This window comes from Solanum lycopersicum, chromosome 4 (assembly GCF_036512215.1).
Source record: "Solanum lycopersicum chromosome 4, SLM_r2.1".
In the NCBI taxonomy this organism is placed as follows: domain Eukaryota; kingdom Viridiplantae; phylum Streptophyta; class Magnoliopsida; order Solanales; family Solanaceae; genus Solanum; species Solanum lycopersicum.
Genome location: NC_090803.1, coordinates 18,479,840 through 18,551,928, shown reverse-complemented (window position 1 = coordinate 18,551,928; position 72,089 = coordinate 18,479,840). Strand labels below are relative to the sequence as shown.

Below are 72,089 nucleotides of genomic sequence, written 5' to 3'. Positions count from 1 at the left end.
ATGGATAAAAACGATTTACCCGATGGATAATATGAATACCCATATTACCCATATTCTAATAGAAATCGTTTTAAAATCTTCAAAAAAAATTAAAGTTATTTTTACTACTCCACTACCCCTCACCAGCCCCCCCCCCCCATCCCATAAAATGTAAAAAAAAAATTATCACCCCACCCTTACTAGCCCCCCACCCCCTTATCCCTTACAAGCCCCCCGTCCCCCCACACCCCATCCCAAAAGAATTAACAAAAAATTAAAGTTTTTAATTAGAATTTTTTTTCAAATTACCACCCAACCCTACCAGCCTTCCCCCCTCCCTATCCAAAAAAAATCAACAAAATTTCATTATTATTTTTAAAAAAATTACCACTCCAACCCCTATAATCCCCCCTACCAGCCCCACTCCTACACTCCACATTCCCCTTACTGTAATGACCTACTTAGTCGTTTTGAGCAGCAGATTTTATTTCTGGAAAAACTGGCTAAGTCGACGGATCCCACGATGAACCGTCATGGGCACGACGAACCGTCGTGGGGGTCTCGTTCCAAAACACTAAGAATTCTGAAATTTGGGTACTGAGATCGACTCTCTGTACTTCGCGACGAAGTGGCAGGACGGACCGTCACAGACGTGACAGGCCGTCACAGATCCTTTAGTAAATTTCAGTCTCTGAACTCTGTGACGACTCAGCAGGACGGACCGTCGCAGGCACGACGGCCCGTCACAGGCTGCGTAATTCCAGGCTGAGTCGAATTTCTTTAAATGTTTTAAGAGACGTTTTGGACTATTCCTGCTTATAATTATGAAGCGTGGTGGTTGAATATTAATAATCCAATTTCTTGAGGGTTAAAGGAAACCTTAAATTAATTAGTGGGTTATTTTGTCATCTTTTATACTTAATTATATGCTAATTAGGGTAAAAGAAAGAGGGTTTGAATAAGAAAAATAGAAAGAACAAGAGAGGGAGAAACGATCGAGAGAGAGAGGAACGAAGAGGAAAGCAAAGATCTTGAGGAAATTGCTTGCTTGATCACGAATCTTCGGTGGAGGTAGGTTATGGTTTTTATACTATTCGTAGTAAACTCTTAATAGGGAATAATATGTATTGGGTAGTGTTGTAAACCCTTCTATATGCTTAATTATGTGTTTGCATGTTGTGATTATATAATTGTGATAAAATAAGCATGATGAAGCTATTGAATCCTAAATCTTTAAAAAGAAACCCTAATCTACTTTGTTAATGATGATGCCTTAGTATGAAGGAAGGTTTGATGAATGAAAGTAGTGAGATTAGGGGATCGGGTGCCACGTTCCGATACCAGGATAGTATATGAGGATCGGAGTGTCACGTTCCGACACCAGGATAGTATATGGATCGGGTGCCACGTTCCGGTACCAGGATAGTATATGAGGATCGGAGTGTCACGTTCCGACACCAGGATAGAATATGGATCAGGTGTCACGTTCCGACACTAGGATAGTATATGAGGATCGGAGTGCCACATTCCGGCACCAGGATTAGCAAAGAGAATGATTCTTGAAATATGTTAATATACTCAATTTAATGAACCTAATTCCCAAATGAGTATGATGGGGAGGCGTGAGTCCTCATTGATGAGCTTGGTGTTGAGACCAAGGGTTATGGTAGTTGTAAATGCCGCATGTTGAGTATTGTAGTTGATTTTATGATATTATCTGATATATACTGTTTTCTATTTTGAGTTGGCCCATGATATCTACTCAGTACCTGTGTTTTGTACTGACCCCTACTTGTATGTTTTTCTCTTGTTATTTGTGGAGTGCAGCAAACGTGCCGTCGAATTCAACTCAACCGCAACTCAAGTCAGTCTTCATTACACCGGATTTCAGGGTGAGTTAATGCTTCTAGCTTGGACTGGATCTTCCTCTTCATGTCTTGATGCCTTGAACTTCCGGCATGGACTAGCTTTTATTTATTCTAAGCTTTCTAGATACTCTTAGCTTTAGAAATTAGAGGATAGATGTTCTTGTGATGATGACTTCCAGATTTTGGGAATAATAAGTTTGAGTTTTAAAAGTTAATTATTGATTTCGTTAATGAGTTTTAAGTCTTCCACATTTTATTTTGTTTATTATGGTTGAAATGGTGGGGTTTAGATTGGTTGGTTCGCTCACATAATAGGATAAGTGTGGGTGCCAGTCGCGGCCCGATTTGGGTCGTGACAAACTTGGTATCAGTGCATTAGGTTCGTTGGTCTCATCACACAAGAATGAGTCTAGTAGAGTCTTAAGGAACGGTAGGGGGACGCCTTTACTTTTCTTTGCGAGGCTATAAGACTTTAGGAAAATTCCATTCTTTCATTTTTTCGTGCTATTACTTGGATCCAATTGGTATCTAGGTGATACAAATTGGTATCTGACCATCTTCACTCTATTTCGCAGATGGTTAGAACTAGAGCAACGACTGCGCCAACACCAACAACGGCAAGACAAGAAGCGTTTGAGCCATCCACTGGGGCTGTAGCTCGAGGAAGAGTAGCGGCAAGAGGCCGTGATAGAGGTCGTAGGAGGACGTCCTCTAGAGGAAGAGGACGAGCACCTAGCCCATCTGATACTAGGGCGGTGACTCCTCCACCGACTGAAGAAGTTGTAAGAGAGGGTGAGGAAGGGGAAACTGAGCAAGTGCAGAATGAGGAACTACCACCCCAACCTACCCCAGAGATGATAAATCAGGTTCTTGCTTATCTTAGTGGGTTATCTGATCAAGGTCAAACACCTCCAGTGTTTTCTGCACCAGCACCTCAGGGTCCGGAAGTACAACAGGCAACTGCTGCGGCTCCCCGCATGGATGTTCCATTGGAAATAGGCATGTTTCCTCGTCTGACTACAGGGCCTATAATGACAAATGATCAACATGAACTTTTCAGTAAGTTCTTGAAATTAAAACCTCCAGTCTTCAAGGGTGCTGAATCTGGGGATGCCTATGATTTTTTGGTTGACTGTCATGAGCTACTACACAAGATGGGTATAGTAGAACGGTTTGGTGTTGAGTTTGTGACTTATCAGTTTCAAGGGAACGCCAAAATGTGGTGGCGGTCACATGTTGAGTGTCAACCTACAGAGGCACCACCTATGACTTAGGCATCATTCTCTAGCTTGTTTATGGAGAAGTATATCCCCGGGACTTTGAGGGATAGGAAAAGATATGAGTTCTTGAGCCTAGAGCAAGGCAGGATGTCGGTTTCTGCCTATGAGGCTAAGTTTCGTGCACTCTCCAGGTATGCCACCCAACTTTGTTTCAGTCCACAAGAGCGGATTCGCCGTTTTGTGAAGGGGTTGAGGTCAGAATTGCGGATTTTGGCCTTACAGGTAGCGGCTACGGCAAAATCCTTTCAAAAAGTGGTAGACTTCGTGATAGAGGTGGAAGGAGTGAAGCCAGATGACTTCACCATGGCATCGACACCAAAAAGGTTTCAAAAGGGAGGTGAGTTTAATGGTTCTTACTCTAGAGGACAGGGTTCAGGAGGTTACTCAGTCCGACCAATTCAGTCTTCACTATAGACTGTAGTTGGGGGTCCACCGCAGACCAGTCAACACTTCTTTGAGTTTGGAGGTTATCCCCCAGACTTCGTCATTTTCACAGAGACCTATCCTTGAATCCAGAGAGTGTTATGGATGTGGGGAGACTGGACACATTAAGAGGTATTGTCCAAAACAGAGTTACAGACCTCAAATAGTCAGAGGTAGAGGTGGTCATGGAAGAGGCCGTCATTCTGGAGGGCATAGTGGCCGAGGTAATGGTGGTCACCAAAACGGTCGGGGTGATGGACAAATGGGAACTACTGCAGCGCAGCCTGGTAGAGGCAACGGGTAGACAGGTGATAGGGCCCATTGTTACGCTTTCCCTGGGCGGTCAGAAGCAGAGACATCAGATGCTGTTATCATAGGTAATCTTTTGGTTTGTGATTGTATGGCTTCTATATTATTTGACCCTGGCTCCACATTTTCATATGTATCTTCCTTATTTGCTACTGGTCTTAATTTATATTGTGAATTGCTTGACATGCCTATTCGTGTTTCTACTCCGGTGGGTGAGTCTGTGATAGTTAAAAGGTGTATAGGTCTTGTCTTGTAACTTTTATGGGGAGCAATACTTATGTAGACTTGGTTATATTAGAAATGGTTGACTTCGATGTGATCTGGGTATGACTTGGCTTTCTCCAAATTTTGCAATCTTGGATTGTAATGCCAAAACTGTGACATTGGCCAAGCCTGGTACAGATCCGTTAGTGTGGGAGGGTGACTACACTTCCACTCCAGTTCGTATCATCTCCTTTCTTCGTGCTAAGAGAATGGTTAGTAAAGGGTGTTTATCTTTCTTAGCACACCTCAGAGATGATACTACCCAAGTACCTTCAATTGAGTCGGTTTCGGTAGTCCGTGAGTTTCTGGATGTGTTCCCTGCAGATTTTCTTGGTATGCCACCAGATAGGGATATTGACTTCTGCATCAATCTTGAACCGGGTAATCGCCCCATTTCTATACCCCCTTATAGAATGGCTCCCGCTGAGTTGAGGGAGTTAAAGGCCCAACTTCAAGAATTGTTGAGCAAAGGCTTCATTAGACCAAGTGCATCCCCTTGGGGTGCTCTTGTTTTGTTTGTGAAGAAGAAGGATGGAAGCTTCCGGATGTGCATAGACTATAGAAAACTGAATAAGGTAACGGTTAAGAACAAGTATCCTCTTCCTCGCATTGATGATTTGTTCGATCAGTTACAAGGTGCTTGTACCTTCTCAAAAATCGACTTGAGATCTGGTTATCATCAATTGAAAATACGGGCAGCAGATGTGCCCAAGACTGCTTTTCGGACCAGGTATGGGCATTATGAGTTCTTAGTGATGTCTTTTGGGCTTACGAATGCCCCTGCTGCTTTTATGAGCTTGATGAATGGGATTTTTAAGCCATATCTAGATCTCTTTGTGATCGTATTTATTGATGATATATTGGAATACTCAAAGAGCAAGAAGTAACATGAGGAGCACTTGAGAATTGTATTGGAAATGTTGAGGGAGAAAAAGCTTTACGCCAAATTCTCTAAGTGTGAGTTTTGGCTAGATTCAGTGTCCTTCTTGGGGCACGTAGTTTCTAAGGATGGAGTGATGGTGGATCCTTCTAAAATTGAAATAGTGAGAAATTGGGTAAGACCTACTAATGTGTCAGAAATAAGGAGCTTTGTTGGTTTAGCTAGCTATTACCGTCGATTTGTCAAGGGATTCTCTTCCATTGCTTCCCGATTGACGAACTTGACTAAGAAGAATGTTCCATTTGTATGGTCGGACGAGTGTGAAGAAAGGTTTTAGAAGCTCAAGACTTTGTTGACTACCGCACCAATCCTTACCTTGCCAGTGGAAGGTAAGAATTTCATTGTCTATTGTGATGCATCCTACTCGGGTTTGGGTGCAGTACTAATGCAAGAGAAGAATGTAATTGCTTATGCTTCGAGGCAATTAAAGGTGCACAAACGGAATTATCCGATCCATGATTTGGAGTTGGCTGCGGTAGTGTTTGCATTAAAGCAATGGAGACACTATTTATATGGAGTTAAGTGTGAAGTATACACGGATCATCGTAGCCTACAGTATGTCTTTACTCAGAGGGATTTGAATTTGAGACAGAGGAGATGGATGGAACTACTGAAGGATTATGATGTTACCATCTTGTATCACCCAGGAAAGGCTAATGTTGAGGCAGACGCCTTAAGTAGAAAAGCAGGGAGCATGGGTAGTTTAGCTCACATACAAGTTTCTAGACGCCCATTGGCTAGAGAGGTTCAGACTCTGGCTACCAACTTTATGAGGTTAGAAGTAAATGAGAAGGGAGGATTGCTGGCTTGTGTGGAGGCAAGATCTTCTTTTCTTGACAAGATTAAGGGAAAGCAGTTTAATGATGAGAAATTGATCCGGACCCGAGATAAAGTGTTGCGAGGAGAGGCTAAAAAAGCAACAATCGATGAGGAAGGTGTTTTGAGAATCAAGGGAAGGGTATGTGTGCCCCGTGTTGATGATTTGATTCACACTATTCTTACAGAGGCTCATAGTTCCGGATATTCTATACATCCTGGTGTAACCAAGATGTACCGTGACCTAAAGCAACACTTTTGGTGGAGTAGAATGAAGCGCGACATTGTTGATTTTGTTGTCAAATGTCCAAATTGTCAGGAAGTAAAGTATGAACACCAGAGGCCCGGAGGAACACTTCAGAGAATGCCCATTCCTGAATGGAAGTGGGAGAGAATTGCAATGGACTTCGTGGTTGGTCTTCCAAAGACATTGGGGAAGTTTGACTCTATTTGGGTAATTGTGGACAGATTAACTAAGTCTGTTCACTTCATTCCAGTCAAGGTGACCTACAATGCAGAGAAGTTAGCCAAAATCTATATCTCAGAAATCGTTCGATTGCATGGAGTTCCACTTTCCATCATATCAGATAGAGGTACGCAGTTTACTTCTAAGTTTTGGAGAACATTGCATGCTGAATTAGGTACTAGGTTGGACCTTAGTACTGTGTTCCATCCTCAGACCGATGGTCAGTCTGAGCGAACGATTCAAGTGTTGGAGGATATGCTTCGTGCATGTGTGATAGAATTTGGGGGTCATTGGGATAACTTCTTACCCTTAGCACAGTTCTCATACAACAATATCTATCACTCAAGTATTGATATGACTCCATTCGAGGCATTGTATGGGAGAAGATGTACGTCTCCCATTGGTTGGTTTGATGCATTTGAGGTTAGACCTTGGGGTACTGATCTTTTGAGAGATTCATTAGAGAAGGTGAAATCTATTCAAGAAAAGCTTTTAGCGGCTCAAAGAAGGCAAAAGGATTATGCAGATCGAAAGGTTAGAGACTTGGAGTTCATGGAGGGTGAGCAAGTCTTGCTGAAGGTTTCGCCCATGAAAGGGGTGATGCGGTTTGGAAAAAGAGGTAAGCTAAGCCCAAGGTATATTGGACCATTTGAAGTACTTAAGCGAGTAGGGGAGGTGGCTTATGAATTAGCCTTGCCCCCAGCACTGTCAGGAGTGCATCCGATATTTCATGTGTCTATGTTGAAGAGATACCATGGGGATGGAAACTACATCATTCATTGGGATTCGGTTCTTCTCGATGAGAATTTGACTTATGAGAAGGAGCCTGTTGCCATTCTAGATAGAGAAATTCGCAAGTTGAGATCAAGGGAGATTGCATCCATCAAAGTTCAATGGAAGAATCGACCAGTTGAAGAGTCCACATGGGAGAAGGAGGCTGATATGCGAGAAAGATACCCACACCTGTTTAGAGATTCAGGTACTCCTTTTCGCCCTTGTTTTTCTTCTTGTGATCGTTCGGGGACGAACGATGAGTAAATTGGTATCTATTGTAACGACCTGCTTAGTCGTTTTGAGCAGCAAATTTTATTTCTGGAAAAACTGGTTAAGTCGACGGATCCCACGATGAACCGTCATGGGCACGACGGACCGTCGTGGGGTCTCGTTCCAAAACACTTAGAATTCTGAAATTTGGGTACTAAAATCGACTCTCTGAACTTCACGACGAAGTGGCAGGACGGACCGTCACAGGCGTGACGGGCCGTCACAGATCCTTCATTAAATTTTGGTCTTTGAACTCTGTGACGACTCAGCAGGATGGACCGTCGCAGGCACGACGACCCGTCACAGGCTGCGTAATCCCAGGTTGAGACGGATTTCTTTAAATGTTTTAAGAAACGTTTTGGACTATTCCTGCTTATAATTATAAAGTTGGTGGTTGAATATTAATAATCCAATTTCTTGAGGGTTAAAGGAGATAACCTTAAATTAATTAGTGGGTATTTTGTCATCTTTTATACTTAATTATATGCTAATTAGGGTAAAAGAAAGAGGGTTTGAATAAGAAAAATAGAAAGAACAAGAGAGGGAGAAACGATCGAGAGAGAGAGGAACAAAGAGGAAAACAAAGATCTTGAGGAAATTGCTTGCTTGATCACGAATCTTCGGTGGAGGTAGGTTATGGTTTTTATACTATTCGTAGTAAACTCTTAATAGCGAATGATATGTATTGGGTAGTGTTTTAAACCCTTCTATATGCTTAATTATGTGTTTGCATGTTGTGATTATATAATTGTGATAAAATAAGCATGATGAAGCTATTGAATCCTAAATCTTGAAAAAGAAACCCTAATCTACTTTGTTAATGATGATGTCTTGGTATAAAGGAAGGTTTGATGAACGAAAGTAGTGAGATTAGGGGATCGGGTGCCACGTTCCGGTACCAGGATAGTATATGAGGATCGGAGTGTCACGTTCCGACACCAGGATAGTATATGGATCGGGTGCCACGTTCCGGTACCAGGATAGAATATGAGGATCGGAGTGTCACGTTCCGACACCAGGATAGAATATGGATCGGGTGTCACGTTCCGACACCAGGATATTATATGAGGATCGGAGTGCCACGTTCCGACACCAGGATTAGCAAAGAGAATGAATCTTGAAATATGTTAATATACTCAATTTAATGAACCTAATTCCCAAATGAGTATGATGGGGAGGCGTGAGTCCTCATTGATGAGCTTGGTGTTGAGACCAAGGGTTATGGTAGTTGTAAATGCTGCATGTTGAGTATTGTAGTTGATTTTATGATATTATCTGATATATACTGTTTTCTATTTTGAGTTGGCCCATGATATCTACTCAGTACCTGTGTTTTGTACTGACCCCTACTTGTATGTTTTTCTCTTGTTATTTGTGGAGTGCAGCAAACGTGTCGTCGACTTCAACTCAACCGCAACTCTAGCCAATCTTCATTACACTGGATTTCAGGGTGAGCTAATGCTTCTAGCTTGGACTGGATCTTCCTCTTCATGTCTTGATGCCTTGAACTTCCGGCATGGACTAGCTTTTATTTATTCTAAGACTTTTAGATACTCTTAGCTTTAGAAATTAGAGGATAGATGTTCTTGTGATGATGACTTCCAGATTTTGGGAATAATAAGTTTGAGTTTTAAAAGTTAATTATTGATTTCGTTAATGAGCTTTAAGTCTTCCGCATTTTATTTTGTTTATTATGATTGAAATGGTGGGGTTTAGATTGGTTGGTTCACTCACATAATAGGATAAGTGTGGGTGCCAGTCGCGGCCCGATTTGGGTCGTGACACTTACCAGCCCCCCCCCTCCCGTACCCCATCAAAAAAAATTAGTTTTTTTCTAAAAATAAAATTACCAACCCACCCCCTACCCTATCCCAAAAAAATGTAAAAACAAGATCATTCTTTTTTAAGATTTCATTTTTTAAAAAAGACCTACTTACTATTAGGGTGTGCATTCAATTTTATACTATTCTGTTTGGATTTCTGATTTTCGATTTTGAAGAAGTGTAACCCAATCAAAATTAAAATAAATTTGATTTTGTTTGTTTTTTCTATTTCTGGTTTGGTTTTATTCGACTTCGTTATATATATATATATATATATTTTTTATTTTTTATTTTTTGGTTTTTCGATTCTCAATTTTTTAAATTTGAGACCAAATCAAACAACGTAAATTATAAATTAAATACCAAATCAAGTATCAAAAAAATCAGTCCAAATTAAAATTCGATTTGTATTGGTTTGATTTTTCTGTTTAACCCAAATAATGCACACCAACTTACTACCCACTCTTTATCACTTTTTTGTTTATTTGTGTAAATTCACATCTTTTACCTATTTTATCCATTTAACTATCCACTTTTAAATAGACATAATATGGATTTATTCATTTTTATCTATTTTTAAAGGGCAACTTTCACATATAGCAAACATAAAATTCATATTTGTATGTTATAGCAAAGTTTGCATAATTGCGCTCTAAAGCAAACTTATATATGTATAATTCACTATACATATACAATTGAAGCAAATTGTATAAAACGAATTGTATAAAACGAGAAAGAGAGAAAAGATATACAATTTGAACTATATAAAATGAGAAAGCGAGAAAGGCAGAAATGAATTGTATAAAACAAGAAAGAGAGAAATTATATACAATTTGAATTTGTATAAAATGAGAAAGAGAATAAGGCAAAAAGAGACTTGTGCAGGGAATATACAATTGAATCAAATTGTATAAAACAAGAAATAGAGAAAGTATATATAATTTGAATTTGTATAAAACACGAAAGACAAAATAGACTTGGGTAGGGAAATATTTGTATTGTATAATTATAAGTATATAGGATGAAGATATATGTATTTGCATGTGTTTATACAATTTTCGCGTACTTTATACAATTTAGAAACACAATTTATACAATTCTATTGTATAAAGCGAGAGAGGAGAGCAACATGAATAATCAAGCGAGAGAGGGAGAGTGACGAGCGAGAGTATGAGGGAGAGAGGGATTGACAAACTGGCATGCACTGAGCTACCCCCGAGTCGCGAACACGGGACCTAGAACCACAAGTGATCCCAAGTTAAACATGTTGGCATGATAATGAGCATACTAAATAAAATAACTGATGCAGAAGCTGAATCATAATTTAAAATGAAAAGATGGGGAATATCCATATTCTATAACTGAGATATTTGAAATACTGAGAGTTTAAAATACAAGGAAGTTATTTAACTCAATACTAAGCTGAAACTAACTATTTCTAATAATAGCCTCTAAACTGACTCGAAATGTTAGGACGGGGCCTAGCTAAGTCAAGCAAAGACTGAAATTAAAGAACTAATTAATGAATAGAAACTCATGACTATTGTCCTCGGAGAATGAGGACTCACCAGTGAACTGGAGATCGGAAACCGATGTAAGCGTGATCTGGATGCTGAGAACCTGAACCTACATCATGAGAAGATGTAGCACACATATGCGTCAGTATTTGAAAGGTACCGAGCATGTAGGATATAATAAAGTTAAAATAAAACATAATTGAGCAAACACAAAAGTAAGTATGATAATATGAACATGATAAACTGAATTTTGAGCTAACTGGATGCAATGACTAAATTTATAACATGATGAGACTGAATACTAACTGATGTCCACAAAGGGGACTTTCAACCTACTTAACTAGTAGTTCTGGGACTATTGGGTATGCTGAATTCTAGTCCAATTCGGTATTATGCTACTCCCAAATGAATTAAGTAATTAACATATTATGACTGAAATTTTGTAAATATTGGATAGCTTAAAAACTGAACATGCAAACTGAGAATGCAACAATTAATCTGATAATGATGCATTAATAATTGAGGCATGTATGTCTGAAGTAACTGAAATATCTGACCTAGCATGTGTAATTCAAGAACTAAAGAAATACATAGCTTGGGTTCTGAAATTCATGCAATAATCTGAGTAATAACATGTAAATCTGATTTGAAACATATAACTAATTAGTTCATGAAGTTCTGTTGAGATTCTAGAAACCCTAGGTCTAATCATGATATGAGAATGAAGAATTTAATTGAAAACTAGGGATCTAATGGGTGAAAGGAACCCACTAGTGAAATCCCATATACATACTGGTGAGATCCACGGAGAAATATTTAGATTTCGGGGCTGAAACTGAGGAAACCTTGTTGCTTTCTTAAACTAGGATTCTTTACCTTTTTCTCCTTTCTTGCTTCTAATTTTCTAAGTTTTGATTTAATGATTTGACTTGGGCAAGTTTTTGTTGTGTTTGTAGGCTTAAACTTACTAAAATCTGATGATTTAGGATCAAAATGACGTATCTTAGGGTTCAAACAAAGTGGAAAAAGACCAAAAGACCCTTGAGTTAATTGTTGTCGGACCAACCGACGACCTGGACTGACAGGCCGTCGTTCAATCGACGTCCGTCATTTGGGTCTATAGGTTGGGTCTGTTTGACAGACCTTTACTAAAATGGGCATAACTTTTTACTCGGAGGTCTGATTTTAGCAAACTCGGTGGATATGGAAAGATAATTCAATTATCTATCATTTCATAGGTTATGAGACACCTAATTCATTTTGTGCTAAGAGTTATGATCAATTGAAGTTGACCCAACAACACTTTCCCCCTAACTGTCTGTTAATTTTCACCTACGGTCATACATATGGTCCATCTATGAACCGTACTGGTCAATTGTGGTTCTTGTCCGAGATTGGGTAAATGGGGTCTTGATAGACGGAAACGGACTACGGACCGTAGTCTGACTTATGAACCGTAGCTCTGTACTTGGATCGACACTTAGTCAATTTTTTCTGGGCTGCATCATGGGAGAGTATCAGTCTCAAAAGATGGATGTGTAGTACGAGCCGTAGATCAGACTATAGTCCGTCAATAGAGATCGTCGATTGCACCTGCACATATTTTTGAAAAGCTGATTTTTGATCTAGTTTGAATACAGTGTAACACAAACACCTTGATATGAAACACAAATAAATAAAAAAAGAGCTATTATATTTATTTTATATTATTAATTTGCCATTCTAATCAGTTATCCCATTTTAAAAGAGTTGAATACCCAACACATGTAAAATTAAATACCCATTTTGCAACCCCTACCCTATCTATGAGCATCGCATCACAACTTCTAACTTATACGATGGTTTCCAAATAAGAGTATTCGTTCCCATAAAATTTAATTCGCCAATTGATATGACAAGGTTGATTGTGAAGAGCTGACGAGAAGACTGAAAATCCCAAATCATAGTTGTATGCATGTTTAGATGGATCCAGAGCAGACGTTTATACGGGTTCAAGAACGATTTGCTCAGATGCTGACGCCCAGGATCAGAGCTACTCTCGAGTATTTGTATCTCTTCATGGCCGTAACCCTCTTCTGTATACTCGTTGTTATGCACGCCAATTACGTTCAACAGGTTTATCAAATTATTACAATTTTCCTTAAGTTTTTAATAATTGTTTCTTTCAGGGAAAAAATAGGATTACCTATGTTTATGCCTGACCTGCTCCCTCCTATACATATTCAGTTACTGACACTAAGTGAAACAATCTACGGTTAGGTCTTCTTGATTACCCACAAGCACTAAATATTAGAGCTTTCAAAGAAATGGAGAATAATTATGCACATTTCAGGACTACCCTTGTTTTTTTTAACAAGATTGGGTATTGATTGTTTAGAATCTTACTTCTATTTCTCTATGCCAGATTGTTTCATAATTAATAAAATCATTTACCTTTTAATTTTTTAGAATAAAAATGTTGTTCTTCAGCTATCAATTTTGCAACTCTCTTAATGCTTCTTTAGGTAGATTTCTCTTCTTTCTGGATATGGTGGGGTTGTTTGGGGGTGGGTGTTTCATTTCCTTACATGCAAATTTTTTAAGTAATGACTATAATTTGTTGTGTGTAGCCTGGCTGTTCAAGTGAATTGTCTAGAGTGAACATCTCAGATGCACAACTCATTCAAATCAAGGTGAGTGATCTCATCCGCTGATACTGAAAAACTTGTACCTTTTTTATTTTCTCAATAATAATTTTGTATGCATTTAGGTTTTGGGTTGTTGAAAGAAAATTTAAAGCAGAAAAAAAGTCTTCACTGTTTTGTGTGTTTAGATTTTGTGTTTGGGAAGTAACAACTTTAGTTGAAAAGTTTTTAGCCTGGAAGCAAGCAAAGTAAGCCACATGTTGGATCATATTGGAAGTATCTACATCTAGAAATGTGATGTAAATTAATAGATCACAATGGGCTAAACACAAATAATCCTCTTCATGTTATGGTGAGAACTTATTAAATGTATGACTTATGTTGTCCTTTCTATGTTGTGCTAACTCTTCAAAATCTCCATCCCACCTGCGTTGAAATGACATGAGTATCGGATCCATACCTGAGTTGGTCAACTAATCTTGAGTACTTTGACCACATTTTAGACCGTGAAGTATTGATTAGGTATGTGGTTTGATTTTTGGGTATATGTCATATATATATATATATATATGTATGTATGTATATGTGCCACATTTTAGACAGAGTTACCCGGGATACACAAAAGCTGACCCAGACCAGAATCATAAATAAAGGCGTTATCTAGTACATGTGTTGGTGGTGGGTAACAAGTATTGGTAGATTAGTTGAGGTGTGCTTGTTGGCCAAGATGCTACTGTTATCCGAAGAAATATATAAAAGAGGTTAGATCTTGTACAGTTAATGATTCACATGACATCTTAAGAAGCTATGTTTTTTGGTTGTTTGTTTATTTTGCATTTTTATCTAATTGGAACTAATTCACATTATTTCTTGGCAAAAGAAATTGTATGCTAATAAAGTTCAACAAACTGTAAGAAGAGCAAGGAGATCATTTTGCTTTCTTTTGGAATGTAAATATGCTGTGCGCATCCATTGTGCAACTGATATTATATAATATATTTTACCTTCTCAAACAAAGAAGTTTGACAAATTGTTCTAAAAAAATTGATAGAAATATGAACAGTGAAAAATGACCTGGTTCAAGGTCAATATCGATGATAAACTGAGTTGACTAATATTGAAGGATGAGTTCTCGCAGAACGTTTAGCATTTTCATGAATCTATTATTCTGCGATTTCGTATATCAACTGCACTATTGCAGCTGCTAGTTGTAAAGGTTTTTTCGTAAATTTGTGAATACTCACATGTGCCAGTTATTGAAAGATTCAGCTGACTCTGTTTTCTCCTACAGATAACTAGTGCTGGCTTGTGGTCACAAAATCAAACCAACTATGATGTTGTAAATGTTGCCAATGAAGAACCTATTGATGAGAACCTGAAACATGCGAATGAAGATAGTTCAGTTACTGTTGCTACAAAACCATGGTTGGACTGGTTAAGTGATGGAGCTAAGAGTGGTAACTCTCTATTATATTCAAACAATGAGCCCTCTGAGTCTTCACTGGGAAGTTCAAAGAACAGTGAGTCAGTGGGTGATGGTGTGGTCCCCAAAATCAGTAAGGAAGTTTTGCGTGCACGATTTTTCATCTCGCCGAAGGAATCACTAAAAGCAGCTATAATTCGAATTGGCCAAAAATGGCATGGGCGCTTGTCTTTCATTTGGAGAGTTTCCAAGCGAGTCCTTGGAGGATTATGGGTAAGTTTGGATAAGTGTAAACTTGCTCGGAGGAATTCTTTGCATCTTCTTTGATACTTTATTTTGGCATATTGGGGATTCCCTTATTTGAGGAACAACAAAGTGAATACTGTTATGAAGTATTTACACCTTTATTGCATCGAATTATGTCATCTTTTATTAGTCTTTTAGATGTAATGAAGATCCTAGGTCATATTGAGTGGTCTTAATCCTAGATTGTGATATTTCCCAATTAACAGACTAGAAATACACTTAGGAAGACTAGCTTTATTTGTGGATTTCCCATGTATTTATTGCTTCATATGCAACTCTTTGCCATTGAACCTTCTATTTCGACCACCAAACATATTTTGCCCGCCTTTAACGAGGAAGCACTGTTGAGTTTGTACTTGGTAGACTAAGTATAGTTATCTCTTATGAAGGGAGTTAATTAAGAAAATGAATCTGAACATCACATACCTGCCTACTTCTGCTACCTAGATGTTTAATGATGTTTCTCATTGTGTTATAACATTGTAGTTTTATGCATTTCTGTGCTTATCTTTTGGAAGGATTACAGTATGTAGAGAAGAAGGTGATTGCTATTGCATTTTTCCCAATTTATTAAAATTCTACATGGAAGGTTTATTGTATTTGTTAGTTATTCTTAAGGAACTGGGGAGATCAGGTGTTATGTTGTATCGTCATTCACAGTTTTTTTTACCTGCAACATAAGTTGAGTTTTTAATGAGATACGCATTTGAATAAAAGATTTTAATGTTTGGATGTAAATTACAAATCACATTGTAAAATTATGATTGCTTTGTTACATCTTTCAGTTTCGGTTGCTCTCTTCTGCACATTTTGGGTTCTGGAGTATCGCAGGTCATTGATTGAATTGCAGACTAGTGCCAATGTTTGCCCTATGTTTTTTTTTTAGCAAAACAATTAAGGGTAGGGGAAAGGGTAATGGATGGGGATTACAATGTGGGGAATCGAACCCTCACCAACAAGGTGGGAGTTCAGGTAGCCAGCCAACCAACTGAGCTACTAAGATTACCCTATGTTGTTTTTATGAAATTGTTTAGAACAGCTATTACCTAATTGTGTTTTGCGGAAGTTTTATTTGAGCTCTATGGTTACTGACTGATAAGAACGTCTAACTTGGGGTCTACTCTGCTGATCATATTTATGGTAGTGCTTGGGCTGTTGGGCTTGAGACATTGTGTTGCTAGATATTAAATACCTGATATTTTTCCACAGAAATGATGCATTACTTGTCTGTACACTCTTATATATAGGTGGCATCCAACTTGGTTACGAGCTGTTAGTTTTTCAGTCAAATTCAATAAGCAAATGCATATTTCGTTTCTTTTCAGTTTTTCCTTGTAAATTTAAGAGCTAAGCACATTCTGTTGCTGCTTTAACGTGGTTCTCAGATTAAAGTTCCATGTGCAGGATATTGCTGGTATACATCTACATATTGACATTCCCAAGTTGCTCAAGACGCTTCATTTGGACAAGCTAAACTCTTATGCTGGTATCTATCTAACTTTGATTAATTCTGTCAGTACCTGCAGTTACACAATGAGCTAATCTTAGTATAGAAAAAATATGAGTTTCTTTTTATGCCGTTTCTTCCCAATATTGGATGGTGATAAAGGTTACTGAGTTGGTATTTAACTGCTCATTTTTTGAATGTTATGTAGAATTGAGCAAGAAGAAAAGACTTCTCTGTATTTCAGTATGTCTTTATATTACATAAGAAGAGGTATTATTCAAGTGAATCCTGATCAATCAAAGAAAGACAATCAATTACAAATAATATGAAATATTCTAATCCTATGATGATTACTCTAGAAAATGGAAAAGTACAGTCACCTAAAATCATGCTAATTAGTTAACACAATCAACATTCCCTCTCAAGTTGTCAAGTGGGAGCAAAGATGTAGCACATGCCCTACTTGCAAACCAAAGTATGAAAAGTCCTTTTGCTGAGGCCATTTTTAAACACATTTTCTAGCTGCTCGTTTGACGGTACATGAAGCAAACTCAAGGAGCCACTAGTAGCTTTCTCTTAAATAAAGTGTCAATCAATAATATATGTTTTGTTTGCCTTCGGTCATGTTGAACAGGATTCTGAGCTATACTGATTACAACTTTGTTGTTGCTGCACAAGACTTTCCTTTTTCAGACAAGCTCAATTCTTCCATGTAACTTTTGTGGCGAAAGATGCTCATTAACACCTTAGGCCATAGCTCTATATTTTGCTTCCTTACTTGATCTTGCAACTACACTTCCCTTCTTACTTCTTCAAGTAACTAGGTTCTCTCTTCCGAGTGTATGATACTCGGATAAGGTCTTCTATCATTTAAGATGAAGTGCAGTCCAAATTAGTAAAAGCTTGCAAGCTTTTTAATAAAAGTTCCTCTTTTTGATCCAGCAACCTCAATCCCTAAGAAATAACTTCCCTCGATCGTTGACTTTTTTTTTTGTGTTGACAACTTCAATCGGGTCATCTCCTGACATTATTATGTCATCAACATAAATAATGAGAAGAGTGTTTACCCTATTGATGTCTTATGAAGAGGGTGTGATCAACATTACTTTGTTGTAACTGAAAGAGAGCAACACATTGGAGGATCTATCAAACCAAGCTCTAAGGGATAGCTTCTTTTTGTACAAGGCTTTCTTCGGTTTGCACACCTTTCCTTGACATTTTTTAAATCCAGGAAGCTATGTCAACTCAAATCCAATTGCATCCTTTTTTACTATAGTATTGATTAAGCTATATTATATAGGACCGCAAATCAGGAAAAAAGATCTTGATCAGATTGATATTCCATTTTTCTTCTTGAACGTATTGATTTGACCCCTGAGCGGACCACACATGTTACCGCCAAAAAGCAAAACCCCATATTTCTTCTACAAAATCTCCTAATTGTTCTAGAGCAACTAGAAAGAAATTCTTTAACCCTAAAGAATTTGGTTAAGATATTAGATACGTATACAAAAGTTTTTGCAACTGAATCATAGATGATGGAGTCATCAAGTTAGAACTTTCAGATATCTAGGTAGAAATTTGATATCTATTTTTCTGCCTCAACAAATCATTTTTTCCACCAAGAATCGCGATATCATTCTAAGTAATTGTTGGTCTCTTTATTAGCTCGTATTTGTGGTGCACAATCAAATGGAATGTAGATAGTGGTTATGATCGATTGGACAAAAGAAGTAAAGATTGGAAAAAGCATTGGAAAAAGGAGAGAAAACTCGACCTTTTTTTAAGAAAAAAAGAGCTCTAATTCTTCTAGGGAGGGAAACTCACTTTAAAAGGTAGCAATTGCTTTGATACCATGTAAAATTTGAGAAAGAAGGAAATACTTCTTAGTATTTCAACCATCTTTACATCTCGCAGGATGGAGTTCTTAATTATGTGTCGATGGTACTTTATTATCAGACTTTCGAGGCAAGTCTCCATTAATTTCATGCTACCCAATAAGATGTGTGACATCATTGTCAATGTCCCTACTTCTTTGGATTATAGACTCAAGCTCTTACGAATAGTCTATGTGGCGAGCGTCACTTCTACGTTTGCTTCATCCAATGAAACACTGAATTTGCACCCTAAATATCCGTTTTGGTCTTGCTCAACCTGAACCCTTTGGACTTTGTAGTTTGTATCCGAACCTCCAACCTAACATGAAATTTATCCCGTGTCTCATCAATCATCATTATGTCGTCCGAGAATAACGTACACATGGAATTTCCTTATGAATCGACTGCATCAACTCATCCAACACCAAGGCAAATAGGAAAGGGCTAAGAACTGATCCCTAGTGCAACCCCATCCCAACTAGGAAGTGCTCCGAGTCTCCTGCCACCATTCTAACCTGTATCGTGGATCCATCTACATGTCCTTCATCATCCTAATATGAGTCATAGGAGCACCTCTAGTCTCCAAGCACCTTCGGGGACATCCCTCGGGAATTTGTCATATGCTTTTTCAAAGTCAGTCCATATGTAGGTTCCTCTTTCTTTACTTATATTTCTGCACCCCTCTCCGCACAAGATGGATAGCGTTAGTAGTTGACCGTCTTGGCATGAATCCAAATTGATTCTTAGAAATGGACTCCACTTTCCTCACCTTCATATCCACCGCTCTCTCCCAAACCTTCATAATGTGAAATAGCAATTTGATACCCGTGTAATTGTTATAGATTAGGATATCACCCTTATTCTTGTACAATGGAACCATTGTATTCACCTCCTGTTGTTGGGCATTTTTGTCGTCCTAAAAATAACATTAAACTACTATATTTAACTACTATAGCCATATTCACAAGTAAATCCAGATCCTATGTCTATAATGAATCGAATAAAAAATACAGGATCACTAGACCAAATTTGGTTACACCAAAAAACACAAAATCTAGATACAATGAACTTGATTTGTTCTATACTATTCTCTACGTTCTCAAAACACCTATCATTCCTCTCTTCCCAAACTGTCCATCATATGATGACTAGTATGATTCTCAACCTACTTCTGCTCTTTACCTGAATCGCGACTTCTTCCCAGTTTTGAAGGGCCACTGTAACCATGGCTTAGACCAGTAAAAAACTTTGAGGTTTATGAACAACCAACCTCTAAAGCTGATTGTGGATCATGTATGATGACATTTTTCAATTCTACAAGGAGTTTTAGGCTTTTGTAGTAAATATATTGTTTAGAATGTTCTTAATTTTTTTTGATAACCGTGTTGTTCGGATCAACTTTCGTGCACCTTGACTAATTCCACGAGATACCTGTCACCTCCCACCACCAACAAGTACTAGGTAACTCTGCCATTAAGGCTTGGACAGATGGGAGTGTTTTCTTGTTTCTGTTGATTTTCGAACCTGAAACCTTGGGGTTCTCAACCACCTTATAGACCAATAGGCCACACCCTTTTGGTGCAATGTTCTTACATTAGTTAGCTTGATTTTCCTTAAAGAAAACATCGCAAGATACTTTTATTTATTTTTATATTTCAAAAAAACATAACAACCTAATCTTTTGCGCATAATTTTGTTGGGAAATTAATTTTTTAAACTTCTTGCCGTGGTTGGTTTAATTTGTTTGTTTCTAAGAGTTGAACCATTATCATCCGGCTCTGCTACCCTCCATTCTATCATTTGTAGTTTTGATGAATTGTAGGTATCATTCTTGGTTTTCTACTTACGTACAAGATGCTTATTTTGCAAACTATATAGAGGCCACTATATGACAGACTTGGGTACTTATTTTGTGTGAAGGCACTTCATTCAAGTAGGCCTTAATTTGACATACATCTATTAGGTTAAAATGTTTTGAGATGTTAGAGTTTCTAATATGTCTATTTTGATACATTTTTAGCGGAAAATAAATTTTCATCTTCTGATTCTACACTTATAACCCCCTTCTTTTCCTTTGGCTCTCGTTCTAGTGGTTTGTTAGTGATGTATAGAGTAATTAAACATTATATGTAGTAACGAAATTCAGCTTGAATCAGATAAAGCTGGCCAATCTGATGTTCAGGTACATTGGATGCAATGTAGGTGCAACTAAAGGCTTGTGACCCCCCCTCCCAGCCCCCTCTCTAAAAGACTTAAACCACCCACCAAATTTATATGGAGCTTGATATACTTGTACCTGATCACACTAGGTATATTTTGTTGCTTGTTATACTTGTGTCCCTATTTCCTCGTGCTTTGTTCGTGTTAATACAATGATGGGAATGGAAAACTCCCATCATCAATATAAAGGAGTAGGAAAAGGGGAAAGAAACACTCGTTTGAAGTAGAGGGGGAAGAATTAGCGAAGACTTGGAGAGGAAATATATGAATTGGACTATTTTCATGGGCTGACCTACATTTTAAAGACCATTGCCTGTCAGATCTGTCGTCAAGCACCTATAATCTTAATGTATGGCTTTGGATTCCTTGATATTTATGTATCTCTATAAAAGTCAAAGGCATACCTGTAATATTACTTTTGTTACTTGAGCTGACTGAGGCTGTTATAGTTATTGAAGGATCAAATTCACGAGTTAGGGGTCGTTTGGTAGAGTTTCTTAGAAAAAATAATGCATGCATTAGCCTTGTGTATTACTAGTACCTTGTTTGGTACTCTTTTCCAACCTATGTATAACACTATATAGTGTATTACGATGTATATTGCTAATACCATTGATTTCTAGATATGATTTTAATGCATGCATTAGCATGATTAAAGACCAATTGCATCTTAAAACCTTTTTTTACATCCTTTCCACCATAATAGTGGAGGTTATCTTTGTAAATTAAATTTATTATGCAATGCATGCTATTTTTTTATGCATCAAACCAAATGATGCATAAAAATAATATATGTATAATTAATGCAAACATAACTAATACATGCATTGCTAATGCTAGCATTACTAATACACTCTATTTAACATTATTCTTATACACTCTACCAAACGACCCCTTAGTTATTTAACTGTTTTTGGTTGTTTTGTTGAATTATCTTGTGATGGTTATGATCTTTATTTGACCTGGTAGTGCAGTGGCTTGAGACAAGAAGCAATGCATTTGAACCTAATTATTTATACACCAAAGAGAAGGTACTACTATTGCTTTGTGGTCCTTACTGTATTTAATTTATGCATCTTTTCCAGTTGTTGATGAAAAGCTAAAGTTTGTCTTTTTGTAAATTCGTGGGTATTACCATTTATTTTTAGGGGTACTTGTTACTGCCCGAGGAAGCTAGATTGCGCCATAACATTCGCACAATAAACATAAGCATCTCTGCTCGACATTCGTGCTTTGGTAACAGGTCAGTTCATACCCCTTCACTAAAAATATCACTTGAATACATGAATTTGTGTTCTATAATTTTCATGAAATGACTTTTTATTCCTTTCGTGGATCCTGCGTGAACGCAGGATGCTTCATACACGTCTTACTCTTCAATATGAATTTAAGGACATAAGGCCAATGCCTATGATGGCTGTAGCATTTGTACAACACCCTCCTAGGGGAGGACACCACTTAGCAAAACTAATCTAATAAATATAAAGTACAACATTTTTCTTTTGTACCCATGTAAAGTGCACCAACTTAATTTTTTTAAAAAATAATAAACAAACCCTTTATTAGATTTGAAAAAGAGTTCAACTGTTCTAATGATTACTTAAGAAACTAATTTACACATTCTAAACAGTCAACACTGTTTATTAATAAGCCCATGTGAGAAATATAAATATTATTGAATTGTGTATCTATATTATTAAATTGAGATACTATTTATAGATGCTATATTACAAATCCTTTCCCAAGTAGCATTCTATATGATTTCTTGTTCCTATTCCTATTCAAACAATCCTCTCAAGCGGGTGCATATAAGTTCTGTGTACCAGGCTTTTTGCAGATGTAATTGATATGAGAACCAGTGAAGAACTCGATTAATATATTTGAAGGTTCATCACTTGAATTCACAAATTTTGTAACAATATCTCCTAAGAGTATCTTTTCTCTTACAAGGTGACAATCAATCTCAATGTGCTTAGCCTTTTCGTGAAATACTTAATTTGGTGCGATATGAAAGCCTGGTTGATTATCATACACAAATTCCATATGATTGATTTCTCCAAATTTTAATTCTTCAACAATTGTTTGATCCAAACTAGCTCACAAGTTGCTACAACCATTGCTTGATATTATGCTTCAAGCAACCACACTCTGTTTCTTGCTTTTGTAGAACACCAAATTACTTCCTACTAAAACCCAATATTTGGATATAAAATGTCTATCAGAGGGTGCTCTGTATAATGAACGTTTGTATATTCAATGATATGCTCATGACCTCGATCCTCCAAGAGTAGGCCTTTACTTGGATCTAACTTTATCTGTCACAAAATTCAAACAACTGCATCCCAATAAAATCACAGCGGAAGTCATACACTTACTTATAACACACTCACAGTAAAAGAGATATCCGGTCTAGCCACTCTGGGATAATTGAACTTTCCAACCTATACCTTCCAAGATCACTAAGTGGCTCCCCTACTATTGTAGGGGTTAGCATTTGGATCCATAGGAGTGTCAATAGGTACCTATCATTTTTGTCTCCTCAAGAATGTCCAAGCCATACTTTATTTGGATTGAGCAACTTCAATACCAAGATTATACTTCATGTTGCCGAGGTCATTAGTACAGAATTGGTGAAAGAGATGTTGCTTCAAATTGGTGATACCATTTTGTTTATTGCATGTGGTAATGTTATTGTCAACATAAATCACCAAATAAATATATAGATTCGGTGTAGAATGTTGATAAAACATAGTGATCAAATCCACAATGGGTTATGCCAAAATCTTGAAGTACTATGCGAACTTTCCAAACTAAACTCGTGGTTACTATTCAAAATTGTCGACATACAAGGCTTCTAAATTCCCCTTAAGCAACATAAGTAGGTAGTTTCTCCATATAGACTTTTCCCTCAAGATCACTATGTAGAAAAACATTCTTAATGGCACCTAAGGGTGTGGCCCAATGTTCAATGAAGTGGTTGAGAGCCATGCAACGCCCCGAGGCTACCCCCTTGACGTAACACGGGACCTAGGATCACGAGTGACCCCAAGCTAACCCTGAATTTGCATATCAAAGGTATACTTAAAGATAAACTGAATTAAGAAATATTGTGCGGAAGCTTAAAACCATCATATTAAGTGAAATGAGGAATACCCAACACTGTGTGAATATGTAAATTGTAAGTTCAATAACAATTGAATTATCAAACTCAAAGCTAAAATTGATTTTAGCTATGTCTTAAATAAACATCTAACTGACTAGAGATGCTGGGACATGCCCTGCTAACTCTAGCAAAACTGAAACTGAAAGAAGAAAAATAACGAAAACATGTCCATCGTCCTTGAAGAATGAGAACTCACCACTGATAATGCTGTATATGGATTAGGAACCGATCTACACGCGATCAGAATGCTGTAGGCCTGAACCTACATCACAAGAAGATGCGCTAAGTATGTGTCAGTATTTGAAAGGTATTGAGCATGCACGATAGGATAAAGCTGGACAATATAAATAATTGAACAAATCATATTGAGCAATGATATCAGATGAACATCATGAATATTGAATATATTAGAACATACTAATTATGAACTAAACTAAATGCAATCACCAAATCATAACTTGCTGAAATTGAATACTATATTGTGATTGATAACCTGGTCAATGCACTAGAATCTGACTAATCTACTAATAACTGACATAAAACCACGTGAGCTAAACGTGGAGTCCAATGTATACGCCTCATCGAGAATACCCAATATGCCTTGCTAGGGTATAAAGGCATGGCTAGCGTGATCACTAAAATTGATGCCCACAGAGGGAACTTAACCTATAGGGGCACGTAGTTCTAGGATTATGAGGGTGACTGACCCTAGTCCAACTCAATATTAAGCCTACTCCCAACTAGAATGTGTACTATTCAATACACTGGATAGCTTAAGATTCTAACATTTTAACTAAAAATGCAACATTAAGTATTGATAATGAAACATTTGAAAATTGATGCATGTATATATCTTCATAAACTAGCCTAGAAAGTGTAATTGATGAACTAAACGAATCTACAAAACTAGGGTTCTGAATTTCATGCAAGGATTAATCAACGTAGTTATGAAAACATAGTAATTTGATTAGGATTACTCTAGTATCTAAATCACAACAATTATATGAAGTTCTAGAAACCCTAAGTCTAAACATGATATAGAGAAACAAGAATTTGACTGAATTCTAGGGACCTAATGGGTGAAAGGAACCCATTAGTGAAACCCCAAATACCTGGTGACAAATTTCACAAAGAAATCTTTCGATTTCAAGGCTGGAACTGAAGAAACTTTTTGCTTGTTATTGAGAGGTTGGTCGACTCTTTCTCCCTTTTTGCTCTAAGATTTCAGATTTTTTTGTGAATGAATCGCTTAATGTAAGTCTGATTAAGTTACTAGACTAGAACTGATCAAAACAACGTAGTTTAAGGGTTAAACGACATAGTTTAGGTGTCCACCGTATAGGGAAAAAGATCAAATGATCCCTGACTTAAAGCTGTCGGAGCCAATCTATCACATCCGGGAAGTACCCCCTAGACGTAACCGGCGTCGTTGTCCTTGGAGAGGACTAAGACTAGCCTCTTAACATCCGTCATTACATTCATAGGTTAAAAACGTGCTTAAAATTAAAACTTTTTGATCTACATCTACTTCATGAGGTTTTCTTCGACCTCTCGCTTACACATAATATATTCATAGAGAGTAAACATAGACTCCTCGTATAAGAAGATTAAATAGCCTTCTACTTTTATGCCACATATAGACAACATACATAATATAGTCTTAAAAGGTGTGAGAAATATTGGAGAAAATATTATTGAATTGGACATCTAAATTGTTACATGAAGACCCTATTTATAGACACAACATTGAAAACCTTTTCCAACTAGAATTCCTAATTTTATTCCTATTCTAATTCATATTTTAAGTAAGAAATACTTATTCCTATTTTAACACTCCCCCTCAAGTTGGTGCATACAAATCATATGCACCTAGCTTGTTACAAATATCGAAGAATACGAACAACTGCTTCCCAATGACTATCACAAGGGGAAGTCATAAACTGACTTACAACACTCACGGGAAAAGAGATGTCTGGTCTAGTCAATGTGAGATAATTCAACTTTCCAACAAGTCGTCTATACCTTTCAGGATTACTAAGTGGCTCCCCTTGTCTCGGAAGAAGTTTAACATTCGGATTCATCGGAGTGTCAATAGGTCTACATCCCATCATTCCTGTCTCCTCAAGAATGTCTAAGGCATACTTGCGTTGAGAGATAACAATGCCTGATCTAGACTGAGCAACCTCAATTCCCCAAAAATACTTCAATCTGCCAAGGTCTTTAGTCTGAAAGTGCTTAAAAAGATGTTGCTTTAAATCGGTGATACCATCTTGATCATTATCGGTGATAACAATATCATCAACATAAACAACCAAATATATACATCGACCTGGTGCAGAATGTCGATAAAATACAGAGTGATTAGCTCCACTACGAGTCATGCCAAACTCCATAATTACTATGCTGAACTTCCCAAACCAAGCTCGAGGAGACTGTTTCAGACCATAGAGTGACCTACACAATCGACATACAAGGCTACTAGACTCCCCCTGAGCAACAAAACCAGGTGGTTGCTCCATATAGACTTCTTCCTCAAGATCACTATGCAGAAAAGCATTCTTTATGTGCAACTGATAAAGAGGCCAATGACGAACGACAACCATAGATAGAAAAAGACGAACAAATGCTATTTTAGCCGCAGGAGCGAAAGTGTCACTATAATCTAGCCCAAATATCTGAGTATACATACCCTTTGGCGACAAGGCGAGCCTTAAGTCGATCAACCTGACCATCTGGACCAATTTTGACTGCATAAACCCAACGACAACCAATAGTAGATTTACCTGTAACAAGGGAGACAAGCTCCCAAGTACCACTCTTATGTAAAGTAGACATCTCATCAACCATAGCCTGCCTCCATCCAGAATGAGAAAGTGCTTCACCTGTAGTTTTAGAAATGGAAACAGAGGATAAAGAAGTCACAAAGGCATAATGGGGTGATGATAACTTAAGAAGGTATAATGCGGGTTAGTATTTCGAGTAGATCGTATACCTTTTTGAAGTGCAAGCGGCGGGCTAGGTAGAGGCAGTCCGCAATAGAAGCAGGATCTGGCCCATGACATAATCATCTGGGACTAGTGTTGGACGTGGACGGCGATGATAAGTTAGTAGTGGTGGCACTGCAACTGGAGATGTAGACGTAACTGTAGATCCCTCAAATGTTGGCACATGTAAAACTTGAGGTATGGGTAAGACCATAGAGACATCAGTATGATCAAAAGATGTATAGTAAGGCTGAGACTCAAAAAATGTAACATCAGCGGACATAACGTAACGATGAAGATCATGTGAATAACAACGATACTCGGATGTCCAGCCGTTTGTGAATTAGATCTGGGGAATCTGTAACGGAGCATGCTGTCAAGGAATTTGAAGAGGTAAGATAGTAAAGGCCTTGTGATTCATGTCGTGTTACAATAATCTGTCCTGTACTGCGGTCCTGTATGAGAAAAAAATCATCAAAAAAAGTTATGCTACAATGTCAGGATTTCATCAAATGACTAACAGATGCTAGATTAAAAGGAGAACCAGGAACATAAAAAACAAAGTCTAGGGTGACAGAAGATAGGGGTTTGGCTTTTCCAACCCCTTTTGGTTTTGTCTAGATCCCATTGGCTAAAGTAATAGGTGGAAGAGATTGCGAATAAACAATATCAAATAAAAGTGATTTATTACCAGAAATATGATCAGAAGCCCCAGAGTCCACGACCCATGTTCCAACAGTACTAGATTGCGACACACAAGCAAAAGAATTACCCGTGGCAGACACATCAGGTTGTGCAATCGAAACTACTTATGGAGACGTTTGTCATTTGCACGATACTGAAGGAACTCATCATATTCTATCTGAGCAATATGAGCATTATTGGATGGTTGATTAGGTTGAGCACCATATGCTACTCGTGGAGATGACTATTTACTTGCGCGATTTCGAAGGAACTCATTATATTCCTTTAGAACAAGAGGATCATAATTGGATGGTGAACCATGCAAAATATGGCATATGTCACGAGTGTGTCCAAACTTATGATAATGACTACACTTGGATCGAGGTTTCCCAAAACGACCTCCCCCTCGCCGATTCTCCGTAGACTGATATGTACGCTTTTCAAAGGTTTGAGATGCGAGAATAGAGTAGTCAACAGTGGGTGATGAAACGACTTTGTGACTAGGAGGTGCCGCAAGATGAAGGAGGCGAGAGAATAATTCATTGATTGTAGGAACTGTAGGGCTAGCTAAAATCTGATCACGCACAGAATCATTATCAGGAGGAAGTCCAGCAAGAGTAAGAACTAGAAACAATGTTTGTCTATGTTCTTGTTGTTTTTCCAAATCCGTAGTTACTGACATCAATATGTCGAATTCCTCCATGACTGCCTGTACCTGTCCCAAGTAAGTAGACATCAGATTCGTTTTTCTTTAAGTTGGTCAATCGAGATATCACATCATAGAATCGAGATGTCATTAGTGTATAAAGCACACGCCTTTTCCCAAACTGTATAACATGTTTGGAATGGGCGAAACAAGGGCATCAATTAGGAATCAGTCGAACGCCATAGGAGACTACATAATTGAACATCTACTTTCTCCTTATGTGCTTTGACTTTTGCATCTTCCTCACTAGTCATAGCCTTTACATCTATCACATAAGTCTTGTAACCTTGTTCGTTATGTAATCGTGCACACCTTGACCCTTGCACCACAATTCAACTGACGAAGCCCAAGACAAATAGTTTGAACTTCCCAATTGAAGTTCTGAAGTGATTATAGGGCTAGAATTCTAATCCCTATATTCGTAGAACCAAAAACATCACATCCAAAAGACATTATGCTAAATTTGTCTTGGGAACAACAAAAAAATCTTGATTATTGAGATTTGATCGCCGGAAAATTCAAACCTCGAAATTTTTTTGTCGGAAACAACTTGAAAATAGTCGGAAACCTGATTCCGGCAATTGAATAGGCAGCGCGTGACGACACTGTAGCACTGGTTTTCGGTGGGGATGACTGGGCTTTGCTCGCCGGGAAATTCCGCAGCTAGTAGTGGTGTCAATTTTATGAAAACAGTGACGGAAAATAATCATTATCCGGACAGCAACTAGGTTACCGGAAAATATTTTTTTTTAATTTTGTTTTCTCACAATTGCTCTGATACCATGTGAGAAATATTGGAGAAAATATTATTGAATTGCACATCTAAATTGTTAATGAAGACCCTATTTATACACACTACATTGAAAACCTTTTCCAACTAGAATTCCTATTCTTAATCCTATTCTAATTTCTATTCTAAGTAAGAAATACTTATTCCTATTCTAACAAAAGGGATGTCTCATATTAAACCATCTAAACAGAATAGAACAATATGGACATAACCCTTACACAAATGTAAAAGTGCCACTTAGGGCTTACAACAATGTCTTGAAACAACATCAGTGAGATGAGTGATAGAAAGACATCTTCCTCGGAACATGACGACATACCCACACTTAGAGAAATGATCCAAGCCTTCCTTCAAAGTGGTCACAAACCCTTCAATGACCGGAACCTAAAATGTTGGGGAAAAATGGAGAAATGGTTTAGCACATCACTAGTACTAAGTATGGAATCATATGTACATACAACATATAAATCATGCCAAAGAGGGACATTTATTCAAAAGCATGCAGTCACTTTGGAAATACCTTATGCACATTCGAGAACCGATACAAGTCAACAAGCACATATTACTTAAGTCAAGACATGTACATCAAAAGACCAACAATACAAAGTCTAGTCAAGTCAACATACATATCAACATAATTGAGCACATAATCAAGACAACTCTATCATCGAGTTATAATATCAACAAGCATGCATAAGAGTTCATAACATAAAAACCTAAGCAAGACCATCACTCATACACCCCCATTAAGTCCACTAGTGCAATGACTAAGTAAGGTCCCATAACCTCACTCAACCAAGTAAAACCCACAAGAACTATAAGAAATGTCCAACTTTATATACTTTATTATTAAGCGTATACATCATCATACTTTAGGAATAGAGATTAACCACATGTTCATAGGTGAAACCAATATCACATAGTGTCATTAACATGTAAGATCAAAATATACATATCATTTACATTTATAAACATATAAGCACATAAGAACATCCTTCTAAGACTTCCCTCAAGGCTAACTAGTGCAATGCATAGGTAGAGTCCCATACCCCTACCTAGACTAAGTCAAACCCCTCAAGTCATCTTAGTTAGGGTTCACTTTATTACGTCATTTTGCTTTCGGGAACATCTTGCCTTAACCGACATAGACCACATGAGCCAATGTGGAATTCGGTGTCATGGAACCTTACACAGAAAGCAGGTGGACTACTTGCCAAGGAAATGAAGGAAAGAAGAAGAAGAAGACCATAGCAGTATTTTCCTTATTCAGTAATAGTCGCTGGCCGGTTCTATTACTCTGAGGAGTTTGCCGGAGATAGTTCTTGCCGAAGGTTACTGGGAGATTGCAGGTTACCCAGCAAATGTCAGATATTGATGAAGAACTCTCATCTCTGTTTTAACTTTAACTTTATCACACACAAAAAAAACTCTCATCTTTGTTTTATCTCCCCCCCCCCTCGTTTTATCTCCCATTTTACATTTACTGATGTTGTTTTGTTATCTCTTAGAACAGACGTGGTGGAAAAACATGGGACAGATCGGTCTTACAATGCAAATAATGTTCCTTTCCCTTTTTTCTCTTTCAATTTCCTGCTTGATTAGTAAATCTTTTACTCCTATGAGTACACTTTTGCTGTAACACCAGTCATTCATCAACAAATTACAACTGCAAGGATTCCTTTACCCAAAAACTTCCTTTTCTTTCTTATGCCCTCTTATTTGTGATTACGACTTGGTTGGTCAAAGATTGTTTTTCTTATTGAATTCAGTTCACATTTGAAGATTTAAATACAATTGAGTTCTGATAACTTATTTAGGTAAAACTTCATATTTTAATGGAAAACTTCTTTTTTCTTATCCAGGTGGCAGCAGCTTCTTATAAACAGACTTGTGGGATATGACACTATATTAATGAATAGTTTGTTGACTTCTCCTGGTGAAGGTATAAAGTATTCAAGACCTCAAAACCTTTTATCTGTGTATCTGCTCTCAACAGCATATCCTGAGGTTCTGTGTTCCACTACTATATTCCATGACGTTGGCCATAGTACTGTATGAAAAACCAGGAGGCCCCATCTGCATACTTCAGCTAGAACAAAATAAGTAGGTGAAGTTTCGTTATAAATGGAAAAATCAAATCATACTTGATACTGTGCTGAACTAGAACCAGAACTACCTGCACAGAAACTTGGCTTGAACAGCTTGAAACATATTGTGACTGGCTTAGGCAGCTTATAGAAAAGACTTGTGCGCAATTGTAGAATGGAAATTTATGGTTCAAAACAGTTGCACACTAGTCACCTCATATTTGTTGCCTACATTTGACATTGAAAAGTCAGTATTTGTACATAAATTACATCACGTGGAAGATCAATAATTTCCTAGCACTACAATCAAATAATTACTATGCCTCAAAGCCGTAGTATATGAATCTTCTATATCCATGAAAAGATCCTCTATTTCAAGTGTTCTCTATTTGGACTAATATATTCGAGAAGGTAAAGTAATTTTATAAATTAGATCAGCGCAAAGGATATGCTATCAGGATGTACCATTAGCAAAAGAACACTCAACAAAACTGTGCCCTGTCTAATCTTGTTAAGAGTCTTATGATTGTAGAACTATTTCAGCCTCATATACATGTTCCATCCTACACCATAAGCAAAACAAAATATACAATTAAGACTTTAACCTTTTGGTAGAGCTTGCAGAGTCTTCAAACATCTTCTATTTGGGATAACTTCATTAGAATACTAAATATTTTCTTTCAAGACATATTAGTGTTTCTCTAGAATCAGTGTGTAAGAGTCCTTGTGAATATTCTATAATAGATGTAAATATAGTCGGTAGAGTAATTGCCTTTTGGGTCGAGCTCGTTGCATCGGGCTTGCCTAGTGTGAGTTACCTCTCCTGTGTGGTTTGCGAGCTATTGCATAGGAGCGGAGGTTTTACCTTGTGTGCACCCAAAGGGTAGCGACTACGAGTTCTCCTTGTCACAAAAAATAAGAAAAAAAAATAGTAGGTAGCGTAATTAAGTTGCTCGGCCTCTTCAAAAATGTTGCCACATTCGTGTTGGATCCTTAAAAAAACACTATTTTTGGAGGATCCAACACACCCGGTTGACATTTTTGAAGAGCCCGAGCAACATACATGTAATTTACTATTATAATTAGGTACCAACATGCCTTTCCCTACATACAGATGTATGCTAACTAGACTATAAAATAATTAAAGGGTAATCACATTGTGGCTAATTTATGAGTTTCTTACACAATGTCTCTTAAGTTTGGGTAAGTCCATTTTCCTCGAAATATCACAACGGAACATATTTAGTCATTCAAGTTTTCGAAAACTAAGTATGTTTAGTCTTGTTTAGTAAAATGTCAAATTATGTTTTTTAAAACTCATGTAGAATCACTTTTATAACCTCAACTCTACTCCTTGAGAAAAGAGCCAAATAAACTCTTGTTTCTTTTACCTATAAAAAACACCCCACCTTTTTTTCATCGTTGTAGAACAAAGTGTCACACAATTCTTCCTGCACATACTACACCATGGACCTCTTCTACCTCACCCTATAAAATCTTACACCTAACTCGTATTTTTAGTCATCTTTACATTCCTTCTTGATCTTCTATAAATCCAGTAATAGAGAACAACACATACAATACAACATAACGAGAATATATGTATATAATAAAGTAGAAAGAGCTTTACGATACACAAACAACCCTCTCATTCTTATCACAACCGGGAGAGCAGACTAGCCAAATACACACACATTCACTCATCCCCAAAAAATGACATATATTTCACATTCCCTCACTCTTTTTCTCCATACCGCAACAATAGAGACATGCAAGAGCTTACCATAATGACAATTGGTGCCCAGTTCCCCTCTAATTTCAGAGTTTATTCATTGCATCCAAGAAGAAAGCTCTTAGAGGCACGCATTCATACTCTGACGCAAACACCACACCCATACTGTTTTGGTTGAGAAAACATACATTCATCTGACCACAATATGACACATAACTTTCCAATACAAAAGAGCCGACACAATTAGCTTTGACTCTTGCTAGTGTGTCTTTAGATATGAGCATATGTATTGCTTGTGACTTTCCATCTACATGAATTCTCTCATAACGACTCTTTCAACAAACAAAATTTATTATTAAAGTAAAAAAAGATCAGAAGTGCTCAAGTTTATATTTTAGGGACAAAGTTGGCCTACCCACAATGTTTGGGACCAGTTACCGTGATTCACCAATGGTGTTCTTTCCGATCTGTATGCATTTCACTCTTTGTTAGACCCTTTGCTCCTACCAACCACCTAAACAAGAATTCTTGAATAATAAATGACAATATTTACGATCAAGAAGTACCTAATTATGTTTTGGATTGACCATGAAAGGAGAAGTCTTGAATGCCAACAGGTGTCTGTTATATTGAATTTACTTGATAAACATCTCGGGACTTTGATTGGGCAAGTCCAAAATGACAGTTTCTTCTGACCCACTTTTTCCCCCTCTTCTTGTCACTTAGAAAAGACAATCAAAGGGACCTCCTTGAATTCAAGCAATCTTTTTGTAGGTGTTTGTCCTCGATTCAATTGGGAGATTGAATTGACTATTGAAACATGAGTTTAATTTAGTCGACTTATTAGCGAACAAGAAAAAAATTATCAAGGTGGGTGAATGAATAGACCTTGAAATAGTAACAATTAATTCCTTTGAAAAAAGGGCTCAACCTACCGTAACTATGGATGAGAACTAACTATGTAGCATCTATATTAAGAATTCAAGTATTGTATATGTCATTGGTCCGATTCTTTTTAGGAACTTCCCATAATAACAAACTTGCAAAATGGGTTTGTGTTATAAACTCGTTTTTTATGTGATCATCAACCTATTACTACTTCCTTCTTTTATCTAGGCTTGGAATCAATATGGAAAAATCACATGGGCAAAGTTGTTCTCCAAACTCTAAATGACAACATACCTCGTGAAATTCCACAAGTAGGGTTTGGGGAGGGTAGAGTGTACATAGATCTTACCCCTACCTCATGGAAGTAGAGCAACTATTTTCAAAGGGCCCTCATCTTAAGTGTAGCAAATCAAAGTAATGAAAAATGAAAACAGTAGTGAAGACAGCATGCCAACTAATAGAGAAGGAGTGTAGAACATTCAGGAAAGGAAAAGTAACATCCACAAAATAGTGTGATCACCGGAACACCATAAATAACAGATGGTAACAGATAACAAAAAGCTAAAAACTACACGAATTACACTAATACTATGATTGACACATTGCTATGGACTGCCACTAAGCGTAATATCGTTGAAAATCAAGAAAAAGCTGCACTACCTACTCTAATCTTCTACCCTAATTCACGACCTCCACATCTTCGTATTTTCCTTGGTAAGCTGAAGTTGCGCCATGTAATCTAATCACCTCTTCCAATGCTTCTTTGGCCTACCTCTACCTCTCCTCGCACCCCCTGTACCCAACCTCCCACACTTCCTTTTGGGGGCATTTGCACATTTCCTACTTTCTGATGAACTTAAGGCTTTCATTGCTTGCATCAAGGTGATGCATACGAGTTACAAGAGAGTTGTAGCAAAAATAACTAAGAAGCTCCATTACGAACAGTATACTAACGACAAGGAACTAGCAAAGTTCAAAAAGGGTATCTGGGAAATCTATAGGGGACAAATAAACCCAACTAAGCAGATACAAAATGCATTTAGCTCTAGCTTTTGAATGCATCTTTGATGTTTTGTGACATGACCCATTTGAGACCAAAAAGTGTTATGGACATGCTCCATTGATCCGATGCCACAGGGCATTGTTTATAAATGTGGCTGTGTTTCTGTTTCCCTCAGGCACATATAGCATCTGTTGACCATCTGAATTCTGAAACTTCGACTTCGCTAGGTTCTCTTGTGTCAAACATGCTTCATGCATGGCAGTCCAACTGATGCAACTTATCTTGGGGGGAATTTGCTTTTTCAAAAAAGATTTCATGACCAACTCTCTCTGATTGTTCTCAGTGGACCTAGAAGTTTGTAGGTTGCCTTCACTAAGAATTTCTTTTTATCTGCAACTCCCCATTTGAATTGGTCTTGGTGTAGGGGTTGATGTTTCCATAGTGAAGTGCTGGTAGCAGATTTATCATTTCCACTCCCAGTTTTGTAGGTTCCTTCTGAGACGCATTTCCTTCCCTGATCTGTTGTACTGTTGAGTCAGGTTCACTTCTATATGAAAAATGTTGGGGATATCAGACATTAAAGGAGAAATTTCAAGCCATTTTTCTTCCCAATTATTTATTCTCTGGCCATCTCCTATTGCAAGATGGTTGAACGGTGAGAACTCTTCCCGTTTCTTACTCATATACTTCCATAGTCTAACCCCATATGGTTCACTTTACAGCTTTGATCTCCAGTGATTCAATGTTCCATGCTTGGTAATTATAATTTCCTTCCATAAACTTTGCTCCTCCCGTGTGCATATCTATAGCGACTTCATCTGGAGACACTTGTCATGCAAGGCTAAATTTTGTATGCATGTCTCTCAGGCAATATGACTTTGTCCCTCTTGACTAGGTGAAATTTGTGCTCATTGTTGTTTCCTTCCCGAAGGAAATCCCTTCTTATTTTGTTAAGTTTTCCCAAGACCTTGCCAGGATGGGGTGGAGACACGTATTATAAGTTGGAATTCTATCTAGCACCTGTTGATCATAGTAAGTCTTCCTCCCATAGATAAATTGGATTTACCAAGAAGCCAACTCCAGATACCTTGTTGCTTTAAACTTAGCTCCAAGAGAAATTCCTAAGTTGGTGGTTGAAAGTGCTGCAATGCTACACCCAAGGATGTCTCACAGCTCTAAAGGAATCACTCCATTTTGGTGAAATAAGAAATCTGTCTATTCTTATTTCAAAAAAAGAAATCTGTCTATTCTTGAAGCTTGTTAGGAATAGAAATCGATGAGATTGAATCTCCAGTTTTTCTTCAGTAGCTCAGTGATAGAGCGGTTGGCTCCTGCTAATACATCCCACATCTCCTCCCTTTGCGGGTTTGTGTGAGGACCATAGAAACTATTAAAGCACCATCTGAAGTTCTCATTAGAACATTCCAACACAAGAAATAGAATGACAACCTAGCAAAGTATCCACCATAACCCATTTCCTTTTGTTCCCGATCACAAGAATACCCCCCTTCCCCCCCCCCCCCCCCACACACACAAGTGCCTGATGCTTGAAGATCCACCCAATCTGCCTATCTATTGCCCCACAACTGTTGGATTAGTAAGCCTGAACATTCTTCAATTTTGGTTTCCTGTTGCAAAAAAAAGATACCGACTTTCCACTTCGGAATGAGAGATTTGATTGTGCATCTGTTCCTCTCCTCATTCAGCCCCTTTATATTCCAACTCAAGATTTTAAAGTTCATCCAGACAATGAGTTGTACTGCTTACCCTTAGACTTCATGTGATTGTTGCCTGCTTCTATCATAATTGATCCCACATATTAGTCTCTTTCCTTCCCTTTCCCCTTCTCTTTTGTTCTTCTTCTCTTTCCCTAACCTCTGCTTCTTGGATTCATGTTGTTCTATTTGACTTTGCCTTTTTTACTCCATTCTAAGAAATAAATCCACGAGGTCATGTTTGAATCTTGCTGCATTAACACCAAACGCTTTGCAAGACTTCAACTTGGTGATTTTCGTCCACTTTGATGTTTTAATGGAATTAGGCTTGAACCTGGGGACAAGTAACTCCTTTATACCATGTTAAAGGGAGAGCATCGCACACTCTGTTTGAGTCTGTATCTGAGCTGGAAACAAAGATTAAGTCCATGCACGCTTTGTATTCTTACTTCTTGATAGCCTTCATTCTCAGCGTCTTAGGGTGAATTTTCTGAGGAGAGAATTGGCAATTGTTTTTGCATGAAGTTGCTGGGGTCTTTTCAGTTCCGTGTCTCTTGTATCTCAGATGCATGCACATTAAATTTGTGACTTTTGAAGTAAGAGACTGACCTCTTTTGAGACTTTTGCTTTGCCTTTTCTCCTTCTTGGGCCTTAAAAATAGCACTCTTTATCAGCCTCTAGGCCCAAGAATGGCCCACCTCCATTCTTACTAATTATCTGCTTTTACCCTTGCGCCGTTATCTGCTGGACAAAGCTGTGCTTCTACTTTCAATTTAAAGCTGCCAACTTGTCCTTTCTCTAATGATGTGCTCTGATGTGTCATCCACTTCGAACATCTAACCTTCGTTGCCGCCATTGTTTCTTCCGGCTAGCCTGATTTTTGTGTGCAAATCTTCTAGAATCATGATTTCATACCCCCATCTCTCTTAGAATTTCTAATTGCCTCAGAATTTCTTGTATGTTGTTCCTGACACAAATTCGAGCCCAATAACGATAGGTTCAATGTTTCTTGTTCTCTCTTCCTAAACCATTCACCGACCTTTATCCTTGCTGCTTCAATCTGAGAGGGGAGCTCAAATTAAAATTGGTTGTTCTTGATAGGGGTGACTTCGAGCCCTACAGTGACTTACCATTTCCCGACGAACCAACCCTGAATGACATCCTTTTTAGGGCTAATATTTGAAAGATAATTCTCTATGTTCCTAGACCGGACCTCAGTATTGGCTGTGATTGGCAGTTTGATATTCTTGCGGCCTCCTTAGAGGATCTCGACTTATCAGCATAAAGAAGGAGCCTTGGGTTTAGGCAAGGACCCAAAGAATTTTGAATCTTTACTGTTGTGTTGGTCCACCCTTTGCTATAGCTTCTTTTGGGATGATGATTGCATCCTTTATATCCCTTTCGGCTTAAGTCATCTGCTGCCCGCTAAAGTTGTTCGTGTAATTCACTTAGACACCTCAACTAGGGGTTGTACCTATTGAACACCCTACCCTTCAATACATGTATCTATTTAATACTTTTTGGTGGCATGACATTATAAGTATAATAAATCTTTTTATGGACCAATAAAAAATGAACATGTCAACAAAAACAAAATCATATTATGAAGTATGAACATAATTTTTTTAAAAAAAAATTCTTGGCAGTTTTTCCCCAGTGAGACTTCTCTTTTCAATAAGATACCTAGAACCCTCGTCCGCCATTCCTTTCCCACCATCGACACACCCCTTTCTCAAATAATTCATCATTCTTTCTTTCTAGCATCATTCAACCATCATCAATATCATCATTGTTGTTATCTTCATTGGAAAAACATCAGTTAAATAAATAATCAGTCAAAACACAAAAAATCAGAAGAGTTTATTGATAAATTTTCATTTGAGTTGTGGAAGAGAATTTCATCAAAATTAAAAATCAATTTGAGTTGAAAATAATTCCGACGAAACTCCATTTTTTCCGATAAAACTAATACGAATGAAATTATTTTCTTTGAAATCGTTAAAAATTCAAAAAGGTGGAGTGAGGATGATTATCGGAGTGCACATGGTTTTACCCGGCGAATACTGCCGAAGTTCCATTTTTTCCGATAAAACTGATACCGATGAAATTATTTTCTTTGAAATCGTTAAAGAATTCAAAAAGGTGGAGTGAGGATGATATCGAAGTGCACATGGTTTTAACCGTTGAAGATTGTATGTTTTGGCAGAAAAAAATGGGGAAGAATGGCCGCGAGGGTGGGTGGGGTGTTCTTGGCTTCTGCAAAGAAGAAAAGGGAATGTTTTAATTTTTTTTGCTGAAAACATAACTTTTAGAGTACTTCAAATTTATTTTTACTAATTGTTATTATGGGCCCAATGCCATGTGTCATTTTTTCATGAGTTATTATGCCACGTCAGTGGCGAGTGTATGACACACAATCTCTAATTTTTGTTTATTGTCAAAAAATGTTTGATAGGTATTTTTTTTGACTAATAAAGGTGTTCAATTGGAACAAACCTGAGATCAGGTATCCAAGAGAAATATGCGAACAACTTTAAAGGTCGCAGATGACTTAAGCCTATCCCTTTCTATTCTCATGAATCAACCTTAAAGTGTAGGCTTGGACTTATCTTCCCACCTTCTACACTTGTTGCCTTGTTGTAAAGAAGCATGTTTCAAGGCTTTGCAGATCAATTGGGGATCATTGCCATCGATTTTGATGTTGCTAGTGAAGCTTCTACTACTTCTGTTAAAAGGAACCATCTTTTAACTAAAATGCTTAAATTGAAAAACTTCCTACTCGTGCTAAAAGAGAATCTCTAATCCATGACTTAGGGCAAAGTAGGAATTCCATCGGTAAAACACTCGCTGTAGTTATGAACTGAGAAAGAAAAAAAGGGAGGAAACGAGAGAGAGAAAGGTGTGTTTACCAAGAGATAGCATTTCTTTTATATTTGCATGATCTCCTCTTCACATGCCCAAACCATATCAATCTCGCTTTCCTCTTCTTATCCACCACTGTGGCCACTCCCACCTTGTCCCATATATCGTCAATTCCTAATCTTAACGCTCATAGTATGCCCACTTCTATCTCAACATCCTCATTTCCACAACTTGCATCTTCGAAACATGAGAGTTTTTGACTGGCCAAAACTCCGCGTCATTCTACAAAGTCGGTCTAACCACTACTCTGTAGAACGTTTTTTGAACTCCACATGTTTGAAAAAAAATACTCCCCCCGTCCCATTTTATGTGTCACACTTTCCTTTTTAGTCCGTCCCAAAAAGAATGTCACTTTACTATAATTAGAAAGGATTTTATCTTTAAAATTTCCTCTTTTACCCTTAATGAACTGATTACGCCACACAAAAATCTAAGGATTGTTTTAGACTACAAGTTTAAAGGTCTTTTTTTTTCTTTAATACCGTGTCAAGTCAAATGGTGCCCCATAAAATGGGGTGTAAGGAGTATCTATTTGTACAAAACTTTTTCTCCTTTGAAAAGTTAACATGGATTTGATCCCAACTAGTTTGGGATTGAAGAGTTGTTACTGTTATATTAGTTGACATGGTAAAGAGAACATGATGGAAAATAACAATATTAAGAGTCCAAGTACTAAAGAAATGATTCCAGGTATTTTATGTAGATTAAAGTAAAAGGCAAATTGGCCACAACAGTTTAGTTTCTTCCAGCTGACAATTAGGAAAGCAAATCTTAAAAACTGAAGCCTGTAAATTAGCAAATTACATAGAATATGAAGATCTAGAAGTCCATGTTGTACACAGTAAATTTGGTAGAGTATGATGATTTAGATGTTCTCAGGAGAGATTCTAAAGCTGGAGTTAGGCAGAAATGTATAGTTTATTTAAAGTACAGCATTTTGTCTGATTTTTGTTCTCAATGCCAAAACCAAATTCTGGATGGTTTTCCAAAATTAAAAACCATGTCACCCTAACATAACGGAAAAATCGATAGAAACAGTAGGCATGGTTAATTTACTTAACATCAGCTTCTGTTTTGTTTACCTTCATTTTTGTATTTTTTCGAATAACTATAAGGTCCAATAAACTCTCGTACTTATTACATTTTTGTGTTAATTTCAGGCATCTTCTTATGATACCTTCATTTGCAAAACTGATATATTATTTCTTAGTGCTTGGTTATCCCCCCCCCCCCCCACGCGCGCACACACACACACACTCCCCCACACAAAAAATGTGTAGCAGATCTAAACTTCTGCATTCTGTCAGTGTCTCTATATTTGGGTTGGGAGAATCCCATAGCCTCTTTATTTATGAAGATTCTAGTATTCAAGTCTCTTTGGCATAGTTTACTTTCACTTGTTGCCTTTTACTGTACTGATGCTTTATGATATGTTATGCAGGTTATCTTTATAATCACCAAACAAAGGAGTTCTATAATCTTACTTATGCACGTGAGCAACCTGAAAGTTCTGCGAGATTTGGAGGTTTATTCTTCTTTTCTATTCTCTGCCAAGTCTAATGTCGTGTTTATATTGTGGGCTACTGCATCCTTTACTGAATTCAATTGAATTTTATTGTGAAAATTGGATGTTCCTTTTCCTTATACTCATTCAAGGTTGTTTCACCCTGAATAACAGCAGGGTACGCCATCTAGTGACTTCAAACAATGGGGTTTTCTGTAGTTTGTTAGCAAATGAAGTGTTACAATTCATATTCTATTATATAGAATAGAATTGAGTGGCGGAGTGTTGAAATTTTTATCTTAGCTAGTTAACTCACAGATGCACAGAATTGTATTTCTTGAAAGTTAGATGTTGCTTCTCTTCTTTGTCAGAATTTAAAATTTGTGCAACTGTTATGTAAGATTCCACCTAAGAGTCGTATATGCTCCCAGGCACAGTTCCCAAGGGGAATCTGTCCTAGGCTCTCTCTCGTACTCTGTTTGATCCTTTTCCGGCAACTCCTAACAGAATTAGCTTCTTTTTTACCATGGGGGACTAAATTATTTACTTTGCGGTGGAATTTTAATCATAAGATCTCTTAGTATGGGTGACAGGGTGTGCTTTTTCATTTCCAGTGATAAGTCTTTTGAAATAAATGATATCAGTGAAGGTTCTTTTAGGTGGTTCTTGTTCAAGGAGTTCAGTAGTCGGTTTGCCAGTAAGATTAAGATCGACGAAGTCATTTTAAGATGGGTATGCAGTGTTATGAGATTAGGGGCCAAAGAAAATCAGCTATTATCATCCCGGAGATGGATTACAATGTTGGGTGGAGTGATTTAGCCGACAAAATTATCAGATCTCTGGTTAACCCAGCTTTCCGGAAGTTTGTCACCCAAGGGAAATCTTTTATGGATGCTGCAAATATCCAGAAATGGCCGGTCATGAGCTCTAAGTCTCATTCTGAATTGGAGAATCTATAGGAATACTTGCAGTGTTGCTTAGTTGGAACCTTCAATGACCCTTACAGCTCTAGTCCAAATCCAACAGTCATCCATCAGTCGTCCCTGAAAAGGTGGAAGATGACAGCAGGGTTGCACGTCTTACAGCTCACACATAATCAGATGATGTTCAAGTCTCCATCTAGGCAAGAAGCGGAGAGGATAATAATGGGGGAATGGTTTTTGAATGGGAGAAGATTATCTCTTGAGTGGTGATCTCCAGAATCGGGACAAATAACTCTAAAGAAGGGTTAGTAGCAAATCAGAGGTGGATTAGGGCTTTTGCATCCCGCTTCACACATGGTCGGAAAAGTCTCTGAAATTTATCGGGGACTCTTGTAGTGGTTATATTGATGCAGATGAGGACACAAAGATTCTGAGGAACAGGGTTTTTCCAAACAAGTTTGTGTCTCGAAAACTGAGCAGTCTATCAATTCAAATTTGAAAATGCCCCTAGGTTGGGCCCAAAAAGACAACCTTGGGCCAACTTAAAGCAAAGGCCCTGTTGTGGCAGAAGACTTCAGACCAAGCTTATGTTTTGAAGAATGAGCAGCCTATTGATCCAAATATAAAATCAGCTGAAGATCCTAGGTCTGGGCCTAAAAGTTCTAATGCAAATTTGGGCCAACTTAAGGCAAAGGCCCGGTTGCAGCAAAAGTTTTCAGACCATCTTTATTATTCAAGGAGGAAAAAGGGGAACTTGCATCTCAATAAAAGGAGTGGAAGGCTATTAGGCCAGCCCAAGCCCAATCTACAGTGGCAGAGACACAAAAGCTTTCTGAACGACAGTCGAATGCTAAGTTATCTTAAAAGCTGTTGTTGGCTTCCCAAACACAAACTGATTTTCTTGAGAAGTGCGAGGGAGGTGGAGACGACGAAGCCGAATGCTTGCGACCTCTATCTCTTCTCTCTCTTCCTCCTATCCACTCTAATTTCTCTATTGGGTGTTCTCAAGATTCAGGTTTCTCTTCCCAATTAGTAGCGATACTTTGTCACTACCCTGGTCCGTTGACAGCTTGGAGGAACATGTTATTTCACACCCGACAGCTAACGAAACCTCTCATTGGACCAAAATAGTGATGACCAAAGCTTGTAAAAAGCCTTTGGGGTCAATTAAGTGGGGTTTGAGCACGAAATCTTAGATATGATATTGCGAAAGGAACAAAGAGGAATTTACAGCTGCAGAAATCAAAGGGGAAAGAGCAACAAAAGAAAAGATCAAAGGAAAAGGGTGAGATTGTGGCCAAGAAGTTGCAGTGCACAATTAATTATGAGAATGGAGAAGGGTCAAGCAGGGGCAGGTCCCACAAGGCTTTCTCGGAATGAAAGCAAAACTTATCAGTTGGAATATAAGGGGGCTTGATATAAGCAAAAGAAACACCATCAAGCTACTTATTCAAAAATGGAAGCCTGATATCTTGTGTTTACAGGAAACAAAAGACAGAGTGTTGTTCTGTGGCAATAGCAAGACATATTTGGGGATCAAGATGGGTCGAATGGGTAGAATTGAAAGCAAGTGGTACTAGGGGTGGCATTATTATTTTGTGGGACAAAAGAGAATGGAAATGCTTAGACTCTTACCAAGGGCAACATACTCTTTTGGCCATGTGAGAGGGTTTGCAGGTGGACTTCAGATTCTGTTTCTCTGGGGTGTACGGACCTCACTCAACTCTAGAAAGGTGTGACCTATGAGATGAGTTGGCTGCTGTCAGAGGCATTTGGGATGGATGTTGGGTCATAGGCGGTGCCTTTAATGTATGTAGATATGAACATGAGAGGCACAATTGTATAAGGAGATCCCAGGACATGAAGGACTTGTCTGTATTTATTCAAGACATGGGTCTTATTGATCTTTCCTTACATGGTGCAACTTATACATGGAGAAGGGGAGAGGAATTTCTGCAGGCTTCCAGAATTGATAGGTTCTTAATTTCCACTGAATGAAATGAAATATTTCGAGTTGTGAAGCAGGTGGCCCTACCAAGGGTTCTCTTCGACCAGTCCCTTAGCCCTAGAGAGTGGTGATTGGACTTCTGATCCGTACTTCAAATTCGAGAACATGTGGCTGTAGCATGAAGGTTTTCATGATATGGTCGAAAAATGGTGGCAAGGTTATATAATAAATGGCTCCCCGACTTTATACTCTCCCAGAAATTAAAATTTTTGAAGAAAGACCTTGTTAATTGGAACAAGGAGGTCCTTGGTAATCTAAATTCCAGAATCAGTAAGCCATGGATGATCTTCTGTTGACAGATAAAGCAACTGAAGGAAGGGTCTGATCTCAAGTCTAAAAGAACAAAATTTTGCAATGACAACTAGAGATTCAACCATTAGCAAAGGCAGATACTTTCAAAGAGTGGTGTCTATGGTTAAAAGAGTGGGATAGCAACACAAAATACTTTCAAAGAATAGCCAACTCCCACAAAAGATACAACCACATTGACAGATTGGAGATAGGAAATGACCTTATTGAAAGAAAAGAGCAGGTGAAAGAAGTAATTCTTGACTTCTACCAGGATATACTTTGAAAACGAATCATGGAGGATTACTGCTTCTTTTGAGGGTCTGGGCAGTTTGAGCTTTGAAGAGAAGACTGCTTTGGAGCAAACCTTTGAAGAAAAATAAATATTGAATGCAATCAACTCATGTGCCCCAGAAAGTCCAGGGCCAAGTGGCTTCTCTATGGGGTTTTATCAAAAGTGCTGGGGAATTATCAAGCAAGATATTTTAGGTGCGCTCAATCACTTCCACAACAACTGCCACATGGTGAAATCTTTTAATGCCTCTTTTATTGCACTTGTCCCTAATGAAAGGTGCGATAGAACTTAAAGATTTTAGGCCTATCAGTCATATTGGTAGTGTGTACAAAATTTTGCCAAAGTGCTTTCAGAAAGGCTAAAGAAGGTGATTGGGAATCTAGTCTCTGGTTTTTAGAATGCTTTTGTTCAGGGAAGGCAAATCACTGATGCAACACTTATTACCAATGAAGTTCTAGATTGGAAGCAAAAAAGTGGTACTCCAGGTCTGCCTTTTAAACTTGATATTGAGAAGGTGTTTGATAAATTGAGTTGGTCCTTCCTTGGTTCAATCCTAGGCAAATGGGATTTGGAGAGAGAAGGATTAGGTGGATCAAGTATAGCTTCTCCACCACAATGTACTTTGTACTAGTGAATAGAAGTCCCGTGGGTTTTCTCTCCCGATAGAGGCATCAGGCAAGGGGACCCCTTATCACTCTTCCTTTTTGTTTTGGCTATGGAGGTTTGAGTAGGATGTTGGAGAAGGCTAAACAACTTCAATGGATATAAGGTTTTGAGGTGGGCAATGGTTATGGTCCACCAGTCTCGATCTCACATCTTTTATTTGTTGATGACACCTTGGTTTTCTGTGGATCTAAGAAATCTCAAGTGCAATATCTTAGTCTCACCCTTATGCTCTTTGAAGCATTGTCAGGTCTCCACATCAACATGTCCAAGAGCGTGTATACCCTGTAAATGAGGTCCCTGATCTGGAAGATATGGCAGATATCATGTGTTGCCCTAATGGCTCCTTTCCCACCACCTACTTGGGTATGCCTTTGGATGCCATGAATAGATCATCTTAAGTTTGGAATGTGATTGTGGAAAAGTTTGAGAGAAGGTTAGCCTCCTCACAACAACAATACCTCTCTCTATGAGGAAGATCAACACTCATCAGTAGTGTATTGGACAACATTCCCACCTATTTTATGTCCTTACTCCTTATGCCAGCTCAGGTGAAACAACAACTTGACAAAATCAGGAGAGACTCTCTCTGGGAAGGCAACAACATGGACCACAAAATTCACCTTGTTAAATGGGCCAAAGTCACTTTGCCAAAACAATGTGGAGGATTGGGGATAAAAGACTTGGCCTTGCATAACAAGTGTATGCTATTGAAGTGGCACTGGAGATACAATCAAGAGGGGCTGGCTTGTGGAAGGAAGTGATCCAAGCAAAGTATGGTAGTGATAGTCATTGGTGCTCTAATAGAGTCAGTACCTCTTATGGTACGGGGTTCGGAGAGATACAAGGAAACTGTGGGAAATATTCTTCAGTGATGCCTCACTTATGGTGGGAAATAGGGAACATATTCAGTTTTGGAAAGATATTTGGCTAGGTGATACTCCTCTAATGAATGTTTTTCCAAACATTTTCCAGATTGCATCTCATCCAGACTCAACCATCTCGCAGTACAGGGAAGACAACGTGTGGATTCTGATCCTAAGGAGAAATCTTAATGACTGGGAGTTGGAAGAGGTTTTTAGCCTTATAGCCACCATTCAGACTAGTGCAATCAATAGTCAACGCAGGGACAAACTTATCTGGAGACATAGCACGGACGTATCCTACTCAGTTAAAGCATGCTACCTTCAACAAAGCTCCAAGAAAACCTTAATTGATCAATGACCATGAATATTAATCTGGAAAACTAAGTTGCCACCTAAAGTTATTTGTTTCAGTTGGATTACTCTAACAGACTCTTGCTTAACTCAGAATAATCTCATGAGGAGGAAATTCCAAATAGTCAACAGATGCTACATGTGCTTGTGCAACTCAGAATCTATTAATCACTTGTTCCTTCATTGCACAGTTGCAACAGGCCTATGAAACATTATCTTCTCACTTTTTGGACTCTCTTGGTCTTGCCTTTGTCTGTTGGAGTTCATGGAAAGTTGGGAAGCCCATCAAGCGGATCTGGTCTTTGGTTCCAGCCTGTATTTTGTGGTGCTTATGGACGGAGAGGAACAAAAGATGTTTTGATGGCACCCCAACTCCCATCTCTACCGTTAAAGCAAGATGTTTGATTATTATTATTTTTTTGGGTTAATCTCTCTCCTGTACTTAGTGTCGATTCTTACCTAGAATTTATCAGCTCCATAGATCTCTCTTGTTAGCTGTTTAGATAGCTTTTTTTTCCTTTCTGGGAGCTGATATTTCTTTCTTTTGTAATCTGTGCATCTGCTTGATGCTTTGTTAATGACATTCTTCTTACTTCATCAAAAAAACAAAACATTCCATCTGACATACTGGTACATGCACTTGCATGTATATTGATCATATGAAGTCATGATGATCACCTTAAATACATGTTAGATTTGTTGTGAGCACTTCCTAACGTATCATTAGGTCCCATTTGAATATTTGCTTCATATTTCTTGCAGACTACCTTGTCACAAAGTGTGGTGTACTCATGATGTCACTCTTTGTTTTCTTTACCACGACAATGTCAGTTTCATTTACATTGAGAGAGACCCAAACACGCATGCTGAAGTTTACGGGTAGGTTCCCTTTTGTATATTTGATGCCACAGACTGCAGTGGTGTTTTTATATCGTGAAATTATAATGCCTTGCACATCTGGATACTTCTCAATCATGTTCTATTGCTTAAATTACATGTCAACATGAAAACAAAGAAGAAAGGTATGGTCATGCTGTTGTCAAAGTATGAAGCACCCAACTTTCATATACAAATATTCTGTTGATCTTGTATTCTAAACAAGCTGTTTAATTGTTGATTTGTTGAGCCTCTACTGCTTGTTGTCTATACTTTGTTTGATGTAGCCTTCCTTTCCTTTCTTAGACATTTCTACTGTAAAAATATGTGCAGTGCAGCTACAGCATCATGCTCGGCATAGGCTTCCAACATTTCAATTGATCTTTGTGCACGTAATTGAGTCCCTTGTTTTTGTACCGGTAAGATTTCCCAGTTGATCCGATGTATATTTTGTAGTCGGTGAATGTTGGTTATAAATTCAAGGCCATTCAGGTATAACTTAGAGTTCCTGCAGATCATGATAGGCATCCTATTTTTTTTGTTCGAGTTCTATGATGATCAGCTGCTGGCTTTCATGGTGTTAATTTTTGTTTGGCTGTGCGAACTTTTCACATTAATCAGGTCTCTCTCTCTCTCTCTCTCTCTCTGTGTGTGTGTGTGTGTCACATGTGCTGTCCTGCACATAGAAATGGATTACTACTCCCTATTAGTTAAAAGATGACATTCAGATTGTACTTGGTAGCGACCCAAGTTATTTAACTTCCTGATAATCTAAGTGCTAATGCTACTTGACTGTCCTATGTAACACATGCTTTGGTCTTCCCCTTTTCATACTAGTATGATTTAAGTTTGGAACCTCAGAAACGTCTATAGTTGTGTACATCCAGATGGGTCCTAAAAATTTTTGGGTGATGATTGTCAGGCTCTATATCTAGTTGATTGAAGGAAAACTGTTTCAACACCTCTTAAAGCTGCTTGAAATATGAAGTCCCTATTCATACTGCCTGAGATTTTGCCTAATATTTGAAAATGATCTGGTGCTCCCTTAATAACAGCCACACATTTCCTGCTTGGAAGATCCCTTCAGCATTTTGTTAGTCTGCTAGTTTCTTGATCAGCAACTTCTGCCAATTATGTATTGGTCAGAAGAATAAACCTGTACTCTTGTATTTATCACTATTTGTGAGCATAGTTTTACATTTTTTGTTTTAATTTCTAATATTTATTTGCCAAGACAGAAGATGTTCGGTGGAGAAAAAGAATTGTAGTCTGATGTTCCCAAATTAGTGTGCCAAATGATTGGCACCCAACTCGTAATACCCGTCGAGTAAACCCTGTCCTGTCTGATGGCTATTAAGAAACTAATCATAACAATAAAAGCTTGTATGTAATCAATGATTTGAAAAGTTGAAATACAAACATTACGTTAAAACCTCTGAAAACTAATCCACTGATAAGTCATGAGCTTCTAAGGACTGCAATCTATAACAATGCCTTTGGGGCATTCCCAGGAAATACATAGCGTTTTAAACAAATGAAACTCTTGGAACGGTCTACTACTGCTGCGAACAAATCAACGGAGCCTGTCAATAAACTTAGAAAGTCTGCCCCTAGCCACATGCTTCTTCACCTGCGCACTCAACACCTACCGTACAATGCGACACCAAACGGGTAACTACCTCTGGAGGATACCAATAAGTTTGGTTACTCCCTGAGTTGAGGACGAGACTAGTCTGGAATAATTATGTAATATAATGAAATGACAAAAGTAACGCAAGTAATTTACATAATAAATATTGTGAACCTGTGAGCTAAAAATGAATTTCAAAACTGAGTCTGAAACTAAATCTGAAAACTATTGAAACTACAAACTATAACGGCAGCTGAAAAACTGGGCAGTTCTTAAAGGAATAACTATTTAAAACGCTTATAGCGGTGAAGCCAAGAGAAGCAACCTGAAGCGACCTCGGAGAAGATTAACAACCGCTACAATGGCAGAGCGTGAAGTGTGAAGCGCACAAAAAAATTGCTTTTGTTTTTTCGAAACTATGATTTTAATTGTAAATACAAGTTACGACATTACCTGGAGTACTCGACATTGTAGAGCCTAGGGTATTGACACAATTCTTTGCTTCTCGACTTCGTAGCAATCCTTCTTTCATTCTCTCTTTTGCTTCTCGACTTAAGCCTATGGTTTTTTTTCTTCTCTTCTTTCCTCTGTTTCCTTCGCCTGTTTTCTTCTTTTTCTTCTTGCCCTGTTTTACTGTTTCTCTGCCCTGCTTTGCTCTTTCTTTTGCTGCTATTTTTTTTTGGTTAATTATAGTAGCTGAGATTAAAAGTTTTTCAAATCTTCCAGTCTCAGTAAAAAAATTTCAATTAAAGTAGCTGAATTTCAATTCTATCCTAATAGTCCATTTCAGTGGTTTTATTTTAAAATATTGCAGTCGCAGAATTTTCATTCTGCTCTTAAAGATTGTAAATGACGTCAGAAGATCAAAAGAAAGACCCGACTTGGATGTACACTCAAAAAAGTCAGTAATACTGACAAGACGTATATTCAATGTTTTTAACAAGATCAGAAAAGGGAAATTTATCTTCACATACATCACCTCATCGGATTTGAGATCCACAACAAAATAAACTGTGTTGTCTTCCATCTCAACAAGCTATTTACTCTGTACTTTGAAAGGTTGAAACTGATAAATTCCGGCCGAAGCTTGAAACCCCTCTTAAATTGTGGTACCACTGAAAAAGAAAGGTTGGTAAGTGCCATCCACGGGCAAGGTGCCTATAGGCATACAACTCTACTCCCCTCACCCCGGTCTGTATTTTGCTATCTTAAATAGGTTCAATTAAAAATGTGATTATCTCATCTAAAAGCTTAAACTGTTAGGCAGAGCACACTTTTATTATTTAATGATATTCTCAACACGCCCCTCACATGCGCTTGATTCTTTTTCATGGGCCAAACACGTGGAAATTCTTTTAAATTTAGGGTGGCGGTGAAATTCAATATCATGACTTCTCTCTGCTGAGATACCATGTTAAATTAGGTCATGTGATTAACTCATACCCCAAAAGATAGCTCAAAGGGAAGAGGATTGTCCAAGCCTATATAAGAAGCCCACGCATCTCATTAACCATCACTGCGAGGCTTTTTGCTTTTAACACCCCACCTCACGCCCAGTGTTTAACATCTAATGCTCGGGAAATTTTGGGCAATTTTTACCCACCTCATGCCCAGTGGCAATTTTGATTTTTTTTAGGCTCCAACATTGGGTGAGATGGCCTGCTGTGCTACCATGATGAAGTGTATGACCATCTCATCTAAAAGCTTAAGTTGTTAGAGAGAGCACACTTTTATTATTTATTGATATTCTCAACAATTTAATTTCTTGTTTACCTTGTTTTCTCTATTTTAACCATGTTGGTTATCTTTTGCAGCGTACGCACACCAATATCCATGAAGTACTTTCCACGCTTCTTTTTGCTGTATTTTCTGGTTTTCCACATTTACTTCTTTTCTTATAGTTATGGTATGTCCAAATTACTTAAGGTTCAGCTTTTGCTTACTTTTCCAGTCTTCCTTATCTGACAACATGGTCTATCTTCTCAGGTTTTTCTTATCTAGCGCTCTCAACAACAGCTGCATTTATGCAACATCTTATTTTATACTTTTGGAACCGTTTTGAGGTAGAATGCAACTTTTGATATTTTTCGCAGTTAGATTCTTTTTGTTTTAGGGGCTTTGAAAAATTAAACATGTTTAGACACTAGAAAACCTTATAATATTTCTGCCTGGTGGGTGTGAATATATCTTCCCTGACTTAACAGTACAGTCCATCTGAAAGATGTGTTACCTGTTTTGGAATGTTTGAGGATGCCTATTATACTCTCTTGATCCTATACAGCCATGTCCAGGTGTTGCTGGTGTGCTAGGAAACAGAGGAGAAAAAACAATGATTTCTTAAACATTTTGAGCACATCTTTGTTTTTTCTCCCCATGGAGAGGATGTTGAATCATGGTTTATGTCTTTAGGAATGTATTCAACTAACAGAAACGCTAGAGGAATAATTAATTGAAGTTAGAGTACACTTACAGTTCCTCTCAACTTAAACGCCTAATAACTTGCTGACTTTTCTCAAATTGACTATGATATTTCAGAATGATAATGACAAAATCATGCTTGAATGTATTTTCTTTGAGTATTCCATGCTTGATGTATATTTTGCTGACTAGATGGCTGCCCTTGCAAATCTTAACACTCATTGAATTAGGTTTACAACTGGTTGATCCTGAGCATATTTGCTTAAACTTGATCTCAGTTCAAATTCCTAGCTTTATTTCAGATTAGATGGATGTTCATCTACGTCTGTAAATACTTATTTTAAAACGAAAATAATTTCCTTGTTTTTGCAACCTAAATATATTTTGGGATTTTTCCATGTATGTTTGTTGTTCAGATTCCAGCTTTGCAGAGATTTATGCAAAGCAGACGGTCACATTTTCAGCAGCATCCTGACTTTCATATCACCTCCTCTACGATTCTTGCATCAACTTTGCACATTACAAGATTAAATGCAAGGAGCCCTGCTCCAACTAATGTTGATATGGCTCCTGGTCCTGGGCCTAGAATTGATCCGTCATTGCCAAGAAATGGTGCCAATGAATTTCCGGGAGTTGCAGATGGACAAGGTAATGGAAACCAAGATGAGTTTGGTAATTCTCTTCAACTTGGAGGGCAAGTGGATACCCGCCAGTCTGAAGGTGGAGCTAACCCGGGGTCTATGAATTCATTCAGCTCCTTGCTGCTGTGGATATTAGGGGGTGCTTCTTCTGAAGGTCTAAACTCCTTTCTCTCTATATTTCGAGATGTAAGAGAGCATGGTCAAGTTTTTACTGGACAAGAAACTCATGCCAGCCAAAATCCTGAATAGATGCAGATGGCAGCTGAAATGTTGGCAGCATAAGCACAAGGGAGAAATATCCCGAAAACACTGTTTATCCATGAGAATGAAGAAGTAACGCTAAGGACTGAGGCTGTCAATGTGTGGAGACAGATATGTAGAAGTTGTAGAGAATTTTGTAGTTGATGAATCGCTAAAAACTCATTATTATTTGGTTTTTGTTTGGTTTACTTAATCGTATGTAAATGTGAATTGAAGTAAAACGTGTAAACCTTCTTTGGATGGAACCTATGTAAAGCTATTTTGTTGCAATCATCGTCTTTTAAGTCATATAACCCGATTTGACATTATTGTTGATTTTGTATTGAATTTTAGTTATCTTCTGTTTAAACAATGTCTTGCTCATTTACTTGTCCCCACATCCTACAGTTATTTTCTGTGCTTTGTGTCATCATGAAAGAAATAGGTTTACAAAAATACTTCATCTTTTAATAAACTGAACAAGATAGAAGATCAATTTTGCATATGTTTACGAAAAATAATAATATATTTATATAAAAGAGAACCTCAGGCCTATCTATGAGGCGCCACCAGAAACAAGAATTCCCTGATAATTTTTTTTCAAAACTAACCTTCCCCTTAAATGAAAAGTTGTAACTTTTTGTGAAATATGTTTTTTATGAAATATTGCAACTTTTATGAAAAATTGTGACTTTTTTGATGAAAAATTATGATATTTTCATAATGAAAAGTTGTAACTTTTTGTGAAATATGTTTTTTATGAAATATTGCAACTTTTATGAAAAATTGTGACTTTTTTGATGAAAAATTGTGACTTTTTTGATGAAAAATTATGATATTTTCATGAAAATTGCGACTTTAATGAAAAGTTGTAACTTGTGAAAAATTGTGACTTTTATGAATGATTGTGATCTTTCCGAAGTGTTACAACTTTTCTAAACAATTTTAACCTTAGTAAAACAAAAATTTGTTTACATTACCCTTTGTGTCTATAAAATATAGGGATTTCCTCTCTCTTAAAAAAATGAAAAATATCCTCCTCCTCCATTTAACATGTGTGTACTTTGCTTGTGTCGAGTGACTCACTGACACCATTGCTTATGGTACAGATCAAGGTATATAGTTTTACAATCATTAATTTATACTTCAGTGATACTAAATTTTCGCGAACTTTTACAAGTTATCATATATATATATATATTTATATAAAAGAGAACCTTCAACCGGTCTACGTGATTGGCACCATCACATAATAGAATTCACTTTTGATTTATTTATTTACAAAACTAGTCTTTCCTTTAATGAAGAGTTGCAACTTTATTAAAGAGTTGCAGTTTTATGAAGAGTTGTAACTTTTATGAAAAGTTGTGTCTTATGAAAACTGTGACTTGAATGAAGAGTTGCGACTTTTATGAATTTGTGACTTTTATGCAAGGTTGTGACCTTCTTGAAGTGTTTGCAATTTTCTTAAATAGTTGTAACATTTCCAATAAGACATAATAAATAATTGTTCGCACTATGCTTTGTTTTCTAATAAATAGAGTGATTTTCGTTCATTTTAAAACAACAAAAATTTTGAACCTCTTCTTTTTCTTCTTTCTTCACAATTAAATATTTGTGCACTTTGCTCATGTTGATTGACTCACTGACACCATTGCTTATTTTACATACCCTAATATGTATTTTTATAATCATTAATTTTTGTTTATGTTATTAAGGATAAATGATAAGATGTAATAATTTTAATTTTTTTTTACTTTATAAATGCTTATTACTACATAATCTTATATGTAAGATAATATAGTATTTTAGTTTTAATGACTTGTATTCACACTATCCTTTATTATCTATAAATAGAGGGATTTCCTCTCATTTTACAAAAATGAAAATTGTTAACCTTCTCTTCTCCTTCCCCTCCTCCTCCCTCTCCTCCTCCTTCACAATAAAATGTGTGTACTTTGCTAGTGTTGAGTGGCTCACTGGCACCATTGCTTATGTAACAGATCCTATATCCTAGTATGTAGTTTTAAAACTATTAATTTACGCTTATGTGATATTATATTCCTGCACAAAGCACGAATAATTTTACAAGTTATCATATATCATATATTGATATAAAAGAGAACCTTTGGCGCGCCTACGTGGCTGACGCCACCACAAACAAGAATTCCTTTTTGATTTATTTATTTACAAAACTAGACTTCTCCTTGCATGAAAAGTTGCGAAATTAATGAAAAGTTGCAATTTTAATAAAGATTTGCGGCTTTTATGAAGACTTCCGATTTTTATGAAAACTTGTGACTTTTATGAAAGTTGCGATTTTAATGAAGAGTTGCGACTTGTATGAAAAGTTGTGAACTTTCTGACGGATTTTCAACATTTCCAAATAGTTGTAACCTTTCCGATAAGACACAATAAATATCTATTTACACTACCCAGTGTATTCTACAAATAGAGGGATTTTTCTCATTTTAAAACCAAAAAAATAATAATTCTGAACCTCTTTTCTTCTTCACAATTGAATATTTGTACGCTTTGCTCCTGCCGATCGACTCACTTACACATTTGCTTATGTTACAGATCCAGGTATGCATTTTTGAAGTCATTAATTTTTGCTTATGTTATTACGGATAAATGATAAGATGTAACAATTTTCATTTTTCTTTACATTATTACTGTTTGTTACTGCGTTTTCTTAGATGTAAGATAATATAGTGTTTTAGTTTTTATGACTTATAGGTTTTAAGTATTACATAATAGTAAATTCCTACACGAAATGCGGAAGATATTACTAGTTTATAAAATAGATTAATGTACAATTTTTTTTTATTTCCAGCTAGTTTAACACACTATATATCACTAGTTCCTCATTAACACACACCTAGTGTAATCCCACACATGAGGTTTAAAGAGGGTCACATTAATAACATACCTAGTGTAATCTCATAGTGGGGTTTGGAGAGTGTAGACTGTATGCCTGTCTTATTCCTACCTTGTCGAGATATAAATAGGTTGTTTCCAATAGTTTCTTGGCTTAAAATAAACATTTCTAAGAAGTTTGAAAAAGGAAATAAATAAATTAGAGTAGTAATCAAGAATTTTGATTTAAGAGTGACATTAAGGTTTCTAAGTTAAATGATAGTGACATAAGTTAACTTTAATTTAGTCTAGGTGACAATTATGTAATTAAGAATTAATAATTTATGAGGCATGGTAGGAGTTTCCATAGCATGAATTATATATATATATATATATATATATATATATATATATATATATATATATATATATAATATAGCACTAGTTCATTATTTAATAACTAAGTAATTCCAATGATAGTGATGTAACATAATAGAGAATCGTTAAATATAGTGTTATAACATTTTTTATTGCTATATATATATATATATATATATATATATATATATATATATATATATATATATATATATATATATATATATATATATATATATATATATATATATATATATATATATATATATATATATATAATATAGCACTAGTTCATTATTTAATAACTAAGTAATTCCAATGATAGTGATGTAACATAATAGAGAATCGTTAAATATAATGTTATAACATTTTTTATTGCTATGCTATAACGTTAGAAAATATGGTCCAATTTAATATTTTTAATTACTAAATTACTTAATTTATCATTTAATACATCCATCAAATTAAAATATATGGCAACATATGTATATTCTGTTGGAACAGATGGTCAATTTCGTGTTGAAATTACCACAGAAAGGTCATGTGTTGCAACATACTGATAATCTTACATGTGATTTTTTATATTAATTAAATTAAATTGTGACTTAATGCAACATGTAACTCTAATTTATAGTGTTATAACATGTCTAATTGCAAAATTATGGTCTAATATAGCAAACTTCATTAAACTTATCAATTATTCAGTACATAGAGTATTATATCACTAGTTGGTCATTAAATGACTAAGTTATTTTATATGATTGTGATATAGCACAATAGAGAATCATTATACATAGTGTTGTAACATTTTTATTGCTAAATTATGATGTAATGTAATAAAATATGATCCGATTTAATATTTTTAATGATTGAAATACATAATTTATCATTTAATACAGTAATCAAATTGGCCTCTGTGACAACGTATGTATATTCTATTGGAACATATAATCAATTTGGTGTTGCAATTACCATATATAAGTCATATGTTGCAAGATACGGATAATTTTACATGTGGGATTTGATATTAATTCAATTAAAGTGTGATCTAATACAACATGTAACATTAATATATAGTGTTATAACATGTCTAATTACTAAATTATAGTCTAATGAGATCATTTTTATCAAATTTATCAATTATTAAATACATATAGTATTATACCACTAGTTGGTCATCCCATGATTAAGTAATTCCATATGATAGTGATATGACACAATAGAGAATCATTATACATAGTGTTACATTATTGCTTTTATTGCTAAATTATGGTGTAATGTACTAAAATATGGTTCAATTTAACATTTTAAATTACTAAATTAATTAATTTATCATTTAATACATTCATCAAATTAGCTTCTGTGGCAATATATGTATATCATGTTGGAACATATGACCAATTTTGTGTTTAAATTGCCTTAAAATGCCATTCAAGTATTTGAATAGGTACACAATTATCCTCCATCCACTTATCGACCCTAAAGTACCCGTCCACCTTTCAGCTCAAAATATCCTTATGTGTAACGAATCATACTCATTTGGTGGATGGAGGATAATATTGTACAAAATCTCATAGTTTAAGGACATTTTTGGTTCTTTTCCGTTAAAATAATCTTAAATTACTTCATATATATGCTCAGATGATTGGAGGTTTCATGATATTATAAGGTCCTAAAATTACTAAAAATAGTATTAAGAGTTAGCATATAAAGTTTGGAGGTGTTTGGAGGTCAAACGCCCAAGGACGTCCTGAAACTAGTTGAAGTTAAATTAGTGTGTCGTAGTGTTTTGTAATGGAGATTTGGAGGATGGTTTGAGGTAAAATTGTTCATATACATAGCCTGACATGTAAATGTTCAAAATGTTTTAGAACGACGCCCCAGAGACCAGCCTAATGATCCCCGAGGAGGACCTAAACATAAGCTAGTAAAGATGCTGGGCAGACTAGATCTGGTAGTGGCTACGTGACGCGGAGCCATCACCTAAAGGGTAATTTTTTCCTGCGACGCGGGGATATTGTGAACCACTCTGTGCCATACTAGTTTCTTGAACCAAGAATCAAAATGCCTCCGCGACGTGCAGAAACTGCCCAAATTTGATCGCATTGTTTTTAAGTTAAATTTACGTTGGTTAAAATGTCCAAATGTTACAGGGTCTTTTGGGAACTTTAGGTATTAATTATTAGTGGTTATTTTAGGTATTTTAAGAGTATTTAAGAAGTATGATAGTCAATAATACCCTAGAATCCGAATAAAAAACCTTTCTCTCCTAAAATTCTTCCGAAACCAACATTGAAGAAGAAGAGAAATTGGAGGCTGTTTTATGACGAATTGATCAAGGTTTAAAGCTGGGTCTAAGTCTCTAATCTAAGGTATGTGAATTTCATTCATTCATGTAATCTTCCATTCACGAAGTCCCCCTATTTTTCCTCAATTGTGAATCCAAAATACCCCATTCAAGAGAAGGTTGTGATTGCATTATCGGTAAGGCTTGATTGTGATCCCAATCTAATGGGTAGCATTCAATTATGTTTATATGATGATTATATACTGTATTTTATAGAGTTTTTTATGGTGAAATACAGTATTTGGATTTAAGGTGATCATAGGCCATTAGAGACTTGATGAAGGTTTTTGTGTTAATTCTCCTTAACTTGATTACATTCTATATTAGTTGATCATGATTGAAATATCTTAACATTAACTGGACTGGATTTGATTAATTAGTATTGGTCTTTATTGAATTGAACCCTAAAGTATGAACTATGGCTATATCACCAAGTATTGAACAATGTGAGAAGAAAGCTAAGGCTACAAGACTTTATAATCTACCTATCAATGAAGATAGAATGAATTCATGAATAATGAACCTTAGGATAGTTGTGTTGGATGTAGATTTAAGATGATTGATAGAAAGTGATAGATTCACTTGAGCAAGGAGAGATTGTCAAGCACATCCCTCCATGAGAGAAAAAGTTGAGCAAGGCTTGACATGAAAACCTTGGAGTATATGCTTCAATCCAAGTGGATATGCCAAGTGAGACGGATAGTCTAGCATGGGTCTGGACTCCAAGTAGAAAGGAGAACCACACCTAGAAGTTGTGATGACTATCCAAGTAGGTGTCATGAGGCGGGAGTCCTTCATGTAGTAGAGTCAAGGTATCCGAGTAAAGGTCTCCATATCTTATGAACTTACACATGCTTGAGAAGCATCTCGTAGTGTTCATAAGCAATGAATGAACATAGACATGCCCAAGGGGTATCTTGTAGTGTTCATGATTATTAAGGGATAAAGACATGATTAAGGAACTTAGACATGCTCAAAAAAGTATCTCATAATATTCAAAAGATAAAAATAGGGGATAGACTCCAAAGTAAGAAGTAATAGAAAAGGATCCAAAAGTAGTACCTTGCATCAGTGGTATTATGGGGCATCATAAGTGCGTTGCACAAGGTATAACCTAGGGTCATTAAAGAAGAAGAGATTGAAGGTATGATTGTACTAGAGTTGCCTTTCCTAGTAAAGTAGACTAAAGATGAGAGAATCTTAATAAATAAAGTTAAATAATGATAGGGCTATGGAGGGTGAACATGTTAAGGATGATTTCAAGATAGGCTTAGTATGTGAGGTAGTATGGGTTTCCTCATGTACATTGCACAAGAATGTTTTGAGGAAATCATAAGAGTATAGTAGTCTTTAGTCTGAAGTAAGGCTACTAGAGATTTTTTAAAATAAGATAGTGACTTAAAGATATGTTTAGTGTGTGAGGTAGTATGGGATGCTTCACATGTACTGCACGAGTATGTTTTGAGTTGGATTAGGGCCATAATTCTCATATGACATGATGAATTTAGGTCTTAATTATGAAAGTGGATTATGATCAAGGATGACGAAAGAGATGTACTTAGCTTTGGTAGTAGTATGGGATGGTACCTTAGCCTTGAACTAGTATACTTGGAGGTAGCTTGTGGTGTTATTCATTTGAGTAAGAAGGACAAGTAAGTATGAACTCTTATGTACTTTATGATGCATTAATATGCTTATGATATTCATGATATGCCTATTTCTTTATCTCTTATGAATATGTCTATTATTGACTAACCATCTGAGATATCTTATGTTTGGTGTTATAGTTTCCATACTTAACACATATCGTACTAACCCATATTGCCTACATGTTTCCATGTAGGTATTGAGAAGGTTGAGTTGCTTTCAAGGGTAGTTTTCCAAGGTTTCCAAGAAGAGAAGAAGTGTTGAGTCCTCATAGATTCAAGGACGAACCTTTATGTTCCTTTATGTTTTGTTTATGTTTTTAACTTTATGAGGGTTGTCTCCAATGATGTTTCATTCATGTCAAAATTAGATGGATTTTGAGACAATGTTATTAGACTTGCTTCCACTATTATGAAATACATTTTGGTTTATGCTTAAAGAAAGTTTTTAAATTCCCTCTATTTGTGCATGATGTTATGTAATGAAGTGAATAAACTTGTACAAGACCTCTGAGAGGTCGAGTACGCCGTGTTGCGACCCAAGGGTTTCCAATACTTCTAGGGTGTACTTTTGATCATGACAAACTTTGTATCAGATCATAATGAAATTATCTTAGGATGTCCCTAACCACGTCTACTACAATCTTATTCATCGGTGTGAGTCACGACACATCTATGAGTAGGATGTTATGGGATGCTTAGGAAAGTTCACTTCTTCATTCTTCAAGTCGTGCCATAGAGTTTGGCTTAAGTAATCCCTTTTTCTAATGTTTGTCTATGATTTTGTAGGTTATGGATAACAGTAGGGCTAATGCTAGAGGGGAATGAGATGGGAGTTGGGATAAAGAGAATGTGCCTCCCCAAGTGCAAGGACATGTACCTCCCCAAGTGCAAGATCAAGTTCTTCCTCAAGTTCCTAATGACCCTCCAATAGGAAATGCTATGTTTGAGGAATTAGGGCTTCTATGACTTTTTTTGGATCAAGCCTTAACAACACAAGCTAATAGATGAGAGGTGGCTCCAGCTAATCCTATAGGAGGAATGGGTGATACTAGAGTAAGGAAATTCTTGATAATGAATACACCGGATTCTATAGGTCAAAAGTTGATGAAGATCCAAATGGGTTTATTGATGAGGTGTATAAGGTGCTTGCAATCATAAGAGTATCTTCCATTGAAAAGGCGGAGTTAGCTGTCCACAATTGAATGATGTTTACCAACATTGGTATGAGAAATGGAAGGATAGTAGACCAATAGGAGCGGATTCCATTGAGTGAGAGACTTTTAAGTTGGCTTCCTTGATAGGTTCTTTCCTAGGGAATTAAGGGATGCTAAGTTGGAGGATTTCATAAACCTCAAACAAGGTAGTTTCAGTTCTAAGGAGTATGCTCTGAAGTTGAATATTTTGTCTAAGTATGCTCCAATCTTGATGGAAAATCTTAGAGACTTGATGAATAAGTTCATAACGGGGGGTCTGATCTAGTAGAAGAAGAATGTCATATGGATATGCTTGTTATGATATGGATATGTCCCGATTGATGGTATTTTCCCAACAAATAGATGAGTCAAAACTAAGGAAGGAGAGGGAGAGAGAAAATATAAGGTCTAGGTATTAAGGTGAAAAGTCTTTGCATGCTAAGCCCGATGGACAAGATAGGCCTAGAACTTAATCAAGATATTCCAGCTTAGATTGTTCCAACACCTCTAAGGTTGACAAGGAGAAGGGTACTGTGTGTTCCAAATCTACTTACCCCAAGTGTGGAAAGAGTCACTATGATAAGTGCCTAGTTGGCACAGATGGTTGCTTTGGGTCTGGGAAGGATGGGAATAAAGTGAGAGATTGTCTAGATCTTACGACAAAATGGAGAGAAGGAAAGCAAGTTACTACTAATAGTGAGGAAGGTTTTCCTAAATCCAGGGATAGGTTCTTTGATCTCAAATCCAGGGTTGATCAAGAGTGATCTCCTTATGTTCCTTTCCGGTATGTCTCTTTATTGATTTTGAAATTTTTCAGAATTTCCATTATTATGGTTTGCCTTGCAGATTTGATGTTTCCTTATTATGAGGAATTGTTGTTAGAAAGATATGTGTAGCTTGTTCCCCAAGTGGGGGATAAGTAGTTTTTTTTATGAGGTCTTTATATGATTATTTATAATTATGTCTAGCTTCTTTATAAGGTATGTTTTAGGATGAATAGATCAAGGTTTCAAGATGGGTTTAAGGGTCTAATATAAGGTATGTGAAGCTCATTTATTCATGGATTCTTCCATCCATGAACTCACCCTAGTTTTGCTCAATTGTAAAACCAAATATCCCCCTCAAGAGAAGGTTGTGATTGTATTATGGGTAAGGCTTAATTGTGATCCCTATCTAGTGGGTCGCATTAAATTATCTCTATATGATGATTATATACTGTCTTTTATAGAGTTTTTATGGTGAATTATAGTAATTGGATTTAAGGTGATCATGGTGATCATAGGACATTAGAGACTTGATGAAGTTTTTTGTATTGATTCTTCTCAACTTTATTAAATTCTATATTAATTGATCATATGATTGAATTATCTAAGCATGAATTGGACTAGATTTGGTTAATTAGTATTGGTCTTGTATGACCTCCAAAATAACTAAGGTTACTAGAGCCTAACATGTTGGTATTGATGTTCTAAAGTCCTAAATGTGTCTAATATTGTATATAGGAAGTATCTAAATTATTAGGTGTGTTGGAAGTCAAACGTCAAGGGACGACTAAGACGTTCAACGACTAAGTCACCTAATTGTCTCTTATGTGGTTCTATGTGTTTATATGTCTTTCATAATGTTTTAAGGTTCTTAATTGAGTTAAAATAGCATGAATAGGCAGTTTTTAAATTTTCATGAAGTTTGAAGGTCAAACGACTAGGAACGTCCAAGGCATTTGAAAGATATGCCTTAAATTGACCTTGTACGTCTAGGTGTGTTTCGTCGAGTTTTATGTGTTTGTTTTTTATGAAATTCAGGTGATAGGTTTTAAACTTAAATAATATCATATTTGGGTCATAAACATCTGTGAAAATTATCCCCAAGGACCATCTAAGGGTCCTTAAGGGAGGACCCAAAACTGTTGGCATGGCAGTCCCAAGCAGACCCCAAAAGATGGAGCAGTCGACGGCTCGTAGGCCTGTTGATTCCCCGTCAAAGGGTGTATTCGATGGAGACATAACCATGGGAGGAAAAATATATTTTTAAAGCTACTTTAACCACCGACTGTGGCCAGTGACGGCCCATCGTGGGGACGATGCCCCGTCGAGGGAAGTCGTCGAGGGAAGCTGTCTGGGCGCAGTGTTGCTGCCATGTTAAGGGTGAAAATGTAAATTCACACCAATTATAAATTAATCCATTGGTGGTTTATTGGGTATTTTAATTAACTATATAAGTAGTTAACACCTTAAAGACTTCATTTTTCCAAATTGAAAACCCCAAATCCCTTAAGAAATCCCAAAGACTCCATTGAAGTCCAAATTGAAGAAAACAACTTGGTGTGGAATTTTTAGTGGAAATTATTCATTAAAGTTAAGAATTATAATCCTTGAGGTATGTCTTTTAATCCTTGAAACTTGTTTCATCAAGGAGCCCAACTCTCAAGATGTTTTCCAAAGTTGAATTGTCCAATTTCATGTTTTTACTATGGGTTCTTGCATAAACGATTTCTAAACATTGAATTATGATCTAATTGATATTGTATTGATGATTTTAATAAATTACATGTGGACCCATGTAAATTGATGAACCCTAGTTTTGACTACTTGTTGAGTTACTTGATATTAAGCTAATATTGTTGAAATGTTATGTAGTTCCTTATGGGCTTTCTAATGATATAAGAATTGTATTCAATTGATATCTAATTGATCTTAGATTTTTAAACCTATATTAAATTGATGTAGATTCATTGAGTTTTATAGTTATTGCTTTGAATTATTGTTCAAGGCCATGGGTAAGGGCCTTGTGATGTTGAATTGGTTGATTTGACATTGAATTGAAGTGTGGATGAGGGGATGAAGGTATGCTGCCCAATTTTATTTAATTTTATTTTAATTATGCTTCTATTCTATTGTTTTTTGTATGGTCCACTTATTGTGGCGGTGTTATGTGCTTTACTTGGAATTGATGTGGCCTTGTCGGCGCTACTTTATGCAAGATGATGATCTTGGACTTGTTGACAACTACTTGAAGTAATATGGCTAATTGTGTAGTTTGATTATGTGAAGCATGAAAACATCTATCTACATGTGAAGTTATATGTGTGTTCTTCTACTTATGTGCCTTAAGTGATCATGTTAGACTATGACTTTGACATTATGAGTATAGTGTTAGGGTTAAGTCTTGGTTATTCCTACTTGGATTTGTGAGTCTATGTGGAGTACATTAATGATGTTATGATGATATATAGGATGACTTGAAGTTGTTAGGTTGTTTCTAGGTGTTTCTAAAATGACTTGCATTATGAGTTCAAGTGAAGTATGTGATTTCTTGTCTTGGTTGACTTGTATATCTTGATTGATGTATATATAATTATGAACATGTGATGTCTTGACTTAGGAACCTAAAGGTTCTTAGTCTTGAATAAATGAATATAGGTGAGACCTTGAATTATGATACGAAGGTAATTTATTTGGAATCTTGAACAAAGTGGTAAGGTTATAAATCGTGAAGTAGTTAGCCGTAATGGTATCCTTCATGTAATGAGTGATAGAATTAATGTTGATTGGATGGAATGACATCATATCATACCTTAGGAAAGTTGCGATGAGATTCTTGTCTCCATAGTGAGATATGCCCTAGTGGACCGTGCTTTGGTTGGTTGAATGTAATTGGGTCATGAACTAGATATGGGACCCATTTATATGAACCTTAATGAGAATTTATCTATGAGAACTAAGGCTAGCACCGTGTGAGTATGGTAAGGGAAAGTAGTTCTAGTTAAGTATAAGACTAGATTACAAACTATGCCCTTCATATTCCTTAACCATGTGCCAAATGGGATGTGTCCAAGTTCTACCATTGACAAGTAGAACAACCTCATTAAACTAGGATAGAACTCTAGATTCCATATCTTGCTATCATGGTCTATGTTGGTTATTGCCTATTCTCATCATATGGAATACTTATTAGCGTTAGAGGAGTTTATAGAGTTTAGGTGGTGGTATGGGACAATATCTAGACATTGCAGAATAGACTTTGAATGTGTTATGTGGAATTCCCAGGTCTTGTCTAAGACCATTATTTGAATTTCATTTATGTGATGTATGAGTCTTAATGAATTAATGAACTAATGACTTATGTTAAGGAGTATGTAAATAAATTAGTACCTAATCTAAAGTGACTTAAGGATTCCTTAGCTAAAGTGTGAATAGGGAATAAGGGATGATCTCTTCATGTCTTATGTTTGGAAGTCTTGAGGATGACTCTAGTTAGGGAAGTTGGTTGATTTGTTGACATGATCCAAGCCTTAGGTAGTCTTAAGGACTATTTCGGTAATATTGAAGAGGTCACTATGGATGTTATCTTCTTGATTTACTTAATTAGGTCTTTTGATAGCCTTCGGAAGGAGAATGTCATATCACCTATGTGTTGATGTATTATGTGATCATGATTCTATCTTAGAAAGTCTATAGGATTTCTTAAGTGAGTGTGTAAGGGATTGTATGGACGGTCGCTTCACAACTCACTCAAGTGAGACTTAGAGTTCACCTTTGGTAGAAAAGTCTTACCTTGATGTTCATGATACTTTTTAAGTGTTTATGTGACTCATAATAAGTAATCCTAAGGGTCGTTTAGGCACATCTAGAGAGGGTGTATGTGAGGTCTCTCTTTGTGTGACTTAAGTGAATCTTGGGATAGCTTTGAGTGAGAAGATTACATGCTAAAGGGTGTCTAAAGTTAGGTTTATCCAAATTCATGGGTTAATAGGTAATTTATATTGAAATAATTAATACAATATCAATTATATCATAATTCAATGTTTAGAAATCATTTATGCAAGAACCCATGGTAGAATCATTAAAATCGGACAATTCACTTTAGAAAACATTGAAAAATATGTTGAGAGTTGGGCTCCTTGATAAATGAGTTTCAAGGATAAAAATCCATACCTCAAGGATTATAATTCTTCACTATGATGAAGAATTTTGACACAAAATCCCTCTTCAAGCTGCCTCTTCAAGCTTGACTTCAATGAAGGTTTTGAGATATTTCTAAGTGTTTTGGGTTTATGATTTTGAAGAATGAAGTCTTCCATATGATTCCCATTTATATACTTAATTAAAATACACAAATAACCCTTAAATGAACATCCATGACTTAATTTAGAAGTGGGGTGAATTTACTTATTCACCCCTAACTTGAAAGCAGCACCTGCGCAGGAACAGGTCGTGCGACGCCTGCCCTTGACGGGCCGTCATCGACAGGACAGGGTGTCACAGCCCTCCGTCGTTGGCTAAAATGGATGGGAAAAATTTCTTCCCCTCCCATGGTTAAGTACCCATAGATGACACTCTTTGACGTGGCATCACAACCATGACTGGCCATCGTGTGTTCCGTCGTTTAGGGTCTTCGTAGGACTGCCATGCCAACAGTTTTGGGTCTTTCCTCAAGGATCCTTAGATGGTCCTTGGGTATAATTTCCCAGAAGTTTACAACCCAAATACGATAGTCTATAAGTTTAAAACCTATTAAATGAATTTCATCCAAAACGAACACATAAAACTCGACGAAACAGGCCTAGACGCATAAGGTCGACTCAAAGCATATCTTTCAAACTCCTTGGACGTTCTTGGTTGTTTGACCTCCAAACTTCACGAAACTTTAAACACTGCCTAGAAATGATATATTAACTCAATTTAGAACCTTAAATAACCATGAAACACATACAAAACTATTTTAGACATTTAGGTGACTTAGTCGTCGAACGTCTTAGTTGTCCCTTGATGTTTGACTTCCAACACCCCTAATACTTTAGATTATTCCTCTGAGACATTTTTTAGACATACTTAGGACCTTATACCATAAATAATAACATGTTAATCTCTAGTTAACCTAAGTCATTTTCGGGGTCTTACAGTGTTGCTACCCAAGGGTTAACCCTAACTTCTAGGGTGTACTTGTGGGTCATGACAACGACTCCCCAAGGATCACCCTAATGGTCCTTAAGAAGGAACTAACATTTTACCGTAAAAGCTATACAAAACAGAGTGCAACCAATGAGGCGTTGATGGAATGACGTTCCATCAATGTTGCTCATTGGTCCTTGATCCCCCAAAAAGGGACTCACTTTACCAAAGAACATTTGACCAAGACGGTCCATGGTTTGGATGACGGGGCATCGATGGGGTCTTGTCGATTGACTCCTACTCAACTACCTCCAAAAGGCTTAAGTGGGGGTGTTTTTAGATAGTTAATTAATTAATTAATTGATTAATGATTAGGAATGGTTATTATTATTTAGTTAAGGACTATTTAAGTATCCTAAGTCATTAAACTAACCTACCACCTAATAAATACCAAAATCCAAATAGATCTCACTTCTCTCTTGTTTCTCTTACTACTCCAAAGACCCCCATTGAAAAAGAAGATCAATTCCTCTCTAAGGCTTCAAGATAAATGATTACCTTCACCATTATTCAAGGATTCTCAAGGTATGGAGTCTATTCACTCTTGGGACTTCTTTCCCCAAGTGGTTCTTCAAATTTTGGTTTTTAATGTTCTTCAAAACAACTTGTTTTCATCCAATTTCGTGGGTCTTCTTTCTAAAATAAATTGTTTAGTCTTTAATTCGACTATTATTGATGAATAAGTCTTTTTAGTGTTGGATTGATGAAATTCCTTAAGCTTTGACCTAATTCCCTAAAAAGGCCCATGAATACCCATCTTCTCCTAACCCTAACATGTGAATTAGGTTGGTTTATGATTAGCGAAGATGTAACTGAATGTATTTTTGTATATTTTACTATTATGTGATGATTATGATTCTATTGTTGGGTAAAGATCATTAAATTTATAGTGAAGTCTTAAAAGTGCTTCTTAGTGGATTATTATAAGATATTCAAGTTCATGATTACTTTACAACAATCATGTTGGTCTATTCTTGATATTGTTGTTCAATTGGAGTATGAATATGTCAATATGATAGAAAGATGTTGAGATTATGAATATGATAGCATGATATGAATGTGATGAATTGTGAGATGTTGATAGGTGTATTATTATGGGGCTAAGAGGTGATTCCTATTTGCATCTATTTACTACGTTGATGATGATGATATTCTCACATAAGGTTGGGTTGTGATGAATGGACTTTATCATCTTATAACCTAAGATCTATAGGCATTAAATATGAGGGGCTAGACTCCTAATACCTAATCATATAACCTAATGTTAAGAATGATTAAAGATACTTCCAAAAAGGGAATATTTAGCTTAGCACCGAGTGAACTTTACAATGAGAAATACTCCTTCACAAAGGAAGGGATGATCACACTATTTTAACTCATGAAGTGGAAACTATAATGCTAATTAGCATAAAGAGAGTTTATAGTAACAACCTCCTAGGTCATTAACTATGTGCCCTATAGGAAACCAAGCTAGTGTATCTGCATAGACACTATTATTATGCATATGTCTTAACTTGGCAAGTAGTATGCCCTCCTTTAGTGTGAGGGAATGGCACCAGATTCAATGTTTAGCTCACATGGTATATTGTCAATTATGGTGAAGTTTCCCAAAAGTAAAATGAATGTATGAAAGTAAAAAGATGCATAATAATTAGGATAACTTGAGGGGTGTACTAGTGTAGGTACGGGTATGAGACTTTACTTATAAATTGCACATGTGGACCTTGAGGGATATGCTGATGGAATGCATAATGCTTGTTCTATATACTTTTAGTCTCATATGATGTTTAATTTACTTGATATACATGTCGTTGGTATAGATTGCCATGTATGAGATTGAATATATTTGTTATGAAGTTATATGATGTAAAGACAATGCTTATGTAAGACCCAAAAATGAGTTAGGGTGTCTAGATCCAAACATGTTCGTATTAAGGTTTTAAGGTCCTAAAATGACTTATAATATTTTTTAGAGGCAGTGTGTAAAATTTGAAGTGATTTGGAAGTCAAACGTCAAGGAACGATCAAAACGTTCGACGACTAGTTGCCTATGTACCTCATGTGTTCATGCGTGATTATAGACTGTATATAATGATCTTATAAGTATTATAATGATTTCTAATGATGTTTAAAGAAGTTATATGGAGTTTTGAGAAGTTTGGAGGTCAAAAAATCAAGAACGTCGAAGGCGTTCGAAAGGTAGCCCTTAAACGCTCAACGTGTGTCTTGATGGAGCCTAGCCTGTTTGGACGAGTTCAGTTGTTTAATTTGGGTGAAACTTATGTGAAAGATCTATAACTTGTTAAGGGTTGTAGTTACGTTGGAAACGTCTGGATACCACTTCTAAAGGGCCTCGCAAAAGGCCCCACAAGAAGGACCAAAGGCTGGTCGAGACATAGCCTTGGTAATTAAATGTTGCTAAAAAAGGAAATGGGTCATTTTTTTAAACATACTAAAAAGGAAATAGGATCATTCTTTTATAAATGAAGGAACCAATGAACCAAACGACACCTAGTTGGTCAATAAACATGCCGTAGGTGAGGTCTCATTGATTGGTTCTTATCTTGAGCAGTTCTCAAGACAAAATTTGGCCAAGGACCAATCTACGGAAGCCAATGCACGGCCTGTCGACTGAACAACGACCAGTAGATGGTTCCGTTGATGGTGGCCTATCAGCTGCTGCCTGCGTTTGTTTTAGTTAATGAGTGAATAGGGAACTAACCCCATGTCCTAACCTCATTCTAATTGGCTTATTTACCTTCTTTTAGGTGTATATAAGGGAGTAAAAATGTGATCAACCCTACTCCCAATACAATTCACCAAATTAGACTTTTCCCTCCAAAAATATTCTCTCTAGAACCTCCATTGTTGGTGAAGCTCAAGAACAACTTGGAGCTTGGATTTTCAAGGATGAATCATAAAGTTTTAGAGATTTTTAATGTAGATAAAGGTATGGCTATTGTGTTAGCATGTGTATAACAACGTTTGCATAAAGTATAGGTGTTGCCTTTGATGATTTAAGATGGTTAATAATCCCTTACCTATGTACCCCTATGTAAATGAATGAATGAATTGCACAAGTTAAGAGTCTTAAGTGTAATATGAAGTTGGCTTGTCTCGTATGCTATTGTGTGTTGTGTGGTTTATGCTTGAACAAGTATTATGGTCTAAGAGGGTGACTGCCTCAATGTGTTGTTGATAGCCATTATGCTATCAGGTTGACCAATGTACACACACACTCAACTTACAATCATGTTACAAGTAGTATAAGTGATGGTGTCTAAATAAAGGGTAGTTCGCATATTCACTAGTGTCTACTACTATGCATGTAAAGTATATGTATGTGAAGTATGTTATGTATTCCTTACTAGGATGACTTATGTGAAGTATGTTATGTATTCCTGACAAGGATGACTTAATAGGTGTATTAGAATGGTCTAGGGTATGGGACTTTGCCTATGCATTGCACATGTGTACCTTGATAGGATAGTTCCTAGTTAGGTTTCTATGTACATGAAAATGAATGAATGGGCATTTAATGCATATGTCTTCTATGCCATGATGTTAGGAATTTGATATGATGAAGTATGAATGTGCATAGTATCTTAATGTAATAATATGAAAGGATTGCTCATATGGTCACACCTATAGACTTATGTATTGATAAATGAACATGTGTGACATTATGTGTTATGTGAAAGGTTTGCTCACATATAAATACACACACATACACACATGAATGATGATCTAGTTAAGAGAGAGACATTGAGAGGTGTTCCTAAGAATACTCTAAACTAGATTGGTGCTTGAATATGCTATAAGCATATGATGAATGAATATCCTAAGACTATGTTTTATGAATAAATATAATAAACGCTTTTTAATAGGGAACTTAGCTTAGCACTGAGTGAACTTGAAATTGAGAGGTGTTGATTTTCCTTGGAGGAAGATTCAATATTGGTCCCTTATAGAGTGTTGACTTCCCTTAGAGGAATACTAATTTATGGACCCACATGAAATGATGAACTCCCTTTGAGAAAGATTCACCCTTGTTTTGTCATGACAGGAGGCCACAATTACCAAGTGGTATGTAGAGGTATTATACCTATATCTTAGTTCCATAAACTATGTTTGCCACATAGGATCTAGCAAAGTGAATTCACTTATGATGCTAGGATGTATGTTAATGTTCTACCATGTCTAGATAGGAACACCTTCCATTTGTGTTAGGCTCTACAACACCAAATTCCCTGTTTAGACCCATGGTCTTAGTGTCGGTTAAGGATATTGTTTACCTAAAGGAAAATGAAAAATGAAAGTGAATGAATGGGATCCTAACTAGGAGGACTTAAGGTAGGTGGAATTAATGATCCCATCTAGATATTGCTCAAGTAGCTCCTTCGGAAGTCCAGGGAAGGTTACCTAATATGTATGGTTATGTTTATGTCCATATTCATGACTTTGTAGTGTTGGTATACTTGTTATGAAGGTGTACATGGTATGAATCCATGATATGTGATATTATCCTTATATGGACTATGTTGGGATAAATGAATTTATGATGAAGGTCTTGTATTGACATGAATGAAGTTGCCTTCACTTACGTTGATGTAGGAATTGAATGCTAAGGTTTTTGGTCTCATGAAAGATTTACTAAGCATGTGTGAGGTTATGGAGCTTCACATGAGCATTGACCTAGTATACTAATATTGGTGTCATGAACCATGTCTAATTAAGATGTATATGTAAAGAAGTAATTATATGTGTGACTTAATGTAGCTTACGGTAAGGTGCCTTAAAAATGCAATAAATTCTATATATGATCTAATGTTATTTTTTGCCTTTGAATATGTTTATATAAAGTATGTGAATGATATAAATGCTATTTTCTAAAGGTTTTATAAATATTTACTCAAAAAGACATGAAGTATGATTTTAAGAAAATGTCCCTTTTAAATGCATGTTTTTGCATGGTTCCCATATTTAGTGCATTCTTGTACTAATCCCATTCTTCTATACTTTTTACACAAAGTGTGGGTTATGTATGCTTAAAGATATGTCTATATGATTAAGGAGCTTGTTATGTGATTCCCAAGCTCAAGGAAGAGAATCTTGAAGTCTAAGGATTTCGTATGTTACGCTTTACTGTAAAGTCTTAAATATTGTACTCGTGTTTATGTTTTAAGGGTCGTGTCCCTAAGTTATTCTAATGTCTTTGAGTCTAAGATGACAAAGACACAGAGGGTCTAAATATGTATTATGTCATATATTTTATATATATACAAAGTGATATTTCTAGCATATGATGTGCTACGGAAAGTTCTAAATTTTCTGTTAAATTTACTCTGTCGATGAAATGAATGATAGATATGGTCTTGTATAACATCTATGAGAGGTCAAGTACGCCATGTTACTTCTAGGGGGTGCTCCCCGAATGTGACAAACCTGGTATCAGAGCACGAGGTGTTTAAAATTGGTTTAGGGTCCAAGAAGTCTCATATTGCTACGTCTAGTAGATTCTTGTATCATTGGTGGTGATTCGCAACACATCAATTAGTACGAGAGGCTACAAGAAGATAGAGTTTCCCTTTTCATCATTTTCATATCGTGCCATAAAACTTAACTCTATAAGATCTCTCTCTTATGTTTCCTAGACCGGTTGTCTTTTAGATGTGATTGCTTGGATGAGATTATCTCTACGTTTGAGGG

At 36.7% G+C, this 72,089-nt stretch overlaps 1 protein-coding gene across 1 annotated transcript; it reads left to right on the top strand.

Annotated features, from left to right (window-relative positions):
- The first annotated feature begins 12,484 nt into the window (after window positions 1-12,484).
- LOC101265533 (membralin-like protein At1g60995) lies at window positions 12,485-52,317 on the top strand. The gene is made up of 14 exons (XM_004237220.5): window positions 12,485-12,844; window positions 13,339-13,401; window positions 14,645-15,049; window positions 16,487-16,568; window positions 21,596-21,657; window positions 21,775-21,869; window positions 30,816-30,895; window positions 40,742-40,825; window positions 46,961-47,077; window positions 47,408-47,493; window positions 47,589-47,695; window positions 50,519-50,610; window positions 50,691-50,767; window positions 51,539-52,317. The coding sequence occupies exons 1-14, from the start codon at window positions 12,692-12,694 to the stop codon at window positions 52,010-52,012; spliced, it is 1,977 nt and encodes a 658-aa protein (XP_004237268.1). The 5' UTR covers window positions 12,485-12,691; the 3' UTR covers window positions 52,013-52,317.
- Window positions 52,318-72,089: the final 19,772 nt, after the last annotated feature.

Coding starts and splice junctions, on each gene's coding strand:
- LOC101265533 (XM_004237220.5), top strand. CDS start 12,692: ATGGATCCAGAGCAGACGTTTATACGGGTTCAAGAACGATTTGCTCAG. Junction 12,845..13,338: donor ACGCCAATTACGTTCAACAG/GTTTATCAAATT, acceptor TGTTGTGTGTAG/CCTGGCTGTTCAAGTGAATT. Junction 50,611..50,690: donor CTTCTTTTCTTATAGTTATG/GTATGTCCAAAT, acceptor CTATCTTCTCAG/GTTTTTCTTATCTAGCGCTC.